The 55,004-nt window shown below is 47.4% G+C and overlaps 1 protein-coding gene across 1 annotated transcript; it reads left to right on the top strand.

Annotated features, from left to right (window-relative positions):
* The first annotated feature begins 13,181 nt into the window (after window positions 1–13,181).
* Window positions 13,182–49,239, top strand: LOC140189306 (heterogeneous nuclear ribonucleoprotein U-like protein 2). Its single transcript, XM_072246016.1, has 14 exons — window positions 13,182–13,921; window positions 31,856–32,012; window positions 34,494–34,570; window positions 34,989–35,128; window positions 37,112–37,211; window positions 37,300–37,412; window positions 39,579–39,842; window positions 41,106–41,228; window positions 42,366–42,494; window positions 43,694–43,862; window positions 44,595–44,780; window positions 46,456–46,556; window positions 47,320–47,427; window positions 48,804–49,239. Exons 1-14 carry the CDS (start codon window positions 13,345–13,347, stop codon window positions 48,891–48,893), a joined length of 2,334 nt encoding a protein of 777 aa, XP_072102117.1. The 5' UTR covers window positions 13,182–13,344; the 3' UTR covers window positions 48,894–49,239.
* The last annotated feature ends 5,765 nt before the right edge of the window (window positions 49,240–55,004 follow it).

The raw sequence follows: 55,004 nt of genomic DNA, 5'->3' as shown, positions 1-55,004 counted from the left end.
TGTGCTCCACCTATCACCTGCCTCTCTGTTTATTGCTCAGCGTATTCCAGTCCTGTGTTTTCACCTGATTGTTGCCAGTAAATTTTCCTGAGCCTTTCCAGCATTCAAATCTGCACTCTGTCTGTCTGAATTTCGACTCTGCCTGTTTCCTGATTCTGGTTTTTGGATTTCCCTGGATGTTTTGATCTCTGCCTGAACTTTGAAGCCGACTTTGTCTGCAACTTGGGATTGCACTCTGCCCGGCTGAATGTCGACTCTGCCGGTTGCCCGGCTGAAGGCCTGTTCTTCTGCTGTGCTCTTCTATGTCCATGTGTGGGCACGTGGCCAAGTGGTTAAGGCATTGGACTAGCGATCTGAAGGTCGTGAGTTCGAGCCCCAGCTGAGGCAGCATGTTGTGTCCTTGAGCAAGGCACTTAACCACACAATGCTCTGCGACGACACCGGTGCCAAGCTGTATGGGTCTTAATGCCCTTCCCTTGGACCACATCGGTATCATGGAGAGGGGAGACTTGCAGCATGGGCAACTGCTGGTCTTCCATACAACCCTGCCCAGGCCTGCGCCCTGGAGAGTGAAGACTTTCCAGGCGCAGATCCATGGTCTCGCAAGACTAACGGATGCCTTTTCTTACTGCGTCCATGTTCTATGTAGACCTGTTGAAGAGGAAGACAAGGGAACACACGCCGGCCATCATTGAGGGGATCAGCAGCGGAAAGGACGAGCACTTTCACGTTCCTGGCTGTCAACATCTCTGAAGATCTCTCGTGGGTCCAACGTATCGGTTCAATCGAGACGAAGGCGGGCCAGCGGCTGTGTTTCATCAGGACTCTGAGGAGATTTCGTTTATCACCAAAACTTAGCAAATTTCTGCACCGTGGAGAGGAGTCTGACTGGTCGACGCCAATCCACAGATCGGGAAAAAGGTGTTGTAAACTTGGCCAGCTCCATCACGGGCACTAGCCTCCCCTCCGTGGCAGACACCTTCCTCAGAAAGGCGGCATCCATCATTAAGGACCCCCATCACCCAGGACATGCCCCCTTCTCATTGCTACCATCAGGGAGGAGGTACAGGAGCCTCAAGACACACACTCAACGATCCAGGAACAGCTTCTTCCCCGCTGCTGTCCGATTCCTGAATGGACCATGAACGCTCCCTCTCTAAAATTTCCGTTTCAGGTTGTTATAGCCAGAGGTGGTAATGGGGATGAGCTCCCACTGCCTATTAAACGGTCCCAAAGGCGTGCGCTTCAAACGCCGTCTGACAACCAGGCCCAGCTCCTGGCCTTCACCTGTGGTTTAGCTACTAAGCCCGGTGGAACCGTTTCTACTGAGAGGGGAAGGGGCGAAGGCGGGTAACTGGCGGCTTAAGACCGGTCACTCTGGGCAGACGGGGCTCGTCAGCCCGTGTTTTAGGAACAGCTTCTTCCATCTTCCCCTCTGCCGTCCTGTTTCTGAAAAGACCACTAACTGTTTTGCTCTGCTTTCTTACCGCGAATGACGCTGGTCGGTTGCGGCTTGCTGCCGCAAAGCGACTGATTTCACAACGTTTGTCGATGGCGCTGACGCCGATTCCAGAGGGCTCTGGGCCCAGCCCAGGCAAATAGGGCGAGCGCAGAACCGGAATCGGGATCTGGTTTAAAAACATCGGCGTGCGCCGTGGAAGTTGTTAACTTTGCAGCAACAGTACAATGCATGACACGATAATAGAGAGAAAACTTCCACATCACCGAGGGTCTCACGTGGGCTGTACATACCGGCTGTGTGGTGAAAAAGGCACAACAGCGTATCTTTCACCTCAGACAGTTGAAGAAGTTTGGTATGGGCCCCCAGATCCTAAGGACTTTCTACAGGGGCACATTGAGAGCATCCTGACTGGCTGCATCACTGCCTGGTGTGTGAACTGTACCTCCCTCAATCGCAGGACTCTGCAGAGAGTGGTGCGGACAGCCCAGCACATCTGTAGATGTGAACTTCCCACTCTTCAGGACATTTACAAAGACAGGTGTGTAAAAAGGGCCTGAAGGATCACTGGGGACCCGAGTCACTCCAACCACAAACTGTTCCAGCTGCTACCCTCCAGGAAACGGTACCGCAACATAAAAGCCAGGACCAACAGGCTCCGGGACAGCTTCTTCCACCAGGCCATCAGACTGATTAATTCATGCTGACACAATTGTATTTCCATGTTATATTACCTATCCTGTTGCAATAATATTTATCATAAATTACTTTAATTGCACAATTAGACGTAACGTAAAGATTTTTACTACTCATGTATATTAAGGTTTACTCATGTAAATAATGAAGTAAATTCAATTAAAAACTGTTAATGACGTTAAGTATATACATTAAATAGTTGAATTAAATAAATAGTGCAAAAACAGAAATAAAAAAAGTGGTGAGGTGGTGCTCATGGGTTCAATGTCCATTCAGGAATCGGATGGCAGAGGGGAAGAAGCTGTTCCTGAATCGTTGAGTCTGTGTCTTCAGGCTCCTGTACCTCCCCCCTGATTGTGACAATGAGAAGAGGGCATGTCCTGGGTGCTGGGGGTCTTTAATGATGAACGCCGCCTTTCTGAGGCACCAGTCTTTGAAGATGTCTTGGATACAATGGAGGCAAGAACCCCTGATGGGCCTGACTAACTTTACAAGTTTCTGCAACTTATTTCGATCCTGTGAATTAGCCCCCACCCCACAATACCAGGCGGTGATGCAGCCAGTCAGAATGCTCTCCGGGGCACATCTGGAGAAATATTCCAGTGATTTTGGTGACAAACCAAATCTTCTCGAACTCCGAATGAAATACAGCCACTGACAAGCCCTCCTTCGTAGCGGCATCGGCGCGTCGGGCCCGGGACAGGTGCTGAGAGATCTTGACACCCAGGAACTCGAAACTGCTCACCCTCTCCGCTTCTGGTCCCTCTCCGAGGTTTGAGTAGTTTCTCCATCGTCTTACCCTTCCTGAAGCCCACCATCAGCTCCTTGGTCTTACGGACGTTGAGTGGGAGGCTGTTGCCGTGACGCCAGTCCACCAGATGATCTAACTCGCCCCTGTGCGAGAGTTATTACCGCCGACGGGTTGTGCAGGCTGTTGCTTTGCGACAGCAGTACGATGCGATATGGAAAAAAACGACTCCAAGGTAGAAAAAAATAAACTAATGCGGAAGAAAGGGATCCTGAAGTGCTGTTCACGGACCATTCGGAAGTCGGATGTTGGAGGGGAGCAAACCATTCCTCAGACATCGACTGTAATTCTTCAGACATTGTTGTCCTGGATGTTGAAAGCCCTGAGGGACAGATGCCGCCTTCTCCGGGCACCAAGTCTTGAAGATGCTCTTGACGTTGGGGAAGGTTGTCCCCTTGACAAACCTGGTTGAATCCACAGCCACCTGCGTGCTCCAGCGAGGCCCTGCATGGGAGCCTTCTTTCTAGGCAGCGAGGCAGCCAGGCAGGGTGCTGGCCGCCAGGCGTCTGCAGAAGCTTGCAGGAGCGCTTGGTGACGAAGCAAATCGCATCAAAGCATTCTGATGAAGGACACCCGAGCTCGGGTAGGCAACGTGCAAGAGTTGGGCCAGGGGGCCTCTTGTTGTGTGTTATGACACTCCAGTTCAATGTGGCCAGAAAACATTTCATCAGATTCGCACTGGGCCTCGATATAGCGGTGCAGGAGACAGAGAGAGACAGAGAGAGACAGACAGAGAGAGACAGAGAGAGAGAGACAGAGAGAGAGAGACAGAGAGAGAGAGACAGAGAGAGAGAGACAGAGAGAGAGAGAGATCAGAGGGACATTGGGCTGGAGGATTAATGTGGCAATCAAGAGGGAAAGGAGCATCATCCCTGAAAAGTGAACACAGAAACTCCACAATATCATCACCCCTACAAACTGAACACAAGAACTCCACAATATCATCACCCCTACAGACTGAATACAGGAACTCCACAATACCATCACACATGGAGACTGGATACAAGATCTCCGAAATACCATCTCCCCTACAGACTGAACACAGGAGCTTCACAATACCATCACCCATGTTACCGCTGCAAAGAGTAGGCCTCTTTGTTGCCACTGTTGCAGTACAGTGGATTGGAAGAAAAAATATTATCTTGAGTTCTTCCCTTTCAGATAAGGAACATATTTTAGAACATCACAGCACAGCAGAGGCCTTTTGGCCTATGATGTTGACAGACATCCCACTTCTCCTGGAAGTTCCGGGAGTCTCCCACATATTGATAGCGGCTCCCTGACACCCGCAAATTATATACAATGTCCCGGAAAACAATTTTTTTGAGAGTGAGAGAGCGCGAGCGACCACGAGAGAGAGAGAGAGAGAGAGAGAGAGAGAGAGAGAGAGAGAGAGAGAGAGATACCATGAGAGGGAATGCACGCACGCCATGGAAAAGTATTCCAAAAAAAAAGAAAATATAAAACGTACGTCACCCCAGACTACCCTAAAGTGTACCCCTGCCTAATAGGGGTCAAAAATAATGACAGTGTTGCTCGCTGCTCTGTTTGCAACAGTGACTTTTCTATTGCCCATGGTGGGTTAAGACTGTAAAAGACATGTTGAGGTGAGTTTAACAGGTGACATTCGTTCATTAGCATAGCTAACGTTATTTAAACTAGCTGGCTAGCTGCTAAGGAGCTACTCTATTGCAGACATCCCACCTCTCCTGGAAGTCTCCCGCAAATTGATGGTGCTACCTCCCTGAAATGAGTTTTTGCAGGGCAGGATATCTGTGTTGAGCTGTCCTTTTAACCTACTTAAAATCAACCTGTCATATCAGGGGCGCTGGGAGCGGACCCAAATGCAAGACACAGACACTGAAGAACTAGGAACAGGACTTGACTAGAGAGCTGGGACAAAAACACAGACTTGGGCTAGGTCATTGGCTAGGCAAGCGGGACCAGGACAAGGAACGGGGAACTAGGAGCCTGGGCTTGGAATCCAAGCCAGAGATTGGACAAGGCGAGGACATGACGAGGCTTGGGTTCCTTGAGGCGAGGATTTGGCGAGGCTTGGGTTTGAACTCCGAGCCAGAGACTGGACACGGACCCAGAACCTGGGTCTTGACTCGGGCTCAGACTCCAGAACTAGGCGAGGACAAGACATGGCTACAGAACAGGACGAGGCACGTGGATGGGACAAGAGCACAAAGCCTTGGCTTGGACAGGAATGCAGAGCCTTGGTCAAGGGAGAGACAGGAACGCAGAGCCTTGGAAATCTTGAGAGACAGGAACATGGAACACAAAGCCGGGACCTCTCCTTAGAAACAGGACGTAGGGCCGGAACTCATACACAGAACACAGAGAGACAGTTCTCAACACAAGGTAGCGGCAAACGGCCAGACCTACCTAGCGAATGCGTGGACACTGAGAAAGTTCAAAACAACAATAGACACTTCCTTATCCTGCTCCAGTGGTTGAACTTGACAGCAGTGCAGGTAAAGGTTACAGGTGAGGCAAGGCTAGGCTTCAGACACTGGTTGCAGGGCAAGGCTTCACGAGGAAGGAGCAGAGAAGGGATTCAGAAAGGGTGTTTGGACAGGAACAATCCAGCAACTGAAGCTTCTTCTTCTTCTTCTTCTTCTTCGTTTTATGGTGGTTGGCAACCAGTTTTTCAGTGCATTACCGCCACCTGCTGGACTTGTGGTGTTCCAACCAAATATGTCCTGGAGTTCTCTACTTTAGACAATCTAGTTCAGCCTGCAGTTCTCTATTAGCATCACTCTGTAGTTGCAATTCCTCGTAACTGCTTAATGCGCTCATTAGATAATGCCACAAACTGCTGTTCCTCCCTAATTTTATCACGTTTTCATGTAGTTGCATTACCTCAATTACATTGATTTCATCTACATCACTTGTAAGAGTAAAATCATCTTGTTAAAGGATAGTAATTATCGCACGTTATACTTTTAAAATTGCTGTTTTTCCAAGTCTATCTGCTTTTTCAGGTTTTCCTTTTCTTGGATCGTCGCCTGCAGTTGTTTACTGAGACCTTGGAGTTCTTCTTCATTTGCTTCCATGTTTTCACTTTATAGTCTGAATGTAGATAATTCACTTTGCAACAAATTCCTTTTCCTTTTGTATCCTTGTAATAATTTCCTCCATTTTCCAATCTCTTTCCAACTCACAGTTGTTCTTGTCGGGTACTTCTATTTGTTGTTGGAGTTCTGTACATTTACCCTGGGCTTCAACCATAAAATCTGAGGATTTTCCTTAAGTTCTGAAACAATTTCTTAAATTCTTGACCCTTTGCGATAAATATACTGCCATTAAGATTCCATCTCCCCTGCCTGTGAACTATTGGATCCTCCATTCAGCGTTTCTTTGACTACTTCCCACCTAATCCCTTTAATACCAAGATACTTTTCTGCAGACTTGACGATAATTTTAATTTTCTCAGTTCTTTGGCTTGTTTGCGCTGAACAAGTAGTTGCATCCACCATAAAAAGCACGAAATCGTTTCTACTCATTAATAGTGTATCCTTATTTTTCATATTACAGCCCTCACAATTCACCAGTTTAATATTCCCTGTATTTGTTTGCTTGACAGCCTTTTTTTCATCAAATTCTTTCACTGCCTCTGCACAACTGATTCCTTGAGTTACTTTTACATATTGTATCTCAGCCGCCCTCTTGCTATAAATGCACCCTCGATAAGCTGTGCTGTGTTCCTCGCCACAACTGCAGCATTTCAGCCTAGCTCCCGCTTCATATTTCCCATATTCATGTTCTCCAGCACATCTCCCACATCTTTGTTTTCCTCTGCAGACCGCCGCAATGTGCCCGAATTTCTGACATTTATAGCATCTTAAAGGCAGTGGTGTATATATTCTAACCGCACAACGGATATACCCTAAGTAAACGTTAGTCGGCAATCCCTCTTCATCAAAGTTAATCATTACCGATAAACTATCACACTTTTTCCCGTTTCTTGTAACATTCAAACGTTTGGCCTCAATAATTTTTGCTCCTTTTATGTTCTGTTTAATCTCACCCATAGTAACTTTTGTTGATATCCCCGAAATAACTCCTCTAGTCCACTTTCTATTGTTGGGTATTGAGTATTGTACTTCTTTGCCGTCTATTTTACATAATCTTATCACTTTGCCTTGCTGAGCACTATCCCGACAAATCACTAATAGCGATCCATTTCGTAAAATCTTTGCTCCTTTAATCTCGCCTATAATTTTGTTGAGCATCTTCGTCAAACGAATTGGGTTCCAATCACCAAAAGACGCCCCGTCTGCACTTAGTTTTATAATTGCTTTAATCTCACCTTCTTTCCATTGTTTTGCTGTCCTGTTTTGATCATCCGCTGACTCCTCAGAGTTTGATATCCCGTACCTCTGCTTTCTTTTCTTCCTCTTTCCTGCCGACCTCCATCTCTAGTTCACTTCCACTCTCGCCAAAAACTTCCTTCAACGGCTTGGCTCTTTCCATGATGTTCTCTCTCTCTGCCATTTTCCAGTCACAACTCCCGTTTTAACTTAAAACTCAGTCCCAGCAACCGAAGCTGAACCAAGGAGCTATTTATGTAGCCAGCCCAAAATGCGGATCAGTTGCCTCAATTAGAGCACCCAACAGAAAAAGGGAAAACCTGGAATAAGGAGCGATGGACCGGACCGTGAACTGGAATCCGGATTTCATGGACCAGACCATGACACAACCTGGCCCTGCTTTTTGCTGTCATCCCTTGGCCTGTTTCAGAGCATTTTAGTTCTGATGAAGGATCTCAGTCTGAAATTGTTTGTTCCACAGATGCTGCCTGACCTGCTGAGTTGCTCCAGAATTTTGTATTTGTTGGTATGGATTTCCAGCATCTACAGAATCTCTTGTATTCTAAAATCTCCTCCAATGTGTCTGCTTCTCTCCCACTACCCCCGGTAGTGCTCTCTGTCTTAAAAATATACCTCCGACTTTTCTGCAACCACCTTAGGAGAGTGCCCTCTCGTATTAGCCACTGGGGGAGAAAAGGAACTGGCTGTCCACTCTGTCATTGGCAAATAGTAGGGCAGGGTGGAGGAATAGTCGGTGGCGACTGGCTCATTTGCCGATGTAATTGGAGGTCATTGGTCAAACTGGAAATGTGACAGGAGACTCTTGGCTGAAGGGAAGGAGTGGTTTGAAACTATTTTCCAAGGGAAAGGAGTGGTTGGAGACCGTTGGTCAAAGGAGTGATGTGATAGGAGACTGTTGGCCGAGGGGAAGGAGCGGTTGGGACCATTGGTCTAAAGAGAGATGATAGAAGACTGTTAGGTGAGGGGAAGGAGTGATTGGAGACCATTGGTCAAAGGGGAGATGTGATAGCAGACTATTGGCTGAGGGGGAAGGAGTGATTGGAGATCATTGGTCAAAGGGGAGATGTCATAGCAGACTATTGGCTGAGGGGAAGGAGTGATCGGAGACCATTGGTCAAAGGAGAGATGATCAGAGACTATCAGCTGAGGGGATGGAGTGGCTGGAGACCATTGGTCAAAGGAGAGATGGGGTAGCAGACTATTGGCTGAGGGGGAAGGAGTGATTGGAGACCATTGGTCAAAGGGGAGATGTGATAGCACACTATTGGCTGAGGGGATGGAATGGCTGGAGACCATTGGTCAAAGGGGAGATGTGATAGCAGACTACTGGCTGAGGGGAAGGAGTGATCGGAGACCATTGGTCAAAGGGGAGATGTGATAGCACACTATTGGCTGAGGGGATGGATTGGCTGGAGACCATTGGTCAAAGGGGAGATGTGATAGCAGACTATTGGCTGAGGGGATGGAATGGCTGGAGACCATTGGTCAAAGGGGAGATCTGATAGGAGACTATTGGCCGAGGGGAAGGAGTGATTGGAGATCATTGGTCAAAGGGGAGATGTGATAGCAGACTATTGGCTGAGGGGAAGGAGTGATTGGAGATCATTGGTCAAAGGGGAGATGTCATAGCAGACTATTGGCTGAGGGGAAGGAGTGATCGGAGACCATTGGTCAAAGGAGAGATGATCAGAGACTATCAGCTGAGGGGATGGAGTGGCTGGAGACCATTGGTCAAAGGAGAGATGGGGTAGCAGACTATTGGCTGAGGGGGAAGGAGTGATTGGAGACCATTGGTCAAAGGGGAGATGTGATAGCACACTATTGGCTGAGGGGATGGAATGGCTGGAGACCATTGGTCAAAGGGGAGATGTGATAGCAGACTACTGGCTGAGGGGAAGGAGTGATCGGAGACCATTGGTCAAAGGGGAGATGTGATAGCACACTATTGGCTGAGGGGATGGATTGGCTGGAGACCATTGATCAAAGGGGAGATGTGATAGCAGACTATTGGCTGAGGGGATGGAATAGCTGGAGACCATTGGTCAAAGGGGAGATCTGATAGGAGACTATTGGCCGAGGGGTAGAAGTACTAGGACATAGAACATAGAACAGTACAGGCCCTTCGGCCCACAATGTTGTGCCGAACTTTTAACCTGCTTCACGATCATTCTAACCCTTCTCTTTGACACAGCCCGTTGCCCACCATTTTCTTTACTCCCCTGAGATTCAGTTTCTTGGAGGCATTCACAGTAGAACAAAGAAACACAACAGAATCAATGAAAACCTGCACACAAAGATTGACAGACAATGTGCAAGAGAGGACAAAAACTGTGGAGATACCAATAATAAATAAATAAATAAATAAATAACATTGAGAACATGAGTTGTAGAGTCCTTGAGAGTGGGCCCATAGGTTATAGAGTCAGGTCAGACTGAAATGTGCGTCCTCTGGCTTGGCAATTGCCGCCCTTGGAAACAGTGCATTGGCTGTCCACTCCATTCAAAGTTCAAGGTAAACTTATTATTAAAATACTCATGTATGTCACCATATACAACCCTGAGATTCATTTTCCTGCGGGCATACTCAGCAAACCTATAGAATAGTAACTGTAAACAGGATCAATGAAAGATCAACCAGAGTGCAGAAGACAACAAACTGGGCAAATATAATCAGAAAGATATAATAATAATAGTAAATAAATAAGCAATAAATATTGAGAACATGAGATGAAAAGTCCTTGAAAGTGAGTCCATTGGCTGTGGGAACATTTCAGTGATAAGACAAGTGAAGTTATCCCCCCTGGTTCAGGAGCCTGATGGTTGAGGGGTAGTGACTGTTCCTGAACCTGCTGGTGCGAGTCCTGAGGCTCTTTACCTTCTACCTGATGGCAGCGGTGAGAAGAGAGCACGGCCTGGGTGGTGGGGATCTCCAATGGTGGACGCTGCTTTTCTACGACACCGCTCCGTGTAGACGTGCTCAATGCCGGGAAGGGCTTTACCCGTGATGGACTGGGCCAAGTCAACTACTTTTTGTAGGATTTTCCGTTCAAGGGCGTTGGTGTTTCCATACCAGGCCGTGATGCAGCCAGTCAACACACTCTCCACCACACATCTACTGAAGTTTGTCAACATTTTAGGTGTCGTGCTGAATCTCCGCAGACTCCTGAGGAGGTAAATGATGCCTCTTATAAGGCACGTAATCAAGTCTAATATTATTATACTTCTGTCCAGCTGACTGGAACATAATTTCCTTCTTCGTTCTAACGGGAAGAGCCCTGGCTTGCTCAACCATTCATCATAAGACATGCTGTCTAATCCAGGCAGCATCCTGCTAAATCTCCTCTGCACCCACTCTAACATCTCCAGATCCTCCCGATAATGGGGCAACCAGAACTGAGTTTCAGAGAGATGCAAGGTGCAACGTAACCTCACGGCTCTTGGGAACACCACCCCCCCCCCGCCAAATCAACTTGCACGGCAACTTTGAGGGAGCTTTGGACGTGAACTCCAAGACCCCTCAGTTCCTGCATACGGTTAAGAATTCTGCCGTTCGTCCTGTGCTCTTGCCTTCAAGTTCGACCTTCCAAAGTGAGTCCCTTCAGATCGAACTCCATCTGCCACTTCTTGGCCCAGCTCTGCACTCTATGGAAGAGCAAGGTTCAAAGTAATTTTATTGTCAGACTACATATATGTCACCACATACGACCCCTGAGATTTATTTCCCTGCAGGTATACTCAGCAAATCTATAGAATAGTAACTGTAAACAGGATCAATGACAGATCAACCAGAGTGCAGAAGACAATAAATTGTGCAAACACAAATATAAATAAACAGCAATAAATAACGAGAACATGAGATAAAGAGTCCTTAAAGTGAGATCCACTTTATTTAGGCCTCCAAATATTCAATATGTTTCAATGAGATCCTCTCTCATTCTCCTAAACTCCAGCGAGTACAGGCCCAGATCCACAGGTTAATTGGTCATTGTAAAAATTACCTCCGTGATTAGGCTCAGATTAGGTCAGTGGTTGCTGGGCAGCATGGATCGAAGGGGAGCGAGGGACTTTTCCACCCTGTATCTCAGTAAATAAGTATTTATTTATTCACTTCCTCCTCCTTCCACTTCCCCATCCAAATTTTTTACAAAAATCATAAAGAGCAGGTGTCCCAGAATAGATTTTTTAAAAAAACTAGAGAAAATCTGCAGATGCTGGAAATCAAAATAACACAGACACACACACGAAATGCTGGAGGAACTCAGCAGGCCGGGGAGAACCTATGAAACTGAGTAAACAGTCGACTTTTTGGGCCGTGAGCCTTTGTCAGGACTGGAAGAGAAGATGAGAAGTCAGAGTAAGAAGGTGGGGGGAGGGGAGGAAGAAGTACATGGTGGTAGGTGAAACTGGGAGGAGGGGAGGGGGGTGAAGTAAAGAGCTGGGAGGCCCATTGGTCAAAGAGATACAGGGCTGGAGAAGGGGAATCCGACAGGAGAGGACAGAAGGCCATGGAAGGAAGGGCAGGGAGCACCAGAGGGCGGTAATAGGCAGGTAAGGAGATAGGGTGAACGAGTTAAACGAGAATGGGGATGGAGGCAAATATTGGAAGTTTGGGAAACCGATGTTCATGCCACCAGGTTTGGAGGCTACCCAGATGGAATACAAGGTGTTGTTCCTCTTTATCCTCTGCTGAGGGTAGCAGACACCAACAGAATCAACAAACTCATTCGTAAGGCCAGTGATGTTGTGGGGATGGAACTGGCTCTCTGACGGTGGTGTCTGAAAAGAGGATGCTGTCCAAGTTGCATGCCATCTTGGACAATGTCTCCCATCCACTACATAATGTACTGGGTGGGCACAGGAGTACATTCAGCCAGAGACTCATTCCACCGAGATGCAGCACAGAGCGTCATAGGAAGTCATTCCTGCCTGTGGCCATCAAACTTTACAACTCCTCCCTTGGAGGGTCAGACACCCTGAACCAATAGGCTGGTCCTGGACTTATTTCCTGGCATAATTTACATATTACTATTTAATTATTTATGGTGCAACTGTAACAAAACCAATTTCCCCCGGGATCAATAAAGTATAACTATGACTATGAGTCTTTAGTGTGACCTCGTCGCAGCAGTAGAGGAGGCCGTGGACTGACCTGTCAGAATGGGAATGGGAAGTAGAATCGAAATGGGTTGCCAGTGGGAGATCCCAATCTACATTGGGTCTCCCCGATATACAGACAGGAGGACGGGACCCCAATGGACTCTTACGTGAAGTGTTGCCTCCCCTGGAAGGACTGCTTGGGGCCCTGAATGGTAGTGAGGGCGGAGGTGTTCTGCTTGCAGGGATGAGTGCCAGGACGGAGATCAGTGGGGAGGGACAGACGTTCTTGCTGGTGCTATCCCATGGAGACCATAATTGTAGAGACTGGGCTTCAGATCTCCCTGCCCATTGGCCGAGAGGGAGAGGCGTCGCATACCATTGGCCAAGGGGCGAATACTAGTCTGAGACCATTGGCCGAGAGTGAGAATTAGATGGTGACGATTGGCCAAGTGAGGAGGAATAGTTAGGGCCGATTGGCCGAGTGTAGACAGGTAGTGGGAGCCCATTGGCCGAATGGGGAGGAGTAGTCGGTGTCTTATTGGCCAAGAGCGGAAAGAAAGGAGCAGGTACGGAGACAGCCACTAGGCGAGGGAGAAAAGTGGCGCCGACGGAGCCCATTGGCCGAGCCGCAGAGGCGGGCAGGAGAGACGGACGGCATTGGCGGGGACGGAGAAAGGCGGGCGGGCCGCGTCGCAGACGATTGGCGGAGCCGGACAGAGGCGGCGTGGAACGGCCCAAAGCCCATTGGCGGAGCGCGGGGGAGTGATAGGCAGCGCAGCCAACGGCGGCGAGAGGAGGAAGAGGGCCCGGGGAGCGGAGCGGGAGCTGGCGGCGCCATTTTGTTTTTTTTTGAAAGTTGGGCCGTTAGCGGCGGTTAGGATTTGAACCTTTTCCCTCTTCCCCCCCACGGGCCGGGCGGCAGAGGCCGGCACTCGGAGGCGAGGATGAGCGGCCTGGACGTCAAGCGGTTGAAGGTGGCCGAGCTCCGGCAGGAGCTGCAGGAGCGCGGGCTCGACACTCGAGGCCTGAAGGCCGAGCTGGCGCAGCGGCTGCAGGAGGCCCTGGACGCCGAGATGCTGAACGACGAGGCGGGCGGCGACGAGCCCAGGCCCAGCAAGACCTACGGGCCGAGCCCGACCGACGGCGACGAGGAAGCGGGCGACGACGACAAGCTGATGCTGGAAGAGGACGAGGAGGACGAGGAGGAGGAGGAGGAGGATGAGGACGGGCCGGCCGAAGAGGAGGACGGGCCGGAGCCAGCGGCGGCACCAGAGCCCGGCGATGAGCCGCGGCCTAGCGAAGAGGAGGAGGAGGAGGCAGGGGTGAGGGCCGGCGAGGAGGAGCAGGAGCAGCAGCAGCAGCCCGAGGCCCCGTGCCAGGAGGTAATGGAGGCCGAGGCGCACCAGCCTGTGAAGGCCGGCCCGGAAGAGGAGGCCATGGAGCAGGAGGCCGCGCCGGAGCAGCAGCAGCCCGAGGCCGAGCAGCAGAACGGAGACAAGCCGCATGTTGCGGCTCAAGCCGGTGAGTACAGCAGGGGCTGGGAGCTGGGAACGGGCCCGGTGGTGCGGGTTGGGCTGGTCCCGGGCCCGGCCAGAGTATCTAGTGTTAATCCAAGTCACGGTCTGGGTTCAGTCGTGTTTACTCTGTAACTAGTGTTACTGAGTCCCAGTTTACACTAACTCGTGTCACTGAGAGTCCCAGTTTACACTAACTCGTGTCACTGACAGTCCCAGTTTACACTAACTCGTGTCACTGAGAGTCCCAGTTTACACTAACTCGTGTCACTGAGAGTCCCAGTTTACACTAACTCGTGTCACTGAGAGTCCCAGTTTACACTAACTCGTGTCACTGACAGTCCCAGTTTACACTAACTCGTGTCACTGAGAGTCCCAGTTTACACTAACTCGTGTCACTGAGAGTCCCAGTTTACACTAACTCGTGTCACTGACAGTCCCAGTTTACACTAACTCGTGTCACTGAGAGTCCCAGTTTACACTAACTCGTGTCACTGAGAGTCCCAGTTTACACTAACTCGTGTCACTGAGAGTCCCAGTTTACACTAACTCGTGTCACTGAGAGTCCCAGTTTACACTAACTCGTGTCACTGAGAGTCCCAGTTTACACTAACTCGTGTCACTGAGAGTCCCAGTTTACACTAACTCGTGTCACTGAGAGTCCCAGTTTACACTAACTCGTGTCACTGACAGTCCCAGTTTACACTAACTCGTGTCACTGAGAGTCCCAGTTTACACTAACTCGTGTCACTGAGAGTCCCAGTTTACACTAACTCGTGTCACTGAGAGTCCCAGTTTACACTAACTCGTGTCACTGAGAGTCCCAGTTTACACTAACTCGTGTCACTGAGAGTCCCAGTTTACACTAACTCGTGTCACTGAGAGTCCCAGTTTACACTAACTCGTGTCACTGAGAGTCCCAGTTTACACTAACTCGTGTCACTGAGAGTCCCAGTTTACACTAACTCGTGTTACTGAGTCCCAGTCTGGGTTCAGTCCTGTTTACATTGTAACTCGTGTCAGTGTGAGTCCCAGTCTGGGTTCAGTCCAGTTTACACTAACTCGTGTCAGTGTGAGTCCCAGTCTGGGTTCAGTCCTGTTGACACTGTAACTCGTGTCAGTGTGAGTCCCAGTCTGGGTTCAGTCCTGTTGACACTGTAACTCGTGTCAGTGTGAGTCCCAGTCTGGGTTCAGTCCTGTTTACACTGTAACTCGTGTCAGTGTGAGTCCCAGTCTGGGTTCAGTCCTGTTTACACTGTAACTCGTGTCAGTGTGAGTCCCAGTCTGGGTTCAGTCCTGTTTACACTGTAACTCGTGTCAGTGTGAGTCCCAGTCTGGGTTCAGTCCTGTTGACACTGTAACTCGTGTCAGTGTGAGTCCCAGTCTGGGTTCAGTCCTGTTGACACTGTAACTCGTGTCAGTGTGAGTCCCAGTCTGGGTTCAGTCCTGTTGACACTGTAACTCGTGTCAGTGTGAGTCCCAGTCTGGGTTCAGTCCTGTGTACACTGTAACTCCTGTCAGTGTGAGTCCCAGTCTGGGTTCAGTCCTGTTTACACTGTAACTCGTGTCAGTGTGAGTCCCAGTCTGGGTTCAGTCCAGTTTACACTGTAACTCGTGTCAGTGTGAGTCCCAGTCTGGGTTCAGTCCTGTTTACACTGTACCTCGTGTCAGTGTGAGTCCCAGTCTGGGTTCAGTCCTGTTTACACTGTAACTCGTGTCAGTGTGAGTCCCAGTCTGGGTTCAGTCCTGTTTACACTGTAACTCGTGTCAGTGTGAGTCCCAGTCTGGGTTCAGTCCTGTTGACACTGTAACTCGTGTCACTGTGAGTCCCAGTCTGGGTTCAGTCCTGTTGACACTGTAACTCGTGTCAGTGTGAGTCCCAGTCTGGGTTCAGTCCTGTTGACACTGTAACTCGTGTCAGTGTGAGTCCCAGTCTGGGTTCAGTCCTGTGTACACTGTAACTCCTGTCAGTGTGAGTCCCAGTCTGGGTTCAGTCCTGTTTACACTGTAACTCGTGTCACTGTGAGTCCCAGTCTGGGTTCAGTCCTGTTTACACTATAACTCGTGTCAGTGTGAGTCCCAGTCTGGGTTCAGTCCAGTTTACACTAACTCGTGTCAGTGTGAGTCCCAGTCTGGGTTCAGTCCTGTTTACACTGTAACTCGTGTCAGTGTGAGTCCCAGTCTGGGTTCAGTCCAGTTTACACTGTAACTCGTGTCAGTGTGAGTCCCAGTCTGGGTTCAGTCCTGTTTACACTGTACCTCGTGTCAGTGTGAGTCCCAGTCTGGGTTCAGTCCTGTTTACACTGTAACTCGTGTCAGTGTGAGTCCCAGTCTGGGTTCAGTCCTGTTTACACTGTAACTCGTGTCAGTGTGAGTCCCAGTCTGGGTTCAGTCCTGTTTACTCTGTAACTCGTGTCACTGTGAGTCCCAGTCTGGGTTCAGTCCTGTTTACACTGTAACTCGTGTCAGTGTGAGTCCCAGTCTGGGTTCAGTCCTGTTTACACTGTAACTCGTGTCAGTGTGAGTCCCAGTCTGGGTTCAGTCCTGTTGACACTGTAACTCGTGTCAGTGTGAGTCCCAGTCTGGGTTCAGTCCTGTTTACTCTGTAACTCGTGTCACTGTGAGTCCCAGTCTGGGTTCAGTCCTGTTGACACTGTAACTCGTGTCAGTGTGAGTCCCAGTCTGGGTTCAGTCCTGTTTACATTGTAACTCGTGTCAGTGTGAGTCCCAGTCTGGGTTCAGTCCTGTTTACATTGTAACTCGTGTCAGTGTGAGTCCCAGTCTGGGTTCAGTCCTGTTTACACTGTAACTCGTGTCAGTGTGAGTCCCAGTCTGGGTTCAGTCCTGTTTACACTGTAACTCGTGTCAGTGTGAGTCCCAGTCTGGGTTCAGTCCTGTTTACACTGTAACTCCTGTCAGTGTGAGTCCCAGTCTGGGTTCAGTCCTGTTTACACTGTAACTCGTGTCAGTGTGAGTCCCAGTCTGGGTTCAGTCCTGTTTACACTGTAACTCGTGTCAGTGTGAGTCCCAGTCTGGGTTCAGTTGTGTTTACACTGTAACTAGTGTCAGTGTGAGTCCCAGTCTGGGTTCAGTCCTGTTGACACTGTAACTCGTGTCAGTGTGAGTCCCAGTCTGGGTTCAGTCCTGTTTACTCTGTAACTCGTGTCACTGTGAGTCCCAGTCTGGGTTCAGTCCTGTTTACACTGTAACTCGTGTCACTGTGAGTCCCAGTCTGGGTTCAGTCCTGTTTACTCTGTAACTCGTGTCACTGTGAGTCCCAGTCTGGGTTCAGTCCTGTTTACACTGTAACTCGTGTCAGTGTGAGTCCCAGTCTGGGTTCAGTCCTGTTTACACTGTAACTCGTGTCACTGTGAGTCACAGTCTGGGTTCAGTCGTGTTTACTCTTAAACTTGTGTCTCTCTGAGTCCCAGTCTGGATTCAAGCTACACACATCAAAGTTGCTGGATTCAGTTGTGTTGACACTGTAACTCTGTCATGGTGAGTCCCAGTCTGGGTTCAGTCCTGTTTACACTGTAGCTCGTGTCAGTGTGAGTCACAGTCTGGATTCAGTAGTGTTCACATTGTAACTTGTGTCACTGAGTCCCAGTCAGGGTTCAGTAGTGTTCATACCGTAAGTTGTGTCACTGAGAAATGCGGTTTTAGTTTAGTATTCCTTCTATTTAGCCTGCTAAGTAACATCATCTTGGATTCCGGAATGTTTTTACCCTGTAACCAGTGTTGTGAAGTTTGGTCTTGATTATGGTAATTCCCATCCCACGTTTTGGGCCGTTGTCTGTTGTAATCAGCGTGGTTGTTAGTTTGGGTGCATTTAATATTGCTGTCAAGGTGAATTGCATTATGATTGATGTCAGAACAATGAAGTGTGAAACACTTGTCTTCACTGTCGTCGTGTTTTCGGGTGTCAGGCTGCTCCATGTCTGTAATCAGTGCATATCCGCAGAATGTGGGTAAAGTGCCATTGAGAAATTCCAGGTGCATGTAGAGTAAAATTAATTTCATATCGATCTTGCAGCATGGTAGAACCGTCAATGTGGATTTCAGGAAAGTTTTGGACATGTTTACAATATAACTATTGTCATAGTGAACGGCTGGTGCCTCTGACTGCTGTCATAGTGAGTTTCAGAATGTGTCAAAGTGTAAACACTGTCTTAATGACTGCCTTTGTGCTTTTGCAGCTTGGCTGTGTTACACTGTCCATGTGCTCTCCCCTCTGGTCAACTTGTGTTTGTACACGTAACTGATGTTGTCATGAGGTTTGAATGGATATGTCAATTTTGAAACTCACTGGGGCTGTATTTACACTCTAGCCATTATCCTGGTGTATTCAGGCTGTGTACACTATTGTGAACCACACTGTGCCTTCAAATGCCCTCTGCTCTACAACTTTTAGTATCCTATTCTTTATCTCCCTGACATATTTATTTCACGCTTCTCAAAAACAAGGGGTTGGGGAGGGGTTTTGTTATTTGGCCCGTTGAGTGGATGCTGATTTCCAGGCAATCCTCTTCCCCCACTTGTAGGCCCTTCTCCACCTCATCCCCATCAACACCCGTCCCATTTCCCCCACCACACACACACTGAACCTGAGAAGTGTGAGGAAGCGTGGCAGGGAGAGTGTGTCAATGTCACTTCACCCACAGAGACATTACCATTGAGTTTGTGTTGCTGGAGTTGAGGTCTCAGAACGACTTGCTTTGTGTGCCTTTTTCAAACTCACTTCAGTTTTGCCGGATCAATTGCTTTTGTGATTGTGAACCAGTTCATTAAGGGTTTCTTGAACCCTAGAATTAGGCACTTCCAGTAACTCTGCCAAGTTTGGGGAATCATCAGCTTGCTGCTTAATAGAACAAATGGACTGGGCATCAGGGCTCTGCAGAGAATATTCTGGTCACTAAACTGCTGATCATTAACCTTTCGTTTCACGTACAGACTTTTACTTTTTCTTTTACTTACAGACGTGGAGGATAGGTGAGCCTTTCAGCCCATCGAGTTTGTGCTAATTAATTTTTAATTCTCCCAGCATTATCAACTCCCCACTTTCATTTTATCACACCTCACTCGGGGTGATTTACTGTGGCCAAATAAACCTCCCAGCCTGTACGTCCTTGGTATGTGGCAGGAACCCCACAGTTCGGGGAGGAAGCCCAGACCGGATCTTGATCTCGGACACTGTGAACCCTCCAGTGCTCGTTAGAATTTTGTCTGCTTACCTCACCTTGGGCTATTTATAAGATTAGCTTTATTTGTCACCTAGAACGTGGAATGGTACAGTACAGGAACAGGCCCTTCGGCCCACAATGTTATGCAGAACCAGCTACAAAGCAATTTTTTTTTTAAAAAAGCACCAAAGAGTAATCATTCCTACCTACACAATGTCCATATCAGTCCATCTTCTTCATATTCATGTGGCTATCTAAACATTCCTTAAAAGCCTCTAATATATTTACCCGTACGTACCTACATACCAGGCAGCGTATTCCAGGCATCCTGAGTAAAAAACACTTGCCCCTTACATTCCCCTTTGAACCTCTCTTCCCCCGCCCCCTCATTCAATGCATTGCCCTGTGGTATTAGACATTCTCCCTCTGGGAGAAAGATACTACTCTATCTATGCCTCTCATAATCTTGTAAGCCTCTATCAGATCTCTGGCACTCCAGAGAAAACAACCCAAGTTTGCCCAGCCTCTGGTGATAACACACACCCTCTAAACCAGGCAGCATCCTGGTGAACCTCTTCTGCACCCTCTCCAAAGGCTCAACGTTCTCCCTATAGTGGGGTGACCAGAACTGTGCACAGTACTGTGGATGTGGCCTAGGCAGAGTTCTATAAAGTTGCAACATAGCCTCATGACTTTTGAACTCGACGCTGCAACTAATAAAGCAAGCATTCCATAAGCCTTCTCAACCACCTCATCAGCCTGCGCTGCCACCTTCAAGGAGCCATGAACTTGGATCCGAAAGCTCTCTGCTCAGCAACACCTGTACATTGAAACATACAATGAAATGTGTTGTTTGCAGTAAGTACAAACGCAAATATTTGCTGGGAGGCAGCCCGCAAGTGTTGCCTTGCTTCCAGCGTCAACGCACCATGCCCAGAACTTACTAAAACTAACATTGCCATTTGTTTCGTAACGGGGTTAAATAAAAATATATTATCATTGTCCCCCAGAGCTGCTGAATACTTCCAGCTTCCTGTCCATCGGGTCCACAGGACTGTGGACTGCTTTTCCTTGTCTCACACTTCCTCTGATATTCGGATCGAATGCTCTGCAGAACTTCTTTTCAAGAGTGGGGTGAATAGAGGCGCTGGTGTTACCGAAGAGTGCGATTTATCATCTTTAAACGTCGATAAATCGTCAGCTCTGTGTGACTGAGCTGCCAGTTTTTAATCAATTTGCCAATTTCCTTTTGAGTTTTTACAATTACAATCAATCAAGTGGTTTAAAAAAAAATCCACTTGCATGTTGCCCTTCAAAGGTTCATTTATTATCAAAGTATACAAACCCTGATAGCTACAAAACCAAGAAAGAAAAGAATGGCAACATGACCCCCCTCCCGGCACAAAAAAAAGGAGCAGGACTATCAGCCCTAAATAACTAACACTAACTCACTCACTCACTCCAGCCATCTTCCGCCTTATCTGTGGCCAAGAACTTTTGGTAAGCGATCCAATCTCTAGCCATTATTTCCTCCCTTAGACTTTTATACTTCATACTTTATTGTCGCCAGACAATTGATACTAGAACGTACAATCATCACAGCGATATTTGATTCTGTGCTTCCGGCTCCCTGGATTACAAATCGATAGCAAATATTAAAATTTTTTTATTATAAATCATAAATAGAAAAATTGCAAGTAAGGTAGTACAAAAAAACCGAGATGCAGGTCCGGATATTTGGAGGGCACGGCCCAGATCCGGGTCAAGACTTGGGCCGACAGCTGGAATGTATACGATATTGGTCTCACTAATTGGTTCTCTTTTTATTCCGAGCCGGGTCTGGAAGACCTAAGTTATAAGGAAAGATTGAATAGGTTAGTACTTTATTCCTTGGAATTAGAAGATTGAGAGATTTGATGGAGGTATACAAAATTATGAGGGGTATAGATAGGGTAAATGCAAACAGGCTTTTTCCACTGAGGTTGGGTGTGACTACAACCTGAGGTCATGGGTTAAGGGTGAAAGGTGAAAAGTTTAAGGGGAACATGAGTGGAAGCTTCTTCACTCAGAGGGTGGTGAGAGTGTGGAACGAGCTGCCAGCACAAGTGGTGCATGCCAGCATGATTTCAATGCTTAAGAGAAGTTTGGATAGGCGCGTGGATGGTAGGGGTATGATCGATGGGAGTTGGCGGTTTAAATAGTTTGGCACGGACTAGATGGGCCGAAGGGCCTGTTTCTGCGCTGTACTTTTCTCTTGACTCCTATGTATTACCAGAGTGTATACCAGTATAAATTCTGGAAAGATAGATTCATTGTTTTCATTCAGAATGTGACATTTTCCACTTTCTGGCTCGGACATCACGAATAGGAGTGTGGGAAATGGGGCAGAGGCAGTTGAGAGCCCTGTCTGCTGTGTCTTGCAGGAAGGCAGGGATATGCAGCAGCTCAGCTGGAGAACATTTGAGACTGCAGTGATCATTCTTTGTCCTTTCCTGTTTTAATCTTTCCTCATATTCCCCCTTTGTGTTCCTAATTTCACTATGTACAACTTGTGTGTGTGCAGAGCTGGGCTTCCCTTTTCCTACACAGGACATTCCGCAGATGCTGCCTGTCTTGAGCAACCCTTCATGCTGAAGAAGGGTGATAGGATCTTGGCCTGAAACGTCTCTCCATGGATGCTGCCTGAGTTCCAGCATTTTGGGTGTCTTACTCTGCCTGGCATATTCCTCAATGTCAGTGAGTGCCTACTAACCTCCTGATGTCCTGTTCTAATGCGTCTCATTGCTCTGCTCCCTTTGTGCTTTTCCTAAACTGTATCTGGGCTGGTTAAAACTTCGCAGTCTCCAATGTTCCCCAACTGAGCTGCTGAATACTTCTGCCTTCCTGTACAACATAGCTGACAAGGCTCTCAACCTCATCTGTCCCATTTCCCACATTCCTCCCACTGAGAGCGAGGATAGGTTACCTGCACTTTGTCCTCATCTGCGATATGGCCAGTCTCCCACGTTCAACGGGTCATCCTTCCATTGATAACATCTTCAACGTGATACCACCACCATCACACACTCCCTCCTGCCTTTGTTCTCTCTCTGACACTTCATCGGCTGCCGTGCACTCCCCTCCCTCTCAGCAGCTTCCCACACAACCACAGGAGCTGCAGCATTCTATGTTTTAACCGATTCTCTTCCTTCCTGCCTGCAGTGCAGGTAAACGTAACGAGTAATTGTATTGTTCCCAATTTAGTGCTCATGATGCAGTGGCCTATTTGTTGGGGAATTCCTCCGTTCGCAGGACAATCCTGAGCTTCCGATCATCTCTACTCTTAATTTTCCATTCTAAATGCGCCGGAGGCCGAGGAAGATGGTTCGATGACTGAATGTGCGTGGGAGGGAGGAAAGGGGCTTGTTCCTCTGTTGTTTCGTCACTTCTGTTCGGTGTTGTTCTGCCAAGTATTGTGGCCACGCTGTGTTGACCTCGGAATGTGTAGTGACACTTGTCGGCAGCCCCCAGCACATCCTTGGGTTGTGTTGTTCGATAATGCAAACCACGCATTTCACTGTACGTGTCATAATCCCCGATTCTGAATCCAGTTGACTCTGACCACACCCTCTCCTGCCCCCAATCTACGGCCCACCCGCTCAGCTCTTAAACACGCTCAGGCGAGCTAAAGGTGGAGGCTCACCTCCTGACTAGACTGATTTGAATCTGTCCGTTTCAGATAATTGCCCTTTCTAAATGAAAGCTCAGATCTTGTCTCTGCAGATGCTGCATGACTTTGGAGTATTTCCAGTAACCACAATGAACTATATGCCAATGCCAGCTTTTATTTTTTCTCTCCTCCATCAACTTGTACACATCCTGTCAGATCAGCTGTGGTTAGCAAGCCTTTACCCTCCTTTGGCCGGTTCGTTACTCTCAGTCACCAACATCCTCGTTGTTTCCATTGTTCCTCTATCTTCTCTGCAACTTAAACCTGCTGTAATTACTAGTTGTGATTGAAAACTTTGACCTGAAATATCAACTCACTTTCTTTCCTCAGGTCTCCAGTATTTTGTTTCATACTTCCAACATCTTCAGGTTTTCCTTGTCTCTCGTTCTGCTTGAAGTTCAATGACATTACTGTGAGGCCCTCATCAGCACGAGGTCACCATTAACTCTAGCTGACAAATAATAGCAGATGAAAAGGCAGGGTACCTTGCAGCATGTGTCTTTGATAATATCCAGGGTACGGCAGCTCACTTAACTGTCATCCCTGCACCCCCAGCAAACTGTGACTTCAGTCTGTGTTGTCTGCAAAATGCCTTGATGAGGCTTCTTTGGCGACGTCTCCTAAACCTGTGACCTTTCACCGCAACGAAGGACGCAAGCCTCAGTTTTACTTGCACCCTCTGACTTGCGACTACGTTCCCTGGAACGCAGGGGAGATTTGATAGGGTGTATAGAAATGAGAGGTAAAGATAGGATAAATGCAAGCAGTCTTCTCCCACTGAAGTCAGGTGGGTGGAACTAGAACTAGAGGCCACAGGTTTAGGGTGAAAGCTGAAACGTTTATTGGAGGGAAGGCTGGTACAGAGTTCTGAGTTGGATGATCAGCCACGATCATACTGAATGGCAGTGCAGGCTCAAAGGGCCGAATGGCCTACTCCTGCACCTATTTTCTATGTTTCTATGTTTATGCTGGGAGCATATGAGGGAGTACTACTTCACACAGATGATAATATGAGCTGCCAGTGGAAGTGGTCGATGTGATTGCAATATTTAAAAGAATTTTGGCTAAGTAATTTAATTTTGGTGGATAATTAGATGGGAGGGATACGGCGCAGGAGTGGGTTGATGGGACGAGGAAGTTTAACAGTTTGGCATGGATGAGATGGGACAAAGGTTTCTGTGCTGTAGCCCTGTATGACTGTATTCCTTGATCATTTCTGGGTAAAGTACTGTAAAATAATGAAAAAGGGACTTCCCCATCCTTTTCCCTGTGACTATTGGCTGCTGGAGAAGATGTGCCTGCCACATCCAGGTATTGTCGAGGAAGTTTGATTTAACTGCCTATGCTACGTTTCCAGCATCAGTTTAACGAGGTTTGTGTCTCCTGATTAAGCCCTTGCCTTGTGCTTATGCCAGAAGTATTGTTTGCCCAGTTATCACAGCTCCCTCGAGGAATGAGGCCAAGCACTGCAACTGACTTGGGTCCTGTTCTGGAAAAAGCAAACAACTTGTTTAAAAAAAATGTTTGGGAGCGGCTTCCCGTTGATAGAATGTTGTAAATTACCTGCTCTTTTCCCTGACTGTGACTGTTCTAATCTCCAAAGCACCAGCAAGCATAAATTTGTCATTGTTGAGAGTAATCTGATTTGTTTTCAAAAATGTAGTGCCAATTTTGTGTTTTTTTTCCCTCCAATATCTACACTGTTCCCAGTGTAAACACTCCCAGTGACAATTCTGACATTGAGAGACCCTGTGCAACAATAATAAAATAGTGAAGTTAATCACAGATGTTAGATACAATGATCAAACATTTTCATCCTGATTCCCGTTGGACATGTCAGTCCGTGGCCTCCCCTTGTGCCAAACGAGGCCACCCTCAGGCTGGAGGAGCAACACCTTATATTCCATCTGAGTAGCCTCCAACCTGATGACATGAATATCGATTTCTCTTTCAGGTTTAAAAAAAATCCCTTTCCTTTTCTATTCCCATCTCTGGCCTCTTGCCTCCTCTCACCTGCCTGTTACTTCCCCCGGGGCCCTTTCTCCTCTGGTCCACTCTCCTCTCCTTTCAGAGTCCTTCCTCTTCAGCCCTTGACCTTTCCCACCCACTTGGCTTCACCTCTCACCTTCCATCTATCCTCCTTCCCCTCCTCCCACCTTCTTATTCTGGCATCTTCCCCCCTTCCTTCTCAGCGCTGAAGAAAGGTCTCAGCCCAAAACATTGACAGTTTGTTCATTTTCACAGATGCTGCCTGACCTGCTGAGCTCTCCCAGCATTTTGTGTGTGATGTTGATGTCGTGCATGAGGAATGATACCGAGCTGTATTTTCCTATACTTCTGCTTCAGAGCCCACAGACTCGGACGTTTGAACAGATTATCTCTCGGAGGGAGCCTGTCCCTCCCATTGTTCCTCGGTCTGAGCAGTTTGTCTTGGTTTGCACGTTGGTTGTTTGTCGTTCCTTGGCATCGAAAACTACAGCACAAAACAGGCCCTTTGGCTCATCTAGTCTGCACTGATCCATTTATTGCCCCATAGCCCCTCCCATCCATGTAGCTATCCAGTCTTCTTGGTCGTTTTTCATTGATTCTATTGTATCTCTTTGTTCTGCTGCAAATGCCTGCAAAAGAAGCAATCTCGGTTGTATCTGGTGATAAATATGTACTTTGGTAATAAATTTACTTCTAACATTTGAGCTCAGGAAATGAAGCGACAGGAGGTCATTTTGGTCCTTGCACCTTCTCTTCCAGCAAGATCTCAGATGGTCTTTACCTCGGCTTCCCTTTCTTGCATCCCTTCATTTCCTTAATATCGTAAGATCTAACCCCTTAAGTATGCTGTTGCTTGCATAATGGATTCCAAGCATTCCTCACTTCAGTGAAGTGCCTTTCTTCTTGTATCCTTGATTATATTAAAATTTAATAAATAATCTTCTGAATCTGGTTCCTGTACGGTGGCATAGTGGCTAGGACAGCACTTTGCGGTTCAATTCCCAATGCTGCCTGTAAGGAGTTTGTACGTTCCCCCCGTAACCACATGGGTTTCCTTCGGGTGCTCCGGTTTCCTCCCACAGGCCAAAGACGTACCGGTTGGTAGGTTAATTGTTCATTGTAGACTGTCCCCTGATTGGGCTGGGGTTAAGTTGGTGGGTTGCTGTGCAGTGTGGCTCAGAGGGCCCACTCAAAGTTCAGAGTTTTATTACCTAAGAACAAAAATGTCACCCTGAGGTTCATTTTCCCGTGGGCACACTCAACAAGTATGTAGAATATTAACTATAACAATGTAAGATCAACCAGCATACAGAAGACAACAAACTCTGTAAATGCAAATGTAAATAAATAGTAATGAATAATGAGAACATGAAATAACAAGATAATGAGCCCTTAAAGTGAGATCATTAGTTGTGCATCTCAATAAATAAATAAGTTAAAATTCCTAACACTTTGCATCTCCCCCAAGTAAAGATGTTGTTTGCTTCAGCCAGATCAGCTATTCTTCCAGACTCTAGGGATTACAGGTCTAGTCGGCTTAATCTCTCCTTGTACAACAGGCCAGTCTGGTGAGCCCTTACTGCAAGTATACCATCCCTCTTGCCAGGGAGGCCAGATCTGTACACAATAATCCACATGTGGTCTCACCAGGGCTCTGTGTAATTGGGGTAAGGTTTCTTTGCTCTGGCACTCAAATCCACTTGTAATAATGACCTTCCTAATTAGCCAGTGAGCCTGCATAATTAATATACAAACAGCTCCCTCTGAACACCAAGGCCTTTCCACCACTCTCATTTAAAGGATACTGCACCTTTTAATTTTTCTCCTACTGGGGTGAGTGGCCTCACTTTATTTTTCCATATTATAGTCCTAGCCCTCTCTTTGTAGCTGTGCCAGATCCTTGCAGTCACACCGCCACCTAGCTTTGTAGCGTAATCCCAAAACACTTCAAATCTTAAGCAGCTGCATAACAACACTGGATCCACTGGGAGGCTTAAGACAAATAAAACCAGCACTTTGCTAAAGTCTCTGTAGCTTCCAAGTACCAAAGGGAGCCTCCTGAAGGCTGCCACCTGTGTCGAGCTGCTTTATATGAAATATATTAACTTTAGCTCTGTCGTTAATATTCCATTCCATTTTAATGAGGCTGTGACAGGTTGGCACTAATTTAATTAGGTTTCTGATGAGGTTTATAAACGACGCGGGGCTTTTCCCTGCAGCGAATGACGTCGGTCGAGCGTCAAGCAGCGATTGACCATCAGTCCCACTTCGCTTCGTGATGTCATGACTGACGGCTGTAAATCGGACAATCTTGACTTCAATACCCCGTCAAAGTGGCAGCATTGTAATGTGTCCTCAATGTCCTGAGCTTGGCAGGGGCGCTTTCAGCCAAGTCACTTTTGCCCATCCGTTAGGTCTGGCCAGCAAGGATGCTTGAGGTGCTGGGGAATGCAGCTGGACAGTGTTCAATTAACAATGAACAGTACCCAGTTCTAGTCATAGAGTTACAGAAAAGTACGGCACAGAAACAGCCCTTTAAGCTTGTCTGGTCTGTGCTGAACCACTTAAACTACCAACCATATCCTCCATACCCCTACCATCCATGTAGCTATTTAAATTGCTCTTAAATGTCGAAATTGACCTTGTTCGCACCACTTGTGCTGGCAGTTTGTTCCACTGTCACGACCCTCTGAGTGAAAAAGTTTCCCCTCATGTTCCCCCTAAACCTTTCACCCTTAACCCATGACCTCTAATTCTAGTCTCACCCAACCTCAGCAGGGAAAGCCTGCTTGCATTTACCCTATCTATACCCCTCATAATTTTGTATACCTCTATCAAATCTCCTGTCAATCTTCTACATTCCAAGGAGTAAAGTCCTAACCTGTTCATTTGTTCCTTATGGCTCAGGTTTTACAGTCTCAGCAACATCCTTGTAAATTTTCAGTCAGAAAGGCAGCATGCATTATTAAGGACCTCCATCACCCAGGGCATGCCCTTTTCTCACTGTTACCATCAGGGAGGAGGTACAGAAGCCTGAAGACACACACTCAGGAATCAGGAGCAGCTTCTTCCCCTCTGCCATCCGATTCCTGAATGGACATTGAACCCGTGAACACTACCTCACTTTTTTTTTAATACACAGTATTTCTTTTTTTGAACTTTTTTAAATCTATTAAGCATACATAATTGGTTTACTTCTTATTATCTATTTTATGTATTTTTTTTCTCTGCTAGATTATGTATTGCATTGAACTGCTGCTAAGTTAACAAATTTCACGTCACATGCCAGTGATAATAAACCTGATTTCTGAATTTCCTCTGTACTCTTTCAATCTTATTTACATCTTTCCTATGACCAAAATACTCCAAATTAGGCCTCACCAGTGTCTTATACAGCTGAACCTTCTTGACCAACCTCCCAAGCAAGACCTTGTCAAATGCTTTGATGAAGTCCACTGCCTTGCCTTCTTCCACTTTCCTGGTAACTTCCTCAAAATTCCTAAGGTTGGTGAGACATGACCTTCCACACACTTACTGGCCTTAATCAGTCCACGTCTATCTGAGTACTATCTGGTCCCTCAAAATACCTTCCAATAACTTCCCCACTACTGATGTCAGCCTTAACTACCCAGTGAAAAGTAGTTGGCCATGGCACTGTCCTGATAAACACTCACAGTGATGACGTAGTGAGTGAGATGATTGGCTTTGAACAATCAGAGCTATCTTTCTCTATGTGAGGCGTGCCTCCAGCCTGAGGGATCTTCCCATTGACATCATTCTTACTGTGAGTCTTCAGTGGTTTCTGGGTGATTTTTTTTTTGTTCTTTCTCAATCGTCAAGTAGATGGGTGTGTTAACTGTCCTTGGACAATTTGGCTGGAGATGCAGCTATTCCTGAAGCGTGGGTTTTCAGTGCTGCAGTCGGAGTGTTATCTGGTTGCATGGACGTTGAAAGCACATTTTAAAAAAATTTCATTGGCTAAAAGAAGGCTTTAGGGACGATGGGGACTTCAGGGACCATAGCAACTTCAAGAGGAGGGTGAGGTCATAAACTAATTGTAGGTGTGAACGCTTTTGAGGATGAAAGCACTGGAAGAAGAATTTAAATCGTTGAGTATATATCTGTGTCATGCTGATCTGCAAGAGGTTGATGTCACTGATATGCAGGGTGATTTGGGGCTGGATTGAAGTCAGCTGGGAAAACAATGCAAGTGGAGCAATGTTCCTTGGAAGGATGAACAGGTTATGGAGACCTTTACTCGTGGGCTGTTGTTAATGACGGTGCCCAGTGAACAGAAATGGTCACCTTTCCTTATACAAAACATTGGTGTTCATATTTAAGGTGACTACCCCCCCCCCCCCGCCCCTCCATATTAAATGAATCAGACTATGTAGGCTGTAACAATGCATTTCTGCAGTTATTTGTGTTAGCTTCCCAGTGTAGTACATGGTTCATACGATCCAAAATCAGTTTTGGTTCTGATCTTGGTGGTGTTCAGGGCTTTCATTATCGTGCCATTTGCTTCCTTGAAGATTTCTTTTCCCTCTTAATTTGTAAAGACCAGTTTGTGTAAAAATCTTGGGCTGTGAATTTTTTTGCCCAATGACAACAACATGTGTGCACTGAATAATTTCTTCATTAAAAACAGTATAAATAAGCCAGTTCTAAAACCAGTAGACAAATCATCAAAAACTCCGTGCTGTCAAAACTGTCCGCATCAGAAACCGGAAAAGGAAATGAGATTGTTTTCGATCGTGAAATATACTTAACATGCCGATGGGGTAGATGGTGACAAGCTTTTGTCTGCAGTTTAAATTCCTTTGTGCACTTGTAGCAAAAGATGTGTGCATACGCACATCTTAAAGTGCAAGTCCTGGGTGTCGACTCAGGAATACAGATCTCACAGATGAAGATGCTGTTTCCATAACAAAGTTTTTTTTTGACCGGTCAGGGTTGTTAGCCCTGCGCTAGAGGACCAGTGGACCACTCTTAGTCTGGCCTCTTACCCTTTGACCTGTTTACCATGAGTGACCGTACCAAGAGTCAAAGCACAAGACCCTGACGCTAGCAAACACAGCTGTCTGGGTCATTGAGGCACGCAAGCCTCCAAACCCTACGGCAAGGTTGTGGTCCTCTTGGAAGTAACAGGATTATACGGTGTACCTCTTTCCATGAGGCAGTGAAACCACCCAGATCTTTGAGCAGGTCAAACCCTCCAAGTTATACAGTAGTTTAGAATTGGATGGGCAAAAGATAAACCATTTCAATTGTAAGCATAAACCTTGGTCCATTTTTGAAAGGATCAAAGAAGATTCTTTCAATATTTGGAATTCTAAAGTCTCCATTCGAAAGTGTAGAAATATTGTCTTTAATGCTATCCTGAGCAATATTTAGACCCAAGACCCTTTCGAACAACTGTATGTGAAATTGGTTTCCTCAGTTACCTACTTTACAACAGTGACAATGCTTCCGAAGTGTTTTGTATAACAGATGTTCGGTTACAAAAATGTACAGCCAAGGTCATATGTCCAGAATTTAGAGACGGAGTTTGCAACTTTTTTTGTGCCATGGACCAATACCATTAGCAATCCCTGCTTTAGAGGGTTGTAATTTCATTAAAACTATGCATACAGCTTTATTAACTAGAATATGTAGAGCTACATGTTAGATTAGCTACGATTTCATCAAATGCCAGTCCACTGCTTTCCTTCCGACTGTTTCCAAACGTACACCAATGTAAACACGTCTGCTGTTCGGTGAAGCAAGTTCCAAATATAGTTTGACTGTGACTGGCTTATGTTGACTAGTCATCAGATTGTCATTGGGACTGATTGCCGTCAGCCTTAATAAATAAAGCTGCTCAGTTCGTGTAGATTGAGCTATGATAACAAATTCCCCAAGTCTTCATGGTTTTGAACTGCTACTTTGAAGGCACGGGTCACTTGTCATCAAATTGAACGGCTTGCACTTGATGTCAGCAAGGCCAAAGAGCTGATTGTGGACTTCAGGAAGGGTAAAGACAAGGGAACAGGAACCAATCCTCATGGAGGGATCAGAAGTGGAGAGAGTGAGCAGCTTCAAGTTCCTGTATGTCAAGGTCCCTGAGGATCGAACCTGGACGCAATGTATTGATGCAGCCATAAAGAAGGCAGGACGGTGAAGGGTTTCGGCCTGAAACATCGGCTGTACTTTTTTCTCGAGGTGCTACCTGGTCTGCTGAGTTCCTCCAGCATTTTGTGTGTGCGTCTATATTTCATTAGGAGTTTGAGATATGATTTGTAAAAACACTTGAAAACTTCTACAAATGTACCGTGGAGAGCATTCTGTCTGGCTGCATCACTGTCTGGTATGTTGGGGGTGGGGGCTACTGTGCAGGATTGAAATAAGTTGCAGGAACTTGTAAACTTAGTCAGCTCCATCATGGGTACTAGCCTCCGTAGTATCCAAGACATCTTCAAGGACCGGAGCCTTAGGAGGGGCCCCCAGTGCCTAGTACATGTCCTTTTCTCATTGTTACCATCAGGTAGGAGGTACAGGATCCTGAAGACACACACTCAGCGATTCAAGAACAGCTCCTTCTCCTCTGCCACCTGATTTCTGAATGGATATTGATACGTGTGTGTGTGTGTGTGTGTATATAAAGTGTAACAAATTTCACAACATATGCCAGTGATATTAAACCTGATTCTGATTCTAAACTGTCTTGAGGATCTAATTCACTTCTTTATCCAGAGACACAAGTCTGAAGTTGGTGGAACCAGGAGCAACAACCAATCCGCAACAGGGTTTCAGCGGGTCGCTGCTTGACCTGCTGAGCTCCCCTAGATTGTTTGTCAATTCTTTCTCTTATTCCCTTATCTTAGTATATTAGTTATCGATATGTCCTTTGCATGCAGTTTCCAAAACCAGTTGACAGATAATAGAGGTGTAACTCCAGAATGCCCTGGTGCTAACTTCCACTGGTCAGTGAAATTCTGCAGGTTGGCATCAGCAGCTCTCCTGTTGCAGAAGTTGGTTCAAAAGCCCTTGAACAGTAACTTAGAACCCTTATTCTTGTTGCCAGGTAAACAGAACAGCGAAGCTGGAGAGGGTGTGAGTGAGCAGCGCGCATCGGGCAGCGAGGGACGGCCACCCGAGTCTGAGCGTCGAGGACAGAAGCGACGCCACGAAGACCGTGGTCGTGGTTACTATGAATTCCGGGAGGAGACAAACTACAACCGGTGAGAGTTCACGGTCGGGGTTAAATTGCTGCACTTACTGCCTTTCATCTGCTAATGCAGTATCTTTCCTGGCCTGAATGTTAATCCCCAGTTGTGGTTTGTATCACCTGCTGCACTGACGTATTAAAGATTTAAAAACCATGTCTATTCTGAGGCTGTATCCTCTGGTCTTAGACTCCCCCACCATAGAAACATCCACTTTTCAAATGTCTAAGACTAGAGGGCATGCATTTAAGGTGAGGGAGAAGATGTGCAGGATAAGTTTTTTCTTAAACACAGTGTGATAGGTGCCTAGAATGTGCTGCCAGTGTTGGTACTGAGGGAAATGCCATCAGGCATTTAAGCAGTTCTTAGACGCATAAGTGTACAAGACTGGAGGGACTATGGAGACAAATGATAAGTTTAGTTAGGCACTTAATTAGTTTGGTACAATCTCATAGGCAGAACGGGTTGTTACTAGACAGGACTGTTCGAAGGTTCACTGGATAATTTGTGGGACGAAGGGGATTTTCTTCTGAGGGGCAGCTGAGTGTCTCGAGCCCGTATTGTAACGTAGAAGAATGTGGGTTGGATGCTATGGCTTCCCCTAACGATGATATCTAAAACCAGCAGCCGTAGCTTCTAGATCCTAATAAGGAGTCAGGTGTTTAAGCCTGAGGAGGGAGGGAATTTCTTTCTCTGAGGGCCATCACGGCTCTCTGGAGCTGATGAAGTCATTCAAGGATGAGAATGACAAACACCTGAACTGCAGGGGGGTTGAGGGGTCCTGGGAGAGAAGGTGGGAAATCATCAAGACCAAAATTGGATCGGTCACAGTGTTACCGAATACTGCAAAAGTCTTGGGGGGGAGGGGTTCTGTTTTGAGCAGGCTTTACCGGAGGGTTTGGAGTATAGCGAATTGACACAAGTTGGCAAACATAACTTTGATTTGCTTCAGTGTTCTGTCTCGGGTTTTAATCTGATTATCCCGAGGCGATGGCAGCAACCTGTTGAGGCTTTGGATAAGGTGTTGGTAACTGACACATACTGTAAAAGGTTTTTGTTTTCATGTCAGTCATTCCATACATGAGTATGTTGAGACAGTACAAAAGGGAACAAAAGTATAATATTGAAGTGCAAGGGTCGTGATGAGGCTGATTGAAAAATTGAGTTTATTTTTATCTTACAGGAGGTCTTTTCAAGAGTCTGCTAACAGATTCCTTGAGCCTGGTGGTACATGCTTTCAGGCTGTTGTATCTTCTGTCCATGGGTGGGGAGGTGGGGGGCAGAAGGAATGACTGGGCTGGGAGAGGTCCTTGATTGTGTTGGCAGCGGATGTGTAGACGGGGTAGGGAGGTCAGTGAAGGGGTGACTGCTTTGTGCTAAGTTCACAACTCTGCAATTTCTGCCAAACTGAAAGAAAAATTAGCAAGTGTCATTGGAGAGCTGGGAAATTTCCCTGGCCTTCTGAGGCACTTCTAGAGATGCGGGTGTGCTTTCTTGGCTGGACCAGGACAAGTAATTGGTGTCTCTACCTCGGCATCAAGGGTACAGGGGCGTGTGTTCCGACCCGCTTGCTGAAGTCGTGTCAGATAATCTAATGGGCTGGTTGCACTTGAGGGGGTTAGACTAAATGGAAGTTTCACGCCCTGAGTTTTAGATGACGTGCTGTCTGTAATGTTTTCACACCAGCCTGTTTCAGATTTGAAAACAAATGACACAACAGAGGGATCTGGGAATATAGGACCATAATTCACAATGTCGCAGGTCGATAGGGTCGTAAAGAAAGCTTTTGGCACATTTGCCTTCATAAATCAAAGTATTGAGTACAGGAGATGGGATGTTATGTTGAAGTTGTATCAGACGTTGGTGAGGCCTAATTTGGAGTATTGTGAGCAGTTTTGGTCACCTACCTACAGGAAAGATGTAAGCAAGGTTGAACGAGTGCAGAGAAAATTTACAAGGATGTTGCTGGGTCTGGAGGACCTGAGTTATAATGAAAGATTGAATAGGTTAGGACTTTATTCCTTGGTACACAGAAGATTGAGAGGAGATTTGATAGAAGTATAGAAGATTATGCTGGGTATAGATAGGGTAAGTGCAGGCTTTTAACACTGAGCTTGGGCGGGGTGAAAACTAGAGGTGATGGGTTAAGGGTGCAAAGTGAAAAGTTTAAGGGGAACATGAAAGGAGACTCCTTCAGTCAGAGGGTCATGAGAGAGTGGAACGAGCTGCCAGGACAAATGGTGCAAGTGAGCTCGATTTCAATGTTTAAGAGAAGTTTGAATAGGGGTATGGAGGGCTATGGTTCCAGTGCAGGTGGAGGAGAGGAGGCAATTGAAATAGTTTTGGCATGGACGAGATGGGCCCAAGGGTACTTTTCTACGAATGTTCCTCTTGTTGAACACTGAAATTCAGCCCTCACCAAAGTCTCCCCACTTTGTTGCTGTCCCATGCCCTGTTTTGCTACTCTTTCTAAGTTATGTCTGTTCATCCCTACAGGGGCAAGTCCCCCGTGCCTGCGGCGAATGAGGAGGCAGAAGAAGAATTCGATGACAGTTTAGTTTGTCTCGACACCTGTAAGTCTTAACGTTCTGAGTGGAACCCTTATATTTTTAACGGTCTCTTAATTTTGGCATTGAGCCTGGAGAACGGATGCTACAGAGTGGGGTCGGGGTTTGTATTTGTTTGTGCAACCTGAAGACATGACAATGATTTGCCTTGCTGGGTTTGCTGCTAATTTTCCCCGGGAGACCCGGGCTATATTACTGGCACGTCGCTCATCGCACGCACCATTTGTCGCTGCGTGATAAATCTCTTGTCAGAGCTTAGAACTAACTTCTCGGGTTTACATTGGTCAGCAGAACAGACTTTGTACCTTACTGGTTCTGCAGTGGGGAGCAGCTTGGGTTGGTTAGTGTGGCTAGTTGTGTAGTTACTGACTAGCAGCTCAACCAATGCCGATGACTTGTCTTGTACCTCCTTCCTTTTGAACAGATAACTCCGATCTTCACTTCCAAGTGTCGAAGGACCGCTACGGTGGGCAGCCCCTCTTCCCCGAGAAGTTTGTTTATCTCTGGGGCGGTGCACGGGCGACCTATGGCGTGACGAAGGGCAAAGTCTGCTTTGAGGTGAAGGTGAGTCCTGACCGGGTCCCCGTGACTTGCTGTTGGATGTGCTCGAGCTCCTAACACTGCATCAATGTCAGAGCAACAGCTGGCTCATGCTACTTTGCAGATGTGTAAATGTGCAATTAATTTGGTTTTATACCAGTCTTGTGTCGACGGTTGATGGGTTCAAAAAGGATTCGAAGTACATATATTATTAAAGTACGTATACAGCATACAACCCTGAGATTCATCTTTCCACAGACAGCTACGAAACAAAGAAAAGCATGGAACCCGTTCAAAGGAGTAAACACCCACGTGCAAAAAAGCCAATCGCACAAACAGGACGAGTGGAAACACAGAAAATAAAACACAAAATCGAAAAGAGTCCATATTCAGAGCAGCTCAGTGTTCGTTATCTGCAGCCTGCCCTGATTCAAAGTCGTACAAAATAGCAGCAGAAAGGGAGGCACCAGGAACGACAGTCCAATCCACAAGTCGCAGACCCAGAACTTTGGTACAATCCTCCAGCACTGAGGGAGAGAGACCATTCGAATGCAGCGGCCTTCCCTTGGGAGCAGAGAGAGACCATCACACAGGTGCCTTCCCCTCGGCAGCAGTGAGTGAAGGCTGGTGGTGGATAGGCTGAACACTCGCTCGCCTTCCACGCTCCCCTTGATGTCCCTCGAAAATGTTATCGGCGAAATGTGGAACCGATCCTAAATGGGTTGTAGGTAGATGCAGTGCCTTTGTATCTGGGTAACTCTGCATATAGAGTGAGCACAGGTTGAAGATGGGTTGCTCGTTGCTCCATAACATCACCTGAGAGTGATTGCCTTTCCGATCTCTGCCATGGTTGAAACCCTGTATTCCCTGCTGGAAATTGTGTGCCTGTGGACTGCCTCCTTTGTCAAGCAGGTTGCAGGCACGTGCGAGTCACAGAGTTGCTGATAAATTGACGTAGTAGTCATCCATAGCAAATGCCAAGAGGTCGGTGTTATCTTTAGGGAAACAATTATTACTCTTCAACCATATCAGAGCTGTCTCTATTTCCTGAGGAGACTGAGGTCCTTTAACATCTGCCGGACGACGCTGAGGATGTTCTATGAGTCTCTGGTGGCCAGTGCGATCATGTTTGCTGTTGTGTGCTGGGGCAGCAGGCTGAGGGTAGCAGACACCAACAGAATCAACAAACTCATTTGTAACACCAGTGATGTTGTGGGGATGGAACTGGACTCTCTGACGGTGGTGTCTGAAAAGAGGATGCTGTCTAAGTTGCATGCCATCTTGGTCAATGTCTCCCATCCACTACATGATGTACTGGGTGGGCACAGGAGTACATTCAGCCAGAGACTCATTCCTCCGAGATGCAGCACAGATACAGCACAGGAAGTCATTCCTGCCTGTGGCCATCAAACTTTACAACTCCTCCCTTGGAGGGTCAGACACCTTGCTGGGTTGATCCTGGATTTATTTCATAATTTACTGGCATAATTTACATATTACTATTTAACTATTTATTACTATCTTTCTATTACTATTATTTCCATGACTATTACTATTTACTAATAGTAGTATTACTATTACTATTTCTATTTATTATTTATGGTGCAACTGTAACGAAAACCAATTTCCCCCGGGATCAATAAAGTATGACTATGACTATCAGAGCTGACTTCACAAACTATGGACCCTACTTTCAAGAACTCTACACAACTCGTGTTCTCAGTATTACTTATTTAGTATTTACAAACGTTTGTATTTATCATTAAGTTTTTTTGTATTTGGACAGTTTGTCTTTTGCACATTGGTTGTTTGTCAGTCTTTGTATGTAATTCTGTTGTATTTCTTTTGCTGTGAAGAAAATGCATCTCTGGGTAGTGTATGGTGACAGGCATACTTTGAAAATAAGTTTACTTTGAACTTGGGGCTGGGTTTGGTTTCGGCCAATATTGATTGCATTAGCAGTCATGGAGCCCATATTAACCGGTGCTGTATTGTATTTATTCACAGATGACCCAGAAGTTCCCTGTGAAGCAGGTGACTGAGAATGAAAGTGAACGACACCTTGTGCGTGTGGGCTGGTCGCTGGACAGCTCCTCACTACAGCTGGGTAATGTGCTTTCCTGTTCCATTTCTGGGCTACTGCCTTGGCTCGGTTCTTCGTTTACACATTTACCTTTTTTTTTAACACTGTGCAGGGGATGGAGAGTTTTCCTTTGGCTACGATGGAGCTGGGAGAAAGTGGAGAAACTCCGTGTTTGAGAAGTTCGGAGAAAAGTTTGATGAAAATGATGTCATTGGTTGTTTTGCTGTAAGTACTGACACCCTTGAGCAGCGTTAGGAATGAGCTTGTTCTGTGATTTGAGCTTCTCGGTGCTGAGATCCATCCCAGAAGTGAACAGCAGTCAGTGGGAGAAGCAGGCGTTAGTAGAGCAGCCTCACTGACCCTGTAACTGCCCCCCAGTTATAGCAGCTTGGAGTTCAAGTTTAACCGTATTGTTCGAGATACGGCGTGTGAACAGGCCCTTCGAGCCACACTCCCCAGCAATCCCTCGATTTAATCCTAGCCTAATCACAGGAAAATATACAGCAACCAATTAACCTACCAACCAGTACGTCTTTGGACTGTGGGAGGAAACCGGAGCCCCTGGGGAAGTCCCAAGCGGTCACAGGGAGAATGTACAAACTCCTTACGGGCAGCGTCGGGAATCGAACCCGGGTCTCCATTGCTACCATGACACATGTATACAATGAAATGAAAGCACATTCGTCCAGGGCCGAGCGCAAAACACAGTAGGTGTATCACAACATGTAAAATAATATTGTCAGAGGAGTGCTGAAATGCCCCACTCCCACCCATCCCGCCCTGTCTCCCGAACATTCAGTCATATATGTGGTCCGTCCTGTAAGTTGGATATTTGGAGCCTGTGCTGTCCACCTTTACACAACCCCAAGAGAAGTAGTGGGATTAGCTTAGATACAGCCTTGTCTAAGCCAGTCGTCTTGTGCTTTTGGTAGCACCCTGGGGAGAACTGATAACGGAAGGACCACGTGGCTCATGTCCCTCAGTCCCTGAGAGTGATGGCACAAGTGGATGAGGTGGTGAAGAGGGTGTAATGCTTGCCAGGGCAGAGAACGCCAATCGGGATCGACGTAGACGGGTACAATGAGTAGATGCACATTGGGGAGTATCCTAACTGGTTGCATTACAGCCTGGAATAGAAACACGAACGCCCAGGAATGGCCAAAGCTACAGAACGTGCTGGATGCAGCCCAGTCCCACCATTGAACACATTTACGTGGAGCGTTGGCACAAGAAAGCAGCATCCGTTATCGAAGACCCCCACCATCCAGGCCATTCTCTCCTCTCTCTACTACCATTCAGAAGCCTTGGGTCCCACACCACCAGGCTCAGGAACAGTTATTACTATGTAACAGGGGTTCCCAAACTTTTTTTTAAGTAATGGACTAATGAGAAAGAAGTGGTCTATGGAAACCAGATTGGAAACCAGATTGGGAACCCCCTGACCTAAACTTATCAGGTTTCTGAACCAGCTTAATTCCTCATTACTCTGGGCAAGCTACAGACTCACATTCAAGGACTGTACACCTTGTGTTTTCAATATTATTTTTATTTACAGTCATCTTCTTTTGTACATTGGTTGTCTATGTATAGCCTTTCATATTCGGTTTTTTTGTATACCTGTAAATGCCTGCAAGAAAATGAATCTCAAGGTACTCACTGGAGTTCCGAAGAATGGGGGGGGGGGATTTCGTTTGAAACCTATCAAATATTGAAAGGTCTAGATAGAGTAGGTGTGGAGGGGATGATCCTAAAATCGGGGAGTCTATGACCAGAGGGCACAGCCTCAGAATTGAAGGACCTCCCTTTAGAACAGAGATAAGGAGGAATTTCTTCAGCCAGAGGGTGGTGAATCTGTGGCAGTCATTGCCAGAGACGCCTGTGGAGGCCAAGTCATAGGGTATTTTTAAAGTGGAGGTTAATAGGTTCTTGATTAGTAAGGGGAGAAGGCAGGAGAATGGGGTTGACAGGGATAATAACTCAGCCATGATGGAATGGCAGAGTAGACATGATGGGCCGAGTGCCCTAATTCTGCTCCTGTTTCTCTGGTCTTTGATAATAAAATTAACTTTAGACTTTATCAAGGATATGATGGACTGAAATGTCTGTCTCAGTGTTGTGTGCAGTACCACTCAATGTAGCCTTTCCCCATACCAGCTCTCTGCTGATGTATGAGTGAGAGAGAGAGCCAGTTTTCTGTGTTGACCAAGGTTTGTACTGAGCCTGCAATCCTTCCCTTCTCCTCCTCAGTCTGAGCTTTGATTGAACTGTTCGTGGCTTGGAGATCAGAAAGTCTGTTTGTGGGTGGTGACATGACCAGTCTAATTGGGAACAATAAAACTAGCTGGGCCCCTGCAAGTCCGTTCTAACAGGTTTCTTACTTTTGCTTCACAGGACTTTGAAGGCGAGGAAGTGGAGCTCTCTTTTTCGTTGAACGGTGCGTGTCTCGGGGTTGCCTTCACAGTCAGCAAGGAGTCTTTGGGCGACAAGGCATTGTTCCCGCATGTCCTGACTAAAAACTGTGCGCTGGAGTGTAACTTCGGTCAGAAGGAGGAACCTTTCTTCCCCGTTCCAGAGGATTACACTATCATCCAGAACGTTGCCCTGGAGGACAGAGTTCGTGGAGCAGTTGGGCCCAAGACTAGGGATGCGTGTGAGGCAAGTACTGAAAAGGGCTACTCTGTAGGTACCAACCCATAGAGAGCAGTCGTTTCTTGTGTTAGTTCCCAGCCCTGACTTAAGATGGACATAGAAAGGGTGCTTCCTTCTGTAAGAGAATCCAGGACTTCAAGGCCACTGTTTGAAAATAATGGCCCCTTCATTTAAGACCGTGTCTTTTTCTGTCTGAGGGTCCTGAGCCTTCAGTACGCTTTCTGATCAGATACTTCATCCTCTGCTTTAAAAGGTGCCCACTACCTTTCCAAGAAGGCAGGGGTGAGCTTGCAGTCTCATCACACAGTTACGATGAAGGTATTCAATCTGTTAATGATGTCCATTTATTCCAATAGAAATCAAAGGATGTTGCCTGACCTGATGGGTACTTCCCAGCACACTGCTTTTATTTTACTTCCCAGCATCTGCTTTTTTATTCCCCCCACCCCAGCTACAATCTTAATCGGAGATCAGGCATGAACAGCCTCCTTGTTTTGCTCGTTTAATGGCGGTTGTGGTTGGTGTCCCTGATCTTTGAGAAAGTAGCTGCCACTTCTGCCAAAGATGTCTCATCCGATTACATTGCCTTATGAAACAATAGATTGCAATTCATTGGTATTTAACTCAATGTTGTGCAATGGGTAACTGTGCTCATTGGACAGAGGACATTGGCATGTGGGCACCAGTTAGTGTTGGATGCTTGCCCGTGTTCTGAGAAGTAAAGCCTCGTTATTCTCCTGCTCCGAGAGTCTTCCCAGATAAATTCTGCTACTAAAGGGTGAATGCTGACGGCCCACTGGAAAGGGGCTGGATCTTGGGGCACGGGGGTGCATTGGGTGGTGCAGCAAAACTTTGCCCTAGTACTTACTGATTGAGATACAGCACGGAATATGCCATTCTGGCCCTTCGAGCTGCGCCAGTCAGCAATCGCCTGATTTAACCCTAGCCGAATCATGGGACCACCTAACCTACCAACCGGTACGTCTTTGGACTATCGGAGGAAACTGGAGCACCCAGGGGAAACCCAGGCGGTCATGGGGAGAACGTACAAACTCCTTACAGGCAGTGGCGGGAATTGAACCCGGGTCGCTGGCACTGTAAACCATTGTGCTACCATGCTGCCCACTTTAGCACACTCCCCCTTTCTGTCACTGTGATATTGGGAATGTAACAGTGTTGAATGCAGGATCTTTAGCACTCTGTATTGAGTCCATGTGCCTGTACTGAGATGAATATTGGTCGTTAAAATGCCTCTCTGTTCTCCTCCAGGTTCTACTGATGGTTGGCTTGCCAGGGGTTGGTAAGACCACCTGGGTGAAGAAGCATGTGGCTGAGAACCCAGACAAAAGATACAACATACTGGGAACCCTCAACATGCTGGAGAGAATGAGGGTAAGAGATACTAGGTTTCAATTTCCCTCCCCGATTAAGATTCTAATTCTGTATGATTGTAGGCTCTGGGCCTGTGCTCAAATGAATTCAGAAGAACGGCGGGGCGGCCTCAGTAGAATGGATGTGGTGAGGATGTTTCCTGTGGTGGGGGGAGTATAAGACCAGAGGATGTCCAATTAGAATGGAGATGAGGGATTTCTTTAGCCAGAGGGTGGTGAATCTGTGGAATTCATTGCCATTGGTGGCTATGGAGGCCAAGTCTGTGTATATTTAAGGAGAGGTTGATTAGTCAGGGGATGAAGGGATATGGGGGGAAGGCAGGAGAATGGGGCTGAGAGGAAAAATGGATCAGCCATGACAAAATGGCAGAGCAGACTCGATGGGCCGAATGGCCTAATTCTGCTCCTATATCTTATTGTCTTACTACATTTCAAGAAAGTTTGCTGACTAAAATTCATGTCTCAAATCAAGGGCAGAGTTAATCCCCAGTTGTTATCTTGTCTTCCACAAGGCGGCCTCTACAGATCCTATTGGGCTTACTAAAAGGACCCCTCCCTTACATAATAGCTCGTGCTGATATCCCAGGGTTCCAGTGAACTGTGGGGTTTGCATATTTCTACTGTGACCACTTGGGTTTCCTCTGGGTGCTTCAGGAATGACAATTTATGGAGCAACTCTTTGGTCTGGCTGACATCGTGTGTCAGGTTTGTTGTTTGGATCGTATCTTAGGGTGGGCGGTGGACAGGCAGTCAGTTCACCGGGTTGAACAGAGTCCACTTTAACGCAAAGTGTATCAGGGACAAGGGTGGTGAGCAATGGAACTACGACTTTGTGGCTACGGCATGTTTCAAAAGAGGCAAGGAGGAAGTTAAAACAGGTGGAGTAATGGCATTACATGGAGGACATGTCAGAGGTGTGTTTTTTTTTTAACAGAGTGGTGGTAGAGACAAATACCTTAGGAATATATAAGAGACTCTTAGTTAGGCGCATGGATGAAAGAAAAATGGAGGGCCATGAAGGAGGGGAGCTCTAGATTGATCTTGGAGTAGGTTGAAAGGTGGACACAACATTGTGGGGTGAGGGGCCTATTCTATGTTCTATGTACCTCACGGTGGTGCTCTTTGGACTTTTTAATAGGTCAAGGGGCAGGATGGTCCCGAAATGAGCGTGGCACTTCGGAATACGCTGATCCAGCAGGCAACCCAGTCTTTGAACAAGCTGATCCAGGTTGCCGCTTGCAAGAAGCGCAACTACATCCTCGATCAGGTACTCGTCGTCCTCCTGCCCCGGCAAGGGTCGGAGTCTCTGTATCTGCCAGTTACTCAGGGAGCAGGCTTTACTGGAATCTGAAATCAGATTGTTTAAATAGCCTGGAAACACAACTCGTGACCCATGCTTGATGAGAGCAAAATTATTTATGGGGATAGCTAGTAATGCAAATCTCCAAACACGGTACATTGGCAGGCTAATAGAGCCGCTGGCTTGTAGCTCCAGCAACCAGGGTTCAGGTCTGACCTTCGCACTTTCTCACTGTGACTGTGTGGTCATCCCCTGGGCGCTCTGGTTCCCTCCTACATCCAGAATAGGAATCAGGTTTACTATCAGTGTCATGTGAAATTTGTTGTTTTGCGGCAGCAGTACAGTGAAATGCATAAAACAGTATATATTATAGCACGCACGTGCGTGCATGCCCACACAGATAAGTACTGAAAAAGAGCAGAATAGTGAGAGAGTGTTTGTGGGTTTCTGGACCATTTAGAAATCTGATGGCGGAGGGGAAGGGACTGTACCTGAAACGTTGAATGTGGGTCTTCAGGCCCCTTACCTCCTCCCTGATACTAGTAATGGGATGAGGGCTTGTCCTGGGTGGTGGGGGTCTTTGATCACGGACATCGCCTTTTGGAGATGCCCTCGATGGTGGGGAAGCTAAGTGCCCAGAAAGCTTTTCCCAATTCTGTGCTTGGCCCCTGGCGGTCCCGGAAATAATCAGTTGCTAGTTAAATTGGCTGTTAAATTATCCCTTGGGTAGGCTGTAGAAAACAGCAAGCTGTTGCTGAAGTGAATTTTGGGAATATGGGTTTTAGGGGAAATTGGTGGGTCACTGGGATTTCCCTGCGCCAGTTTAGTGGGCTGAATGACCCTGTACGTCGTGCGGAAGTTGGAGACCGAATTGACAGAAGTTGCCCAATCATCTCCAGCTGAAGCTTCACAGGCACTCTGACTCAGTCGTTCTCCTTTGTGGTGTCCCTTGAGCAGAGCTGCAGTCTCCACTCCTACCCTGAATTATCCTCCACCCCTTCCCTCAGGAAATGGAGTTTACTTTCACTTGGAGTGGGTCACCTAGTGGCGGTGGCTCTGGGTAGCATCCGGAGAAGGGGGAAGTGCAGATGGAGGAATGAAAGTTTCTGGTCACTAAGGTAAAAGGCAGCACTCGTGAACAGCTCCTGTGTTCTTCTCTCCTTCAGAGCAACGTGTACAGCTCGGCCCAGCGGCGGAAGATGATCCCGTTCAAAGGCTTCTCCCGCCAGGCGGTGGTGATCTGCCCGAGCGACGAGGACTGGAAGGCGAGAATGAAATTGCGACTGGCGGAGGAGACCGAGGACTTGCCGGACTTTGTACTGCATGAAATGAAAGGTGAGGAGGACAGCTGGGGTGCGTTTGTTGTGGTTTGCCGGACTGTGCTGCTCCTTCCGGTCTCCGCTGTACCCAGGAGATGCAGCTAGTATGCCAAGTCTGTGGGTGTATTTAAAGCAGAAGTTGATTGTTTCCTGGTTGGTCAGGGCATCAAGGGATCCGGCAATAATGCAGAAGAACTGAGGGGAGTGGGCTGGTTGCAGGAGCCACTGCGTGTACGGTTGGTCGGAAGAACTGGTGAGGTTCACCCTGTTCAGAGGGGGAAACCCTTGGGTTAAGGATGAGGGGAGAGTGAAGATCCACTGGTAGAGTAGTGTGTCAACTCAAGGGTCCATGCAATGCCTAATGCCCCTCCCCAACTCAGAGACCCCTTTCTACCCGCTCTCCCACCATCTCAGTGACCCATATGCTCATCGCTCTCCCTGTAATCCCCTTATCCCTAACATCCCTGATCCAACCCTACCTCTGGCGTCTACAGCCTGTACATCCCTACCTATTTCTATAACCTCTACAGACTTCTCTGTCTCACCCTTCAGTCCCCCACTAACGTCCCTGTATCATCCTTGGCCCCTGGACAAGTTGCTCTGTCCCTTGAAAGAGCAGGCCAACAATGGCCCTTCGGTTTTTTTATGATCTCCTCTGGTTTATCTTGCACTATAATGCTGCCATTAAGCAGCGAACTTTATTAACCTGATCCTGATTCTGACTTGCTGGGTTTTGTGCTGCTTCCAGTGAACTTCACGTTCCCGGAGACGAGTGACTTCCTGGACAAGGTTACTTACGTAGAGCTGGAGAAGGAGCAAGCCAGCAAGCTGATGAGCAAATATAAGGAGGAGGCGAGGAAAGCCCGGCCACAGCAGGAGAAGCGGCAAGACCGGCGTAATTACCGTAACCGCAACGATCGCGACAGGAACTACGGTGAGTTAAGGGGAGCCCAACCGCACTTTTGGGCAAAAATCAGTGTCCTGATTTACAGATCCAGGATCGGGGGCGAGAAACTATCCTGGGCCAAAATTCTCCATGAGTTGGAGTCTCCTTGTCTCAAGAGAGAGAATGTGGCTGTCAGGGGTTCCTCAGGGGCGTTGTCCACCTTCTGCAGCCTCCTAAGGTCAGAAAAGGGGCTGTTTGCTGGTCTCACCCCTTCAACCCCTGCCTGAATGCCACAACATCTGGACGACATATTATGGCCTGAGAAATGACAAGTGTGGTGACTCTTTACTGTGTCAGCGATCGATCTGAAGATCGGGGTTCAATTCCCGCCATTTGTCCATTCTCCAGGTGTCCTGTGGGTGCTCTGGTTTCCTCCCGCAGTCCAAAGACGCATGGGTTCGGTGTAAGTTGTGGGCATGCTGTGTTGGCCCTGGAAGCGTGACAGTACTTGCGGGCTGCCCCCAGCTTACAGTGTTGGTCATCGAGGCCAACGACGCCTTTCACTGTGTTTCAGTGCGCATGCTAATCTTTAAGTACCGGGCAAAAACCAGATCAAACAAGTATGTTAGACCATACTTGGAGTATTGTGTTCAGTTCTGGTCACATCATTGTAGGAAGGATGTGAAGGCATAGAGAAGATTTAGCAGGATGCTGCCTGGATTTAGAGAAGATGTCTTGTGTGGAATGGTTGAGCGAACCAGGGCTTTTCTCTTTGGAGAGAAGTTGGACTTCCTAGAGGTGTATAAGGTAATAAGAGGCATAGATTGAGTGGACAGACAGGACATTTTTCCTAGGGCAGAAATTGCTAATATGAGACGGCATAATTTTAAGGTGATTAGAAGAACTTATAGGGGGATGTCAGAAGTAATGTTTTTTTTACAGAGAGCTGTGGATGTGTGGAACGCCCTGCTAGGGGTGGTGGTAGGGGTAGACACGTTAGGGGCATTTAAGAAACTTTTAGATAGGCACATGGATGATAGAGAAATGGAGGGCAATGCAAAAGGGAAGGGTTAGGTTGGTGTTGGCCTGCACAACATGGTGGGACGTAGGGCCTGTACTGTTCTATGTCCTACACTGCCCCTGAGAAACGCTGTCTCATTCTGCCCTGCAGAGCTGATGTATGGTTAGAATGACAAAGTTTTTTGAATCTTGAATCTTTGAATCTGCCTTGGCATTGCTGAAACCCCTGTCACCTTCAACCAGAAGCTCAGCCTGGGCGACTGGAGCAGATCTGGGTATTCCGTGAATCCCCTGACATTCCAAAGCACATGGGAAATGGAGACCCAGTCGCTGGAATGTGGAGCAAACTCGGGGTCAGGCAGCGTCGTGGTGGTTTGGGAGGCGGGAGGGTGGGCTCCTGAAATATGTACCGTCCGTTTCCCTCCACAGATGTCTGACCCAGTGAGTTCTTATAGACTTTTTGATTTGTTTCATTTTGTACACATTGAGAATTGTGATTGAACACCCCTCTCTTGCCTCTATGTCCACAGCATCAACATATCCCAATGTTCAGCATCTTCCAGGGTAAATGTAGCTCTTTCCCACACCCACCCCCACCCCCCGCCATTTTTGTGCAATTGTGAGGGCTTAAGGCCTTGTTCTTACTCAGGTTGTTTAGGATGTTGATGTAGTACACCCTACCCTAACCTCTGTATTGCTGCAGGTGGCAACCGCATGGCCAGATGGGACAACAGGAACTACGATCGGTCGGCATACGGTCAAGGCTGGGGTCCAGCCTATGGCAACAACCCGGCATACAGGGAGGTAAGAGGTGAACCGAAATCCTCTCGAGCTTGTTCTGCCATTCCGTTACATCCTATTTGGTCTGTATATTAACTCCCTACGACTGTTAACTCCACAATGTCTAAAAGAACCAGGAGCAGAATTGGGCCGTTCATCCCATCAAATCTGCTCTGCCATTTCATCACAGCTAATTTATTATCTCTCTCAACCCCTTTTTCCACGTCTGCTGGTAACCTTTGACACCCTTACTAATCAAGAATCTTATCAGCCTCCTCTTTAAATATACAGAAAAACTCGGTCTCCACAGCCGTCTGTGGCAATTAATTCTGTACTCTCCAGCTAAAGATGAGGTTGTGCTCTCCAGTCCTAGACTCCCCCAGTATTGAAAATATCCTGTCTAGGCCCTTCAATACTCGATAGGTTTCAGTGAGATTCCCCGCCCCTCCATTCTTCTAAATTCCGGCGAGTACAGGTCCACAGCCGTCAAACTCTCCTCGTGTTATCCCTTTCATTCCTGGGATCATTTTCGTGAACGTCATGGTCGCTCTCCAATGCCAGCACATCCTTTCTTCGACATTGGGCCCAGAAGACAAGCAAGCTGAGAGTCAGGTATAAGTGTAACCTGTGGCCTGGTAATTTCTTTCGTGTCACCATGAAGTCCGGTGAGATGAACTGCAGGTTCCATTGTGCAGGGCTCCCACCCTTTGGCGAGCAATTTGCCCACCCACATCACAGCAGGCGGCCAATGCTGAACTGACTCACTGAATGTTTCTTGTTGTCGCAGGATTACCACAAAGCCTACGACCGCTACAGGCAGCAGTATGACCGGGGTTACACGCAGGGCTACGACTACCCCAGATATCGGGACTATTATCGCGAATACGCTCGTGAGGTAGGTTCCCATTTGTGTTGGTTGAGGTTCACGCCGCACCATAGGGCTGCGTGGGATGGAAACAGGCTCTTCAAAACAACTTATCCATGCTGACCAAGATCCTAGTCCCATTAGCCTGCGTTTGGCCCACATCCCTCTCTCTATCCGTGTACCTGTCCTTTTAAACATCATAATTGTACCCTACGCTACTGCTTCCTCTGAGCTGATCGTCCCGTAAACCTGTGTGTGTGAGAGAAACATCCCCCTTGGGCCCCCTTTAAACTTTTCCCCCCTCACCTTAAAGTTCAAAGTAGATGTACGTCACCAAATAGCAGAGGTTAATTTTCTTGCAGGCATTCACAGTAAAACAGAATACAATAGAGTCAATGAAAAAGTACATGCAAATACTGACAAGCAATGTACAAAAGACAAACTGCAAATACAAAAAAGAAACTAATGATAATAGATAAGTAAATGATGAAAATAATGTTAACATTATGCTCTTTAATGTAAATAATGCTCTTTAATTTTAGATTCCTTTACCATGGGAAAATGACTGTGACTAACCACCTTATCTATGCCGCTCCTGATTTTATAAACCTTGATAAGATGACCCCTCAGCCTCGTGTTTCAGGGTGAGGAGGTCCCAGACTATCTACCCAGTCCTTATAACTCAGTTCCCATACTCAGTACATCGTTTACAGTTTTAATGGCATTCTTCCCAACCAGAGGTGCGCACGGTACGCACCAGTGTCTTGTGCAGTTACAGCTCAGTGGCCCAACCCTCCCGTGCCCTGTGCCCAGTGCCCTGACCAATGAAAGCAGGTGTGCCAAACCACGTCCACCTGAGGTCATGTCAGTAACTGGACCTGTGCAACCTGGCAGAAAGATGGCTGCCTGCTGCTTGTGGCTGATTCACTGAGTCCCCGCTTTTGATATGTAGTACGCACTGGCTTTCAAGGACTACGTCTCCTGTTCATTATCTTTTAAAAACATTTGCACAGTTTGTCTTTTGCGCATTGATTGACAGTCTTTGTAGTTTTTCAATGGTTCTGTTATATCTTTGTTCTGTGAATGTCTGCAAAAAAATGAATCTCGGTATTATCTGGTGTACTTTGATAATAAATTTAACTTTGAACTTTGTTCTAGCAAACTTTGGCCACAGGAAAATGTTGTGATGTTGTGACACCACTGGGCTGGAGAGGGTCACTGGTAACCCTGTCTGGTGCTGAATTTGTGTGTAGGGAAATGGGGGGGGGGGGGGTTGCAGAGACTTGAGATGTATCTTTAAGCTGAGAAACCCAGTGTCCCCAGACGTGTGCACGGTGAATGTCAGGCTAAAGTAACTGGTGGGGCTGGCCCAAACTAACATTCTGCTTTGTTTGCCCTGTTTCCAGTGGAACCGCTACTACGACGATCGAAACCGTTACTACGACGATCGAAACCGCTACTACAACAACTACAACAACTACTATGGCTACCGATGAAAGAGTGACTGTACGCGTGCGTCCCTAGCCCGTCTCCGACATAGTTTCATTCCAGTGGAGCGCCAGGTGGCTGTGGGGCTTTTACTCATCCTTTTGGCTAGTGTTAGATGTTCTGTTTTTAATTTTATTTTTTACTCCTTTTAACAAAGTGAGTGCCTGGCTTTACGGGGCATTTCAGCTTCTTCAGCAGACGAACCGCAGTATCTAATCTGGAATGTATAAAACAGGCTGGCCCACTCCCCCTGATTGTGCACATGCCTATGTTATTACTCTGTCACTCACTCTCTCTCTCTCTCTCTCACTCACACACACACACACACACACACACACACACACACAGTCTCCCCCTCATACATACAAATCCTTCATTGACTCCCCCTTTGTACTGCTGTGCGGGGGATTTACCCCCCACCCCTATCCCTGGGAGTGACGTTCCATAGCACTGGCAGATTCCTGATTTCTGGGATGGGATGATGGAGGTTCGGTGGGGCTGGGGGAGTGGTGGAGGGGGGTGGTTGAGGGTGTTTTTCCTGTGCTCACTTCCATGATCGATTATCATTGGCTTCGGAACCTTGGATGGCAAGCAGCCCTCCGTCCTGTGCCAGCGGGCACTGTGGTACGGAGCCAGACCGACAGCTAACCTTCTTTAAGTCCTAAGACCGCCAAGGAGGCATTGAATAAAACCTGGCTTCTGGTGAAAAGGGGCATGCACAGCTGTGAAACCACCCAGGTCTGCCTCACTTTCCTGTGCTGTCACTCACCCCAAAGGTTTTCAGTTTGGAAGCCTAAGGCCACCAGCTCGCTGGGGCGGTACGGCAGCTCTGCTGGCAATCCTGAAATTCATGAAACCAAGGAGCCTTTTTTTGTTTTCTTTTGGTTTTTTGGTTTACAGCGTGCCCTGAGGCAGGCGCTGGAATTCTGCCAACCACTCTCTTCATCTCCACCACCACCCCTCCCATTCCTAAACCACATCGAGCTTCCAGAATCAGCAGAACCCCCCCCCCCACTTCCCCAAATTCCCTGTGGGGTCTGCACAACCAGCACTTTTGCCAGCATATAACACAGACCCTGTCTCACCCTGAGTCCGCCCTCACCCGCCTGCTCAGATCTGGCTGCCCTGAGGCTGAACCTGACACTGGCACCTCCTGCAATTCACGGCTCGAAGACTCCAGAGCTTCGCGTGGGAGCCTGCCGGCCACAGTAGCCCGTCACAGGATGGCAGCCACTGTGCCCCTTCACTGGCGGAGCAGACCCCGGGGGATGGGGGGTGGGGGCGCTGGTTGGCGCAGTGACCGCTGTGTTGTTGGGACTTTGTACTTGAGCTCAAATTTGGTGGCAAGTGGAGAGTGATCACTGCTGCGATCGTGGGAGCAGGGGCTTAAAGATGGCCGGTTATGAGAGTGCGCTGTGAGTTTGTATGTCTCCGCTCACTAATAGATGGTCCTTCTATGTGGCTGTAGAGACTCTAAGGTTTTTTTCTTGAGTAGCCAGTACTCAAGTAGTCAAGATCAGGTTGGCTCAGGGTGGAAGGGATTCAAACTTTCCCCCCGCCAGTTTGGGATGGGTTTGTTTCCGGTGGCTTGGCTTGGCCAGGGAGATGGGTTAGTTCAGGTGGGGGGTGGGGGGGAGGTGATGCGGTTTCGTAGGCAGGAGGAGATCCTCTCTTAGTTTTAGTCTGGTTCTTCTGTTCTTTGTCGCAGTAACTGTTAGGCTGCTTGCCTCCCGAGCGAGCCGGAGGGGTCTCGACAGGCCCCGGGGCGTAGCGGGGGGGGGCGGGATGCAAGCACCACAGTGCACTCGCTTTGGGTATTCACAGCGCTTTCAACTTTGTACAGTCTCCAGCAAGCTTTTTTTTTGATTCGTCTGCGTGTGTTTCTTAATTTTTACAGAAAATTTTGCTTTAAAAAAACTCGAGTGATGTTTCCAATCATCAGCGTGCAGGTTATTAATTGTATGATGCAGCCTTTTTAATGTCAAGTTTAGGGGAGTTTAGGGAGGGAGGGGTGGAAGGGGTGGGGCATGGTGGGAGGGTAGAGATGGGGCCGTTTTTGGTTAAATAAGTTCACCATTCCTTCTGATTTCCTTTCCTTCCAATCACTGCGCCGTGCGATGGTGCTGGAAGAAGGGTTCTGTGGCTGGGTTATGGCATAAAACCGGCCTTGCTCCCGACAGCTGTGGTCTTCTGATCTGCGACCGCACTTAACCGGCCTCCCTGGTGTGTTAACCGGGAATGCTTCCCGTCGATAGCAGTCCAGTAGGGGAGGAGAGCACAGTAGGCAAGTAAAACAAGACTGATAGAGGCAAAGCACTACTTTCTGGGCTCCCTCCTCAGTCAGTACCCACGTGAAGTGTCCTTTCTAATCATAGGACTTGGCAGAACCTTTTAGACTTTCAAAGGATATTTGGAAGCGGGCGAATGGAAGCAGAGAGAGTTAAAGTGTTTAGCGCAATGGTTTGGCTCCTTATCCTGTGGTTATAGTCTTTTAAAAATTCTCAAATTCTGCACAGGTCGTATACAGATACTGTACATATCTTTTCTAGAGTTATTGGGAGTCACACGGAAGACACGGTGAGAGAGAGAACGCTGTGACCTCCTGGCAGCAGCCGCCGTCTCCCGCGTGCGTGTGTGAGAGAGAGCTGCAAAGGAACGCAGGGCTAGATCCCGTAGCAGAAACCTGGCCCCTCGAACGTCACCAAATTTGTGCTTTCTTGGTCAATCACCAAAGGCTGCTCAGGCGTGTTGTACCAGTGCAGTTCCCTGTTCTTAGCTGCTTTGTGTGCCCTTATTGTTCACCGCCGGGTGTCGTGTGTGTGGTCCCCGAAAGCACAGGTAGTCCCATCCCACGGTCTCCTGCGGCCTTTGTGTCCCTACACCTCTCCGCTCCCCCGTCCCGCGCAAGTGACCAGTCCTCCTCCAGCTCTTGTGTCCGTAATGGGTGTCTTCCTTTCACCCCCACACTCCCCAACTTTACCCGTGCCTCCACCCCCAGCCATCTCTCCCCACTGCTCAAACAGAAGTTGGTGCACTCCGTCTGTAACAAACCTCCAACTAACCCTGCCTACCGTTGAAGCACTTGCTGAATTTGACACGGCACTTTGCCCTGGATCTGTCTTTGCTTCTTCTTTCCCCACCCCCTGAACAAATGTCCTCTCTCCCCCGCCCCCACCCCGGTCACTCCAAGACACCAAACCCACTGAGCTCCTCTCTGTGATTGAGTCAGTGTTTAGCACGAAATGAAGTGTACGTTTACATTCAAACTGTCTGGGATGCACTGTCTCTTGTCAGGTGTCATTCGTTCAGTGTGTGGGATACAATTTCTTTTCAAAAGAAAAGCCAATCTTTTGTGTAATGTGCAGGAAATGTTCACAGCAACAGAGAATGTCTCTATGAATTATGTTTTCAAAAATTGGAAAGGTAGTGCTACCACTTAATTGACCCCAGGATCTGCTCTGGAGCCCTTGTGATATTGAGCCAGGGGTCGTTGGGATATTTGGCCTTTGAAAGACACGGTGTGCACCTTGTCACAAGAGGGACAGGATTACCGCCAGCTGGAATATAACACCAGGATAATGAGCTGAACACAATCTAAAACAGTCGCCCAAGCTCCCATCTACCTGAGCAGTGCCACCAGGGAGTGGCCAGTTCCACACACACACAGAAAAAGGCGCTTAGAAGCCAGATCTGATCGCCGTCCCAAAACTGAGTCCTATAATTACAACTGACACTTCACCACGGCTCTTCCATCCGGTGTGAACAGACTATGTCGCTGACTCGGCTTTACAGAGTGAAACCCTGAAGACCACACTCCCACCTTGGCCCCAGTTCAGTCTTCTCAATTTCTAATGCTGACTTGCATCTGTTTTTAACTCTGGGTGGGACGGAGCGAGGGTGGGTGGGGGTGGGGGGGGAGGGAGAGCCTATTGGCGATGCAGGCAAATGGGACTGTCTGGTATAATAAATGTGTGTACAATGAAGTTTGTGTCTGTAATTGGGCACAGCGCTGCCTAGCGGTAGTGAAATGTTAAGGTAGTATAAAACTGAGAGATTTTAAATGAAAAAACTCAGTAAATAAAAGGATTTGCTGTACATTGCCTGTCGACGGTTATGTTGTACTTCCCAATGCACCTACCTGAAGAGGTGCCCTAACCTGAGGTACAAAAGCTGTAACTCAAATCCAAGTGAACAGCTGTACCGCGCCGTCGGTGAGTGGCAAACCCAGCGCCTGAGCCACAGGCCTCCCCCTGCAGCACTGGGTGACCAGCTCGTCCCCACTTCGCATTTAGGATGCAGTACAGAAAAGGCAGTATTCCTTCAGCCCACAAAATCTGCACTGTACATGATGCTGAATTAAACTCGATCTCTCTCACCTGCTATTCATGTCTATATAACGGCTTCTTAAATGCTACTATCATATATGCTCCTACACACTTTCCAGGTATTTTCCACTGTTTTTAAAAAAGAAAACTTGCCCTGTCATCTCCTCTAAACTCTTCCCCCCCATCATCTGCATGTCCTTTGGTACTTGACATTTCTGCCCTGGAGGTGAAAAGGCTGTTTGCTTAGCAAAGCCACAGCTGATTCTGCAGACGCTGGACACATGCAACATGATGGAGGAACAAAGGTTCAACGGTTCATTTTATTGTCACAGCATGCAGGTACAATACAACTCTGATATTTGTCTTCTCCAGATGGCCATGAAGTACAGAAAGACCATGGGAGATGTTGAGAGAAAAGACATCAACTTTCCCTCCACACCAAAAAGAAACAAAACTTGCAAATCCTCCCTCCCTGCAGGGAAAAAAAACGGACAATAACAATCCCCGACCAACTCTCTCGCAAAAAAGAAGTGACAATAACAGTCACTGGCAGAGGAAGCCAATGACAGTAGCATAGTAACAGAATAAAGAGTGGAGATTTTGGGCTGAGACTCTTCATTCGGACCGGAAAGGAAAGGGGACGAGGCAGAGGTAAGGTGGGTGAAGGAGGAGGAGAACAAGATGGCAGGTGATAGTTGAAGCTAGGTGAGTGGGCAAGGGGATGAAGTAAGAAGCTGGGAGGTGAAAGGTGCGACAGGTAAAGGCCTGAAAGGAGGAATCTGATAGGAGAGTGTGGGCCAGGGGAGGGGAGCCATAGTGAGAATATGGGTGGTGAGAAGAGAAAGGGTAAGGGGGAGATGGAATGGAGAAAGGGAGGGGTAGAAATAACTCAGTTGGAGAAATTAATGTTCCTGCCATTAGGTTGGGGGCTGCCCAGATGGAGTATGAGGTACTGCTGTTCCTCCAACCTGAGAGTGCACTTGTGGTAGTTGAAGAGGCTGTAAACTGACGCTGGAATGGGAAGTAGAATTAAAATGGGTGGCCACCAGGAAAGGCATTCAATCTTATCAATGCCTCTTATGATAAATCAGGTCTCCCCGCGGTCTCAAACTCAGAGAAAAGAATTCCAGTTCATCCAACTGGCCCTTACTGCTCATACAAAACCCTCTCCACAAAAAATGCTCTCCCATAAAGGATGTTACTCTATTGGATGACTTGTTATAATAGTCCAGTATTTCACGTTATTACTATCACAATTCCAGACCTGCTGTGGTGAGAATATTTATGGATATGCTGTGTGATGCAGTGAGGTATTATGTGTACTCTTTCTATACATACACACACACCATTTTAGTGCCTGCAAAACAGTTTGGAGTGGTATGGCATTGTGGGGCATCCTATATAAATACAGACATTCTGTGTGGTGGGTCGAATTTGAAGACCATATGGGCAGGGTGTTGATGACAGGATTAATAAGTGTAGATGAACAGAGACTTCATAACCATGTAACAATTACAGCTTGGAAACAGGCCATCTCAGCCCTTCTAGTCCAAGCCGAACTCTTACTCTCACCTAGTCCCACCGACTTGCACTCACCCCATAACCCTCCATTCCTTTCCTGTCCATATAGCTGTCCAATTTAACAATTAAACGACAACATCGAACCTGCCTCAACCACTTCTGCTGGAAGTTCGTTCCACACAGCTACCACTCTCTGAGTAAAGAAGTTCCCCCTCATGTTACCCCTAAACTTTTGCCCTTCAACTCTCAACTCATGTCCTCTTGTTTGAATCT

This window comes from Mobula birostris, chromosome 28, assembly GCF_030028105.1.
Source record: "Mobula birostris isolate sMobBir1 chromosome 28, sMobBir1.hap1, whole genome shotgun sequence".
Lineage (NCBI taxonomy): Eukaryota > Metazoa > Chordata > Chondrichthyes > Myliobatiformes > Myliobatidae > Mobula > Mobula birostris.
Note: the sequence above shows the minus strand (reverse complement) of the source record. Positions and strands in the feature narration are given on the sequence as shown.

Bases quoted from the DNA above. Each gene is read 5' to 3' on its own strand.
- LOC140189306 (XM_072246016.1), top strand. From the start codon at position 13,345: ATGAGCGGCCTGGACGTCAAGCGGTTGAAGGTGGCCGAGCTCCGGCAG. The intron at 32,013-34,493 runs GTGAGAGTTCAC...TCATCCCTACAG, and splicing joins GAGGAGACAAACTACAACCG to GGGCAAGTCCCCCGTGCCTG. The intron at 47,428-48,803 runs GTAGGTTCCCAT...CCCTGTTTCCAG, and splicing joins ATCGCGAATACGCTCGTGAG to TGGAACCGCTACTACGACGA.